This window comes from Salmo salar, chromosome ssa01 (genome assembly GCF_905237065.1).
Source record: "Salmo salar chromosome ssa01, Ssal_v3.1, whole genome shotgun sequence".
Taxonomy (NCBI): Eukaryota; Metazoa; Chordata; class Actinopteri; order Salmoniformes; family Salmonidae; genus Salmo; species Salmo salar.
This window is the reverse complement of record NC_059442.1, coordinates 116,425,102-116,497,190: the sequence shown is the minus strand read 5'-3', so window position 1 is coordinate 116,497,190 and position 72,089 is coordinate 116,425,102. Positions and strand designations below refer to the sequence as shown.

At 44.4% G+C, this 72,089-nt stretch overlaps 2 protein-coding genes across 2 annotated transcripts; both read right to left on the bottom strand.

Moving 5' to 3' along the window:
* Positions 1–5,567: 5,567 nt before the first annotated feature.
* fa53b (FAM53B) lies at positions 5,568–31,328 on the bottom strand. The gene is given in 6 exon segments (NM_001140495.1): positions 5,568–6,294; positions 7,510–8,002; positions 8,004–8,364; positions 9,389–9,446; positions 13,118–13,333; positions 31,206–31,328. Coding segments are annotated over 5 exon segments (1,350 nt in total). The 5' UTR covers positions 13,223–13,333; positions 31,206–31,328; the 3' UTR covers positions 5,568–5,961.
* A 14,807-nt stretch (positions 31,329–46,135) lies between these two features.
* On the bottom strand, positions 46,136–53,598 carry LOC106560323 (4-hydroxyphenylpyruvate dioxygenase-like protein). Its single transcript, XM_014123128.2, has 5 exons — positions 52,875–53,598; positions 52,311–52,477; positions 50,867–51,018; positions 48,326–48,462; positions 46,136–46,562 (listed from the first exon to the last, which is right to left on the bottom strand). Exons 1-5 carry the CDS (start codon positions 53,573–53,575, stop codon positions 46,334–46,336), a joined length of 1,386 nt encoding a protein of 461 aa, XP_013978603.2. The 5' UTR covers positions 53,576–53,598; the 3' UTR covers positions 46,136–46,333.
* Positions 53,599–72,089: the final 18,491 nt, after the last annotated feature.

Below are 72,089 nucleotides of genomic sequence, written 5' to 3'. Positions count from 1 at the left end.
GTGGGGAGGGAGAGAGGTGAGACAGGACTAGAGAGCCCAGTGGGGAGGAGGGAGGGAGGTGAGACAGGACTAGAGAGCCCAGTGGGGAGGAGGGAGGGAGGTGAGACAGGACTAGAGAGCCCAGTGGGGAGGGAGGGAGGTGAGACAGGACTAGAGAGCCCAGTGGGGAGGGAGGTGAGACAGGACTAGATAGCACAGTGAGGAGGGAGGGAGGGGAGACAGGACTAGAGAGCCCAGTAGGGAGGGAGGTGAGACAGGACTAGAGAGCCCAGTGGGGAAGGAGGGAGGTGAGACAGGACTAGAGAGCCCAGTGGGGAGGGAGGGAGGGAGGGAGGGAGGGAGGGAGGGAGGGAGGGAGGGAGGGAGGTGAGACAGGACTAGAGAGCCCAGTGGAGAGGGAGGGAGGGAGGGAGGGAGGGAGGGAGGGAGGGAGGGAGGGAGGGAGGGAGGGAGGGAGGGAGGGAGGGAGGGAGGGAGGTGAGACAGGACTAGAGAGCCCAGTGGGGAGGAGGGAGGGAGGTGAGACAGCACTAGAGAGCCCAGTGGGGAGGGAGGGAGGGAGGGAGGGAGGGAGGGAGGGAGGGAGGGAGGGAGGGAGGGAGGGAGGTGAGACAGCACTAGAGAGCCCAGTGGGGAGGGAGGGAGGTGAGACAGGACTAGAGAGCCCAGTGGGGAGGGAGGGAGGTGAGACAGGACTAGAGAGCCCAGTGGGGAGGGAGAGAGGTGAGACAGGACTAGAGAGCCCAGTAGGGAGGGAGGTGAGACAGGACTAGATAGCACAGTGAGGAGGGAGGGAGGGAGGGGGGGAGGGAGGGAGGTGAGACAGGACTAGAGAGCCCAGTGGGGAGGGAGAGAGGTGAGACAGGACTAGAGAGCCCAGTGGGGGGAGGGAGGTGAGACAGGACTAGAGAGCCCAGTGGGAGGAGGGAGGGAGGTGAGACAGGACTAGAGAGCCCAGTGGGGAGGGAGGGAGGGGAGACAGGACTAGAGAGCCCAGTGGGGAGGGAGGGAGGTGAGACAGGACTAGAGAGCCCAGTGGGGAGGGAGGGAGGTGAGACAGGACTAGAGAGCCCAGTGGGGAGGAGGGAGGGAGGTGAGACAGGACTAGAGAGCCCAGTGGGGAGGGAGGGAGGTGAGACAGGACTAGAGAGCCCAGTGGGGAGGGAGGGAGGGAGGTGAGACAGGACTAGAGAGCCCAGTGGGGAGGAGGGAGGGAGGTGAGACAGGACTAGAGAGCCCAGTGGGGAGGGAGGGAGGGAGGGAGGGAGGGAGGGGAGACAGCACTAGAGAGCCCAGTGGGGGAGGGAGGGAGGTAAGACAGAACTAGAGAGCCCAGTGGGGAGGAGGGAGGGAGGTGAGACAGGACTAGAGAGCCCAGTGGGGGAGGAGGGAGGGAGGTGAGACAGGACTAGAGAGCCCAGTGGGGAGGGAGGGAGGTGAGACAGGACTAGAGAGCCCAGTGGGGAGGAGGGAGGGAGGTGAGACAGGACTAGAGAGCCCAGTGGGGAGGGAGGGAGGGAGGGAGGGAGGGAGGGAGGGAGGGAGGGAGGGAGGGAGGGAGGGAGGGAGGGAGGTGAGACAGGACTAGAGAGCCCAGTGGGGAGGGAGGGAGGTGAGACAGGACTAGAGAGCCCAGTGGGGAGGAGGGAGGTGAGACAGGACTAGAGAGCCCAGTGGGGAGGGAGGGAGGTAAGACAGAACTAGAGAGCCCAGTGGGGAGGGAGGGAGGGAGGGAGGGAGGGAGGGAGGGAGGGGAGACAGCACTAGAGAGCCCAGTGGGGAGGGAGGGAGGTGAGACAGGACTAGAGAGCCCAGTGGGGAGGGAGGGAGGTAAGACAGGACTAGAGAGCCCAGTGGGGAGGAGGGAGGGAGGTGAGACAGGACTAGAGAGCCCAGTGGGGAGGAGGGAGGGAGGTGAGACAGGACTAGAGAGCCCAGTGGGGAGGAGGGAGGGAGGTGAGACAGGACTAGAGAGCCCAGTGGGGAGGGAGGGAGGTGAGACAGGACTAGAGAGCCCAGTGGGGAGGAGGGAGGTGAGACAGGACTAGAGAGCCCAGTGGGGAGGGAGGGAGGTGAGACAGGACTAGAGAGCCCAGTGGGGAGGGAGGGAGGTGAGACAGGACTAGAGAGCCCAGTGGGGAGGGAGGGAGGTGAGACAGGACTAGAGAGCCCAGTGGGGAGGGAGGGAGGGAGGGAGGGAGGGAGGGAGGGAGGTGAGACAGGACTAGAGAGCCCAGTAGGGAGGGGAGGTGAGACAGGACTAGAGAGCCCAGTGGGGAGGGAGGGAGGGAGGGAGGGAGGGAGGGAGGGAGGGAGGGAGGGAGGTGAGACAGGACTAGAGAGCCCAGTGGGGAGGGAGGGAGGGAGATAGGGAGGGAGGGAGGGAGGGAGGGAGGGAGGGAGGGAGGGAGGTGAGACAGGACTCGAGAGCCCAGTGGGGAGGGAGGGAGGGAGGTGAGACAGGACTAGAGAGCCCAGTGGGGAGGGAGGGAGGGAGGTGAGACAGGACTAGAGAGCCCAGTGGGGAGGGAGGGAGGGAGGTGAGACAGGACTAGAGAGCCCAGTGGGGAGGGAGGGAGGGAGGTGAGACAGGACTAGAGAGCCCAGTGGGGAGGAGGGAGGGAGGTGAGACAGGACTAGAGAGCCCAGTGGGGAGGAGGGAGGTGAGACAGGACTAGAGAGCCCAGTGGGGAGGGAGGGAGGGAGGGAGGGAGGGAGGGAGGGAGGGAGGGAGGGAGGGAGGGAGGGAGGGAGGGAGGGAGGGAGGGAGGTGAGACAGGACTAGAGAGCCCAGTGGGGAGGGAGGGAGGGAGGTGAGACAGGACTAGAGAGCCCAGTGGGGAGGGAGGGAGGGAGGTGAGACAGGACTAGAGAGCCCAGTGGGGAGGGAGGGAGGGAGGGAGGTAGGGGAGACAGGACTAGAGAGCCCAGTGGGGAGGGGAGGGAGGTGAGACAGGACTAGAGAGCCCAGTGGGGAGGGAGGGAGGTGAGACAGGACTAGAGAGCCCAGTGGGGAGGGAGGTGAGACAGGACTAGAGAGCCCAGTGGGGAGGGAGGGAGGTGAGACAGGACTAGAGAGCCCAGTGGGGAGGGAGGGAGGGAGGGAGGGAGGGAGGGAGGGAGGGAGGGAGGGAGGGAGGGAGGGAGGGAGGGAGGTGAGACAGGACTAGAGAGCCCAGTAGGGAGGGAGGTGAGACAGGACTAGAGAGCCCAGTGGGGAGGGAGGGAGGTGAGACAGGACTAGAGAGCCCAGTGGGGAGGGAGGGAGGTGAGACAGGACTAGAGAGCCCAGTGGGGAGGAGGGAGGGAGGTGAGACAGCACTAGAGAGCCCAGTGGGGAGGGAGGGAGGGGAGGAGGGAGGGAGGGAGGGAGGGAGGGAGGGAGGGAGGGAGGGAGATAGGGAGGGAGGGAGGGAGGGAGGGAGGGAGGGAGGGAGGTGAGACAGGACTCGAGAGCCCAGTGGGGAGGGAGGGAGGTGAGACAGGACTAGAGAGCCCAGTGGGGAGGGAGGGAGGGAGGTGAGACAGGACTAGAGAGCCCAGTGGGGAGGAGGGAGGGAGGTGAGACAGGACTAGAGAGCCCAGTGGGGAGGGAGGGAGGGAGGTGAGACAGGACTAGAGAGCCCAGTGGGGAGGGAGGGAGGGAGGGGAGACAGGACTAGAGAGCCCAGTGGGGAGGGAGGGAGGTGAGACAGGACTAGAGAGCAACGGAGAGAAGCAGCACCAACAGTCCTGACACTTTCACAGCTGTCCGTCCGTCTGCCCTCTCCTCTCCTCCCTCCCCGTCCTCTCATCCCATCGCTTCTCCTCTCCGTCCACTCCTCCCATGTCACTGTTGCTCTTCAGATAAAAAGCCCCTTTGTTTCCCAGGAGGGAGGGAGGAAGGGAGGGAGGGAGAGAGGAAGGGAGGGAGGGAGAGAGGAAGGGAGGGAGAGAAAGAGAGAGGAAGGGAGGTTTCTAGGCTGCACTTCCACCATGCAACCCACCGTTTAAAAGGGACAAGAGGACTTCCTCCGCTGGCCTGTCATCCCACCCTGGCCTGTCATATTCCCTGGCCTGTCATATTCCCTGGCCTGTCATCCCCCCCCTGGCCTGTTTACATACACCTCAGCTAAATACATTTAAACTCATTTTCACAATTCCTGACATTTAATCATAGTAAAAATGTCCCTGTCTTAGGTCAGTTAGGATCACCACTTTATTTTAAGAATGTGAAATGTCAGAATAATAGTAGAGAATTATTTCAGCTTTTATTTCTTTCATCACATTCCCAGTGGGTCAGAAGTTTACATACACTCAATTAGTATTTGGTAGCATTGCCTTTAAATTGTTTAACTTGGGTCAAACGTTTTGGGTAGCCTTCCACAATAAGTTGGGTGAATTTTGGCCCATTCCTCCTGACAGAGCTGGTGTAACTGAGTCAGGTTTGTAGGCCTCCTTGCTCGCACACGCTTTTTCACTTCTGCCCACAAATCTTCTATGGGATTGAGGTCAGGGCTTTGTGATGGCCACTCCAATACCTTGACTTTGTTGTCCTTAAGCCATTTTGCCACAACTTTGCTTGCAAGTATGCTTGGAGTCATTGTCCATTTGGAAGACCCATTTACGACCAAGCTTTAACTTTCTGACTGATGTCTTGAGATGTTGCTTCAATATATCCACATACATTTCCATCCTCATGATGCCATCTATTTTGTGAAGTGCACCAGTCCCTCCTGCAGCAAAGCACCCCCACAACATGATGCGGTCACCCACGTGCTTCACAGTTGGGAGGGTGTTCTTCAGCTTGCAAGCATCCCCCTTTTTCCTCCAAATATAACGATGGTCATTATGGCCAAACAGTTCTATTTTTGTTTCATCAGACCAGACGACATTTCTCCAAAAAGTACGATCTTTGTCCCCATGTGCAGTTGCAAACCGTAGTCTGGCTTTTTTTTATGGCGGTTTTTGAGCAGTGGCTTCTTCCTTGCTGAGCGGCCTTTCAGGTTATGTTGATATAGGACTCATTTTACTGTGGATATAGATACATTTGTACCTGTTTCCTCCAGCATCTTCACAAGGTCCTTTGCTGTTGTTCTGGGATTGATTTACACTTTTCGCACCGAAGTACATTAATCTCTAGGAGACAGAACACGTCTCCTTCCTGAGCGGTATGACGGCTGCATGGTCCCATGGTGTTTATACTTGCGTACCATTGTTTGTACAGATGATCGTGGTACCTTCAGGCGTTTGGAAATTGCTCCCAAGGATGAACCAGACTTGTGGAGGTCTACAATTTTTTTGGGGGGGCTGATTTCTTTTGATTTTCCCATGATGTCAAGCAAAGAGCCACTTAGTTTGAAGGTAGGCCTTTGAAATACATACACAGGTACACCTCCAATTGACTCAAATGATGTCAATTAGCCTATCAGAAGCTTCTAAAGCCATGACGTCATTTTCTGGAATTTTCCATTTCTGTGGAACTTGTTCAGTTTATGTCTCAGTTGTTGAATCTTGTTGTGTTCATACAAATATTTACACACGTTAAGTTTGCTGAAAATAAACACAGTTGACAGTGAGAGGACGGCTTTTTTGTTGTTACTGAGTTTATATTCATATATCTGAAGACAGTAGATTAACATGTAAAACAACCATGTTTATTCCAATAGAAATATGTTCATGTTTTACTGACATAGCGTTGTAGTAACAACTTGTTAAAAAATAAAGAATATTAAACGCTATTAGCATCATATTCATTCAGTCCCTTTCCCCTGAGGGTGGTAAGTATAGTTCAGGGTCATATTCATTCAGTCCCATTCCCCTGAGGGTGGTAAGTATAGTTCAGGGTCATATTCATTCGGGAACATGAGAAAAACAATATGCAGTAATATTTTGCAGCATTTCTCATTGGACATATCCAGGTTCTCCCTCCCCGTTTCAGTCTGTTTTCTTCCGTTCGGTGCCTAATGAACACGACCCGGTTCAGTTCCTCTCGATCTGATCAATGTCCAGATCTCCTCCCAGCTGATACACATCCTTCCTAATGCCAGTGGCTGTCACGTCATCGCAGACCGGGCAGCTCAGCCAATCCAGCTCCTCGATGGAGATGGCTGGATCCTCCTCCCTAGAGACACCGGTGACGACTCCGCCCTCTTTGGAGCTGGCGGTTGGATCGTCCAATCCCTGATCGCCTGCGGAGGTGAAGTCAGTCTCACATTGGTCAGTGGTCCTCAGAGGGATCAGGCACTGGGTTGATTGATAGCTGTCGTTCCCAGTGATCCCAGGGCAGCTGAGGCTTTGGAAATTCCGAAGTTTCTGTGGATAAAAACAACAACAACAAAACAACATTTTTGTTATGAATATTTATTTTGGTCACACAGGAAAAAGCAGAAACTAAATCAAACCAGGACTGGACTGGGGTAGAGAGGAGAGAGATTTACACAACATGCAGGATATTGAACAGACATACTCAGTCAGTCCCCATGAGCAGCATTGGCAGTTACTCTACAGTTGGTTTCCATGGAGATGCTATATTTCGCTGGCTACATGGACAGTATTGGACTTGTTCAATAATAGCGGTTGAAGAAGAACACACACACACACACACACACACACACACACACACACACACACACACACACACACACACACACACACACACACACACACACACACACACGCACACACACACACACACGCGCACACACCTTGACCTTTTTGTTTGGTTTACCTAACAGTACAGGAAAGATTTGAGCTAGCTAGCAGACCAGATCCTCCAGCTGGGAGTGTGGCTGACTGACTGAGCTAGCTAGCAGACCAGATCCTCCAGCTGGGAGTGTGGCTGACTGACTGAGCTAGCTAGCAGACCAGACCCTCCAGCTGGGAGTGTGGCTGACTGACTGAGCTAGCTAGCAGACCAGACCCTCCAGCTGGGAGTGTGGCTGACTGACTGAGCTAGCTAGCAGACCAGACCCTCCAGCTGGGAGTGTGGATGACTGACTGAGCTAGCTAGCAGACCAGACCCTCCAGCTGGGAGTGTGGATGACTGACTGAGCTAGCTAGCAGACCAGACCCTCCAGCTGGGAGTGTGGCTGACTGACTGAGCTAGCTAGCAGACCAGACCCTCCAGCTGGGAGTGTGGCTGACTGGCTGAGCTAGCTAGCAGACCAGACCCTCCAGCTGGGAGTGTGGCTGACTGACTGAGCTAGCTAGCAGACCAGACCCTCCAGCTGGGAGTGTGGCTGACTGGCTGAGCTAGCTAGCAGACCAGACCCTCCAGCTGGGAGTGTGGCTGACTGGCTGAGCTAGCTAGCAGACCAGACCCTCCAGCTGGGAGTGTGGCTGACTGACTGAGCTAGCTAGCAGACCAGACCCTCCAGCTGGGAGTGTGGCTGACTGACTGAGCTAGCTAGCAGACCAGACCCTCCAGCTGGGAGTGTGGCTGACTGACTGAGCTAGCTAGCAGACCAGACCCTCCAGCTGGGAGTGTGGCTGACTGACTGAGCTAGCTAGCAGACCAGACCCTCTAACCTGTGTCATCTTGGTCAGGTCCAGAGAAGGCCTCTGTTTGTGTGAGTCGGCTGGTCTCCTCCGCTTCATACCCATCTTCTTGTCGTTGAGGACGCAGGGCTGAGAGCGACTCCGGGCCAGCCCCCCTTGCCCAGCACGACGCTTCATCTCTGGGGTGGAGTCTGGGGAGCTCAGGGGCAACGCTGGGCCTCCCTGGATCTCTGGGAGGCAGATCTGTTCATGAGAGAGGTAGAGGAAGGGCCTGGGGGGCTCTGAGGACAGGGAGGAGTAAGAGGGGGGGGCTAAAGAGTAAGAAGGGCAGGGGGTAAAGCCAGGGAGATCCAGGGAGAGGGTGTTGGAGCGAGCTGGCAGGCTGAAGCTGGAGCTACGCTGCATGGCAGGGAACCCTAGCTGCTGACAGCGTGTCCCTCCTCCTGTTGCAAATCCTCTCTGGACACTTCCTCCGCTGTGGCATCGCCTCTTCGCCACAGCTGTCCACACCCCGGACCCCTGCGGGCCTCCAGGCCGACCGACAGCCTCCCAGGTCCTCTGAGCAGGAGAGGGAGCGGCACTGGCGCTTGGAGGGTGGAGTGGTGGAGGGTGAGAAGGCTGAAGCGGCTGACGCCTCACCCAGGCTCAGGTCCTGTAGCAGACTGGTGATGGTGCCTGGGATGGAGGTGATGCTGGTGGGACCCAGTCCTGCGTCTCTGTCCCCCCAGCGGACTGGGCTCTGGTAGTAGTGTGGGGGTAGAACCTCAGAGGGCAGGACATTCCACAGGTTCTCCAGGCAACTGGACTCCACTGAGGGTCTCTGGTGATGCAGGGCTCCATAACACCCCAGGCCCAGATCCACGTCACCCCACCTGCTGCCGGTCTCTGAAACACAACATGGAAATAGTCAGGGGGGAACACATAGCCGACAACACATTGGTCCTAGTCCATGGGCCACTCCTACAGCCATTGGGCCTAGTCCATGGGCCACTCCTAGAGACATTAGGCCTAGTCCATGGGCCACTCCTAGAGACATTAGGCCTAGTCCATGGGCCACTCCTAGAGCCATTGGGCCTAGTCCATGGGCCACTCCTACAGCCATTGGGCCTAGTCCATGGGCCACTCCTAGAGCCATTGGGCCTAGTCCATGGGCCACTCCTAGAGCCATTAGACCTAGTCCATGAGCCACTCCTACAGCCATTAGGCCTAGTCCATGGGCCACTCCTACAGCCATTGGGCCTAGTCCATGGGCCACTCCTACAGCCATTGGGCCTAGTCCATGGGCCACTCCTAGAGACATTAGGCCTAGTCCATGGGCCACTCCTACAGCCATTAGGCCTAGTCCATGAACCACTCCTACAGCCATTGGGCCTAGTCCATGGGCCACTCCTAGAGCCATTGGGCCTAGTCCATGGGCCACTCCTACAGCCATTGGGCCTAGTCCATGGGCCACTCCTACAGCCATTAGACCTAGTCCATGGGCCACTCCTAGAGCCATTGGGCTTAGTCCATGGGCCACTCCTAGAGCCATTGGGCCTAGTCCATGGGCCACTCCTAGAGCCATTGGGCTTAGTCCATGGGCCACTCCTAGAGCCATTGGGCCTAGTCCATGGGCCACTCCTAGAGACATTAGGCCTAGTCCATGGGCCACTCCTACAGCCATTAGGCCTAGTCCATGGGCCACTCCTACAGCCATTAGGCCTAGTCCATGGGCCACTCCGAGAGACATTAGGCCTAGTCCATGGGCCACTCCTACAGCCATTAGACCTAGTCCATGGGCCACTCCTAGAGACGTTAGGCCTAGTCCATGGGCCACTCCTAGAGACATTAGACCTAGTCCATGGGCCACTCCTAGAGACATTAGACCTAGTCCATGGGCCACTCCTAGAGCCATTATATCCACACTCACCCATGACTCCGCAAGAGAAGAGTGCTGCCCCCTGGAGGCTCATGGTCTCTGCCTTGATCTGTGGAAACACAAGACATGACATCAGGAAACAACATCTCCCTTTGGGTTGGAAAGCCCCTCCACCAAGTCAGCCTACCTCACCACTGGAGCTTAACGTTCTGTCACCAAGTCACCTCACCACTGGAGCTTAACGTTCTGTCACCAAGTCACCTCAACCTGGAGCTTAACGTTCTGTCACCAAGTCACCTCACCACTGGAGCTTAACGTTCTGTCACCAAGTCACCTCAACCTGGAGCTTAACGTTCTGTCACCAAGTCACCTCACCACTGGAGCTTAACGTTCTGTCACCAAGTCACCGCACCACTGGAGCATAACGTTCTGTCACCAAGTCACCCTAACTCACCACTGGAGCTTAACGTTCTGTCACCAAGTCACCTCACCACTGGAGCTTAACGTTCTGTCACCAAGTCACCTCACCACTGGAGCTTAACGTTCCGTCACCAAGTCATCTCACCACTGGAGCTTAACGTTCTGTCACCAAGTCACCTCACCACTGGAGCTTAACGTTCTGTCACCTCACTACTGGAGCTTAACGTTCTATCACCAAGTCACCTCACCACTGGAGCTTAACGTTCTGTCACCAAGTCACCTCACCACTGGAGCTTAACGTTCCGTCACCAAGTCATCTCACCACTGGAGCTTAATGTTCTGTCACCAAGTCACCTCACCACTGGAGCTTAACGTTCTGTCACCAAGTCACCCCACCACTGGAGCTTAACGTTCCGCCACCAAGTCATCTCACCACTGGAGCTTAACGTTCTGTCACCAAGTCACCTCACCACTGGAGCTTAACGTTCTGTCACCTCACTACTGGAGCTTAACGTTCTGTCACCAAGTCACCTCACCACTGGAGCTTAACGTTCTGTCACCTCACTACTGGAGCTTAACGTTCTGTCACCAAGTCACCTCACCACTGGAGCTTAACGTTCTGTCACCAAGTCACCTCACCACTGGAGCTTAACGTTCCGTCACCAAGTCATCTCACCACTGGAGCTTAACGTTCTGTCACCAAGTCACCTCACCACTGGAGCTTAACGTTCTGTCACCTCACTACTGGAGCTTAATGTTCTGTCACCAAGTCACCTCACCACTGGAGCTTAACGTTCCATCACCTCACTACTGGAGCTTAACGTTCTGTCAACAAGTCACCTCACCACTGGAGCTTAACGTTCTGTCACCAAGTCACCTAACCACTGGAGCTTAACGTTCTGTCACCTCACCACTGGAGCTTAACGTCCTGTCACCTCACCACCGGCTGCTTAATGTTCTGTCACCAAGTCCCCTCACCACTGGAGCTTAACGTTCTGTCACCAAGTCACCTCACCACTGAAGCTTAACGTTCTGTCATCAAGTCACCTCACCACTGGAGCTTAACGTTCCGTCACCAAGTCACCTCACCACTGTAGCGTAATGTTCTGTCACCAAGTCACCTCACCACTGGAGCTTAACGTTCCGTCACCAAGTCACCTCACCACTGTAGCCTAATGTTCTGTCTGTACATACACAGAACTCTACATAATGAAACAGGAAGTGTAAGCTAGCATCACCTACCCCCTAGATATGTAATGCAAAGATGGGTCTACTGCAAACCACAAAAACAATAGTCTCTACCAGTGTGTGTGTGTGTGTGTGTGTGTGTGTGTGTGTGTGTGTGTGTGTGTGTGTGTGTGTGTGTGTGTGTGTGTGTGTGTGTGTGTGTGTGTGTGCGTGTGTTTTTGTAGGTCTATGTAAATGTGGCATGAAAGAGGACGTTAGAGAGGGTGACTGCAGCTGTGACTGTGGAATGGATTCCCCCTGGGGACATCTAAAATGGCCTCTTATCCACTACATATTGGCCTATAGAGCTCTGGACCAAAGTCATGTGACTGTATTAGAAATAGGGTGCCCTTTAAAAGACACAGTCATAGTCAGTCCAGTCTCGACTTTAAACTGAGGATCAGTCTTGAGATTGGGCATGATGATGACGTTTCACGTGGACAGAGAGCAAACTCAGTCCACATTACAGGGAGAATTTTCACTCTGAACACTTCTCTTCTCCGGTGAGAAACACGAGTCAGAGTTGACCAGCCTTGTTGTTTCTAAAGGTTGAGTGATATAGTCCACTACTGTTGACCAGAACCCTATGGGCCATGGTCAAAAGTAGTGGACTTTATAGATAACGGCCCTTTGTTTTTCAGAAGAGTAATGAATGGAATGAAACAAGAGTCCTCCGGAATGGATGGAAACAAGAGGCCTCCGGAATGGAAGGAAACAAGAGGCCTCCGGAACGGAAGGAAACAAGAGGCCTCCGGAACGGAAGGAAACAAGAGGCCTCCGGAACGGAAGGAAACAAGAGGCCTCCGGAACGGAAGAAAACAAGAGGCCTCCAGAACGGAAGGAAACAAGAGGCCTCCGGAACAGAAGGAAACAAGAGGCCTCCGGAACAGAAGAAAACAAGAGGCCTCCAGAACGGAAGGAAACAAGAGGCCTCCGGAACAGAAGGAAACAAGAGGCCTCCGGAACAGAAGGAAACAAGAGGCCTCCGGAATGGAAGGAAACAAGAGGCCTCCGGAACAGAAGGAAACAATAGGCCTCCGGAATGGAAGGAAACAATAGGCCTCCGGAATGGAAGGAAACAAGAGGCCTCCGGAACGGAAGAAAACAAGAGGCCTCCAGAACGGAAGGAAACAAGAGGCCTCCGGAACAGAAGGAAACAAGAGGCCTCCAGAACGGAAGGAAACAAGAGGCCTCCGGAACGGAAGAAAACAAGAGGCCTCCAGAACGGAAGGAAACAAGAGGCCTCCAGAATGGAAGGAACTACATGACACAGCCTTCCTTCAGTCCCTCGTGATAACATGCTGAGCTTTTACCATTCAATCATGATTCAATGTAATAAAAACTATCATTTTAATCAAGTGAGTAATGTTCAAATAATGTAAGAGTGTTTTCCATCACTTCCTGAATGGAAACGATAGCAGTTGAAAGCAATGCATTTGAGTTGGAGTGAAGTCAGGCCTAAGTCCATTAGTAAAGGCTTACAGCATCAAACCCAACCTCTGTAGTCACAGGACGCATCCCAAATGGAACAGCCATATTCCCCTTTATAGTGGAATAGGTTGATAGATAGTCTTTATATTGAATAGGACAATCATTTATTATACTGTAAGGCAGTAAACTGTTCCATCTTTGGGATGGTGAAGAACGTGGCAGTTAGATTAGACAGCATCAAGACGTTATTCTACACTGAGCTTGGTGTTTTCCTACCGACTGACAGGATGGTTTACATCAGCATACTGACTAAACACTGAGCTTGGTGTTTCCTACCGACTGACAGGATGGTTGACATCAGCATACTGACTAAACACTGGGCTTGGTGTTTCCTACCGACTGACAGGATGGTTGACATCAGCATACTGACTAAACACTGGGCTTGGTGTTTCCTACCGACTGACAGGATGGTTGACATCAGCATACTGACTAAACACTGAGCTTGGTGTTTCCTACCGACTGACAGGATGGTTGACATCGGCATACTGACTAAACACTGGGCTTGGTGTTTCCTACCGACTGACAGGATGGTTAACATCAGCATACTGACTAAACACAGTACAAACATACAATCACATAGAATATACGCAAATAACAAAGTCATATACAAAGGTGTGTGTGTGCTTGGGGAGAACTTCTCACCAGCTCCAAATCCGTCTCTTGACTTTGGACTTCACATCGTCGACACCCGGTTTCTTTTCTAGTAATTTGTGCGTAAATGATCACCATGGCAACGCCGCCCCACATCTCCGCCGCCACACTCTATTCCAGCGCATTGGGCTGTGAATGGGGTTGGTGATGGAGGCCATCTTGACGATCCTCAGCACCTCCTGGAATGTCTACTTCCTGTCACTCCGTCTGTCGCAGAAACACACAGACGATCAAAGGGATTAGAATTCTGTCCATTCCTGGAGTTTAGGACCTTAATTTCTCAACAACCCTCAACCCAGATCTCATGTTCCAGCTGAACTGTGGGGCGGTCAGTAAGAATCCCTGAAGGGGCTCTCTCATAAGCCTGATCCAAGATCTGTTTGCAATGGAAATGACAATGATCATGGGAGTCGGCGATACCGTACAAACAGATCTGGGACCAGGCTACTGCATCTCTCCAGACCCAGGCGCAGTGCTGTTTTAAGCTCTCTGGCAGCTCAGCTCAGACAGACACAGTCAGAGTCTCATCAGAATTTGAGTTTTCCAACGACACGCTCTTGCAGATACCAAAAGGAGAAAGTCAGTGGTTGGACAAGATCCATTCAATCCAGAACCACAGTAGGAGATGAGATGAGGACTGCACAGAGTGTCTGAGATGAGGACTGCACAGAGGGTCTGAGATGAGGACTGCAGAGGGTCTGAGATGAGGACTGCACAGAGGGTCTGAGATGAGGACTCCACAGAGGGTCTGAAGATAGGAGGAGATGAGGACTGCACAGAGGGTCTGAAGATAGTAGGAGCTGAGATGAGGACTGCACAGAGGGTCTGAAGATAGTAGGAGATGAGATGAGGACTGCACAGAGGGTGTGAAGAGGGGTTGGGTGAAGAGAGGGTCAGATGAATGACAGAACAACTGCAGAGAGGAGGAGAGCGCTGGGAGGGAGGAGAGCGCGAGGAGGGAGGAGAGAGTGAGGAGGGAGAGGAGAGAGCAGGGAGGCAGGAGAAAGAGGAGAGAGCAGGGAGGCAGGAGAGAGAGGAGGAAGGGGAGAGAGCGAGGAGGAAGGGGAGAGAGCGAGGAGGAAGGGGAGAGAGCTGTTGTCTGTGGAACAAAGGCGTTTTGTCTTGATCATAATGAACAGAGAGGGGAAACAATACGAGCTGACAGAGAGGAGAGAAGTCAGAATATAAACTCATCACAAGACTGCAGGGGGCTGACTGACCATCGTGACCATACCGCATGATCTCCATCACTAGGCCTAACAGTGATCACATCAAGTCACAGCAACTTGAGACAGGACGTCACGCCATTTCCTGGTTGCTAAAATTCTAATAGGTTGCCTAATTGGGCTCCCGATTGGTGCAGTGGTCTGTATCACAACCGGCCGTGATTGGGAGTCCCATAGGGCGGCACACAATTGGCCCAGCGTCGTCCGGGTTAGGGTTTGTACCATCTTAACCGCTGGGAAATATCTTGTCAATAAACAAAAAATATTGTATTTTCATCTGTTTGAAACAAAACCAAAAAGACACAAAAATGAAACTTAAGAACGTGAAGCCTAGAAATTGTGCACATAGAACACATCTACCGCTTCTTAGACTTGCTTTCAATAAGAACGACAGATCTATAACTCACATTTCTATGAGAATTTGATCAGGTCCGAAAAAAAGTTACATATTTGCAGCTTTAATATTTGGAATGCTTTAAAAAGAGCTAAATTGGCTCTGGACTAGTTGGAGCTGAGGAGGTCCATGTAATACATTACCCATAAGGCTCTGGACTGGACACTAGCTGGTAACATGGGCCCTCAGTAAGTGACTGGATGAATCAGGCACATAAAATCACACAGCAGGTGACGGCTCTGACCCCCTGCCTGGTTAGCAACACGGCTCTGACCCCCTGCCTGGTTAGCAACACGGCTCTGACCCCCTGCCTAGTTAGCAACACGGCTCTGACCCCCAGCCTGGTTAGCAACACGGCTCTGACCCCCTGCCTGGTTAGCAACACGGCTCTGACCCCCTGCCTGGTTAGCAACACGGCTCTGACCCCCTGCCTAGTTAGCAACACGGCTCTGACCCCCAGCCTGGTTAGCAACACGGCTCTGACCCCCTGCCTGGTTAGCAACACGGCTCTGACCCCCTGCCTGGTTACAGTTTAGCAGGGCCTCTGGTTTCTCATGCAGGGACGAAACTTTAAAGCTAACTACTGTCTGTCCCAGGAGTCCCTAGACATGCTGCTAGTCCTGTCTTTTTTAAAATGTACATTTAACCAGGTAGGACAGTTCTCATTTACAACTGCGACCTGGCCAAGATAAAGCAAAGCAGTGCGACACAAACACAGAGTTACACATGGAATAAACAAACGTACAGTCAATAACACAATAGAAAAAAAAATCTATATACAGTGTGCGCAAATGAGGTAAGATAAGGGAGGAAAGGCAATAAATAGGCCGTAGTGGCGAAGTAATTACAATTTAGCAATTAAACACTGGAGTGATAGATGTGCAGAAGATGAATGTGCAAGTAGAGATACTGGGGTGCAAAGGAGCAACAAAAATAAATAACAATATGGGGATGAGGTAGTTGGATGGGCTATTTACAGATGGGCTATGTACAGGTGCAATGATCTGTAAGCTGCTCTGACAGCTGATGCTTAAAGTTAGTGACAGTCTGGCTGTCCCAGGAGTACCTAGACATGCTGCTAGTGCTGTCTGTTACTTTATTTAGTTTTTACAGGGACAGTGCACATTAATAAACAGGTCTGTAAATGTGCCAGTTTTAACCAGCGAGCCTCTCGACCGCGGAATACTATTTTGGGGTGTTAGAAGTTGCGACGTCTCTCTGCAGTATTGGGCTTGATTAGTGATGGAGAACAGAGACAAAGACTTCCTCTGTGGTCACAGTCAGCCTTTCAACAGTGGCATTTCTGAGGTGTATAAAGTTGCTGAAACAGCTAAGGCCATCTTGTGCATTAAAACACCAGAGAGAAACAACTGGGTCTAGAGGAAACCACAGTGCCAAATGAGGACAGGAGTATGGATATACACAACAGTGTAGAATACTCTGAACTGAGTCACCCTGAGCTGTTCTGGAGCTGATAGGAGCAGAGCTGGGTCACCCTGAGCTGTTCTGGGGCTGATAGGACCAGAGCTGGGTTGCCCTGAGCTGTTCTGGAACTGATAGGAGCAGAGCTGGGTCACTCTGAGCTGTTCTGGGGCTGATGGGAGGAGAGCTGCAAGGTTTCTGTGTTCAGTACAGAACAAATTGAGAAATGGGTAGGCTATTCAGTTAGAAGAATTGCATTATGCGTTAGTGTGATCCTGTAGAGAACAAGTTGAGACTGCAGTTTAAGAGAGCCTTAAAAAAAAATGTTACATCATATTTGTGTCTCAGAAATGTTCTATCGATTCACAGGGTCATCTCATGGTATCTGAGCTAGCATCGATTCCCAGGGTCATCTCATGGTCTCCGAGCTAGCATCGATTCCCAGGGTCATCTCATGGTATCTGAGCTAGCATCGATTCCCAGGGTCATCTCATGGTCTCATGGTATCTGAGCTAGCATCGATTCCCAGGGTCATCTCATGGTCTCATGGTATCTGAGCTAGCATCGATTCCCAGGGTCATTATGGTCTCATGGTATCTGAGCTAGCATCGATTCCCAGGGTCATCTCATGGTCTCATGGTATCTGAGCTAGCATCGATTCCCAGGGTCATCTCATGGTCTCATGGTATCTGAGCTAGCATCGATTCCCAGGGTCATCTCATGGTCTCATGGTATCTGAGCTAGCATCGATTCCCAGGGTCATCTCATGGTATCTGAGCTAGCATCGATTCCCAGGGTCATCTCATGGTCTCATGGTATCTGAGCTAGCAGGCAGAAATACAGTCGTATGATGTTTTGCATCATATGATGCAATGATAATAATAAAAAATGGTTAAATCTTTCCTTTAAGTTATTATTGCTCTAGAACTGCCTAACTTTCTTATCCTTGGCCTCCCGGGTGGTGCAGTGGTCTAAGGCACTGCATCGCAGTGCTAGCTGTGCCACCAGAGATTGTGGGTTTGAGCCCAGGCCCTGTTGTCCGGGTTAGGGAGGGTTTGGCCGGCAGGGATATCCTTGTCTCATCGCACACTAGCGACTCCTGTGGCGGGCCGGGCGGAGTGCACGCTAACCAGGTGTACGGTGTTTCCTCCGACACATTGGTGCGGATGGCTTCCGGTTTGGATGGGCATTGTGTCAAGAAGCAGTGCGGCTAGGTTGGGTTGTGTTTCGGAGGACACATGGCTCTCGACCTTCACCTCTCCCAAGTCCGTACGGGAGTGGCAGCGATGAGACAAGACTGTAACAAGCACAAAATTGGGGAGAAAAAAGGGGTAAAATAATTACAAAACCCCCCAACTTTTAACCTTTATTTAGCCACTTAACAACTAATTCATATTTACTATGACGGCCTACCAGGGAACAGAACTGCCTTGTTCAGGGGCAGAACGACAGATTTTTACCTTGTCAGCTCGGGGATTTGATCCAGCAACCTTTCGGTTACTGGCCCAACGCTCTAACCACTAAAACTTGTTTTTCAACCACTCCACAAATTTCTATAGTTTTGGCAAGTCGGTTAGGACATCTACTTTTGTTGGAAAAATGACTTGTCATGCACAATTGTTTACAGACAGATTATTTCACTGTATCACAATTCTAGTGGGTCAGAAGTTTACATACACTAAGTTGACCGTGCCTGTTAACAGCTTGGAAAATTCCAGAAAATTATGTCATGGCTTTAGAACCTTCTGGTAGGCTAATTGACATAATTTGAGTCAATTGGAGGTGTACCTGTGGATGTATTTCAAGGCCTACCTCATTGTCCATTTGGAAAACCCATTTGCGACCAGCTTTAACTTCCTGACTGACGTCTTGAGATTTTGCTTCAATATATCCACATAATTTTCCCTCCTCATAATGTGATCTATTTTGTGAAGAGCACCAGTCCCTCCTGCAGCAAAGCACCCCCACAACATGATGCTGCCACCCCCGTGCTTCATGGTTGGGATGGTGTTCTTCGGCTTGCAAGCCTCCCCCTTTTTCCTATAACATAACGACGGTCATTATGGCCAAACAGTTATATTTTTGTGTCATCAGACCAGAGGACATTTCTCCAAAAAGTACGACCTTTGTCCCCATGTGCAGTTGCAAACCGTAGTATGGCAGTTTTGGAGCATTGGCTTCTTCCTTGCTGAGTGGCCTTTCAGGTTATGTCAATATAGGACAAATTTTACTGTGGATATAGATACATTTGTACCTGTTTCCTCCAGCATCTTCACAAGGTCCTTTGCTGTTGTTCTGGGATTGAGTTGCACTTTTCGCACCAATGTATGTTCATCTCTAGGAGACAGATAGTGGTGGCTATTCAGCAGTCTGATGGTCTGAGAGTAGAAACTATTGGCCAGTCTTTCAGTTTTTGCCATGATGCTCCTGTACTGCCCTTGTCTGAGTGATTGAAGCAGGGAGAACAGGGCGTGGCTCTGGTGGCTGGGGTCCCTGATGATGTTCTTGGCCTTCTTGTGACACCTGGTGTTGTAGGTGTCCTGTAGGGACCAATGGTGTGTTCGGCTGCACGTGTAACCCTCTGAAGAGCCTTACGATCCGCGGAGGTAGAGTTGCCGTACCAGGCTGTGATGCAGCCCGACAGTATGCTCTCGATGGTGCTCCTGTAGAACACTGAGGGCCCTCAGGGACAGGCCGGAATTCTTCAGCATCCAGAGGTTGAAGAGTCGCTGTTGTCACTTTACTACGGTGTCCGTGTGGTTAGACCATTTCAGCTTCTCTGAGATGTGTACGCCGAGGAATTTGAAGTTATTGACCGTTTCCACGGTGGCCCCGTTGATGAGGATGGAGGCGTGTCCAGCTTTGTTCCTCTTGAAGTCCACAATCAGCTCCTTTGTTTTGTTAACGTTGAGAGAGAGGTTGTTTACCTGGCACCACGCCGTCAGAGTGCCTACTTCCTCCCTGTAGGCCGTCTGGTCATTGTTGGTAATCAGGTCTACTATTGTCACGTCGTCAGCCAACTTGATGATGGAGTTGGAACGGTGTGAGGCCACGCAGTCGTAGTTATACAGGGGGGGACTGATGACACAACCTTGTGGGGCCCCCGTGTTGAGGATCAGTGTAGACGAGGTAATGTTTCCTACCTTCACCACCTGGGGGCGGCCCGTCAGGAAGCCCAGGACCCAGTTGCACAGGGAGGAGTTCAGACCCAGGGCCATGAGCTTTGTAACGAACCGATAGGACACTATGGTATTGAAGGCCGAGCTGAAGTCAACGAACAGCATCCTCACATATACGTTCCTTTTATCCAGGTGGGTGAGGGCAGCGTGCAGTGATATTGCGATTGTGTCATCAGTGGAGCTGCCAGGGCGGTAGATGAATTGGAGAGGGTCGAGTGTGTCGGGGAGGACGGAGGAGGTGATGTGGTCTTTGACTAGCCTCTCGAAGCACTTCATGACAACGGAAGAGAGCGCTACCCGGTCGGTAGTCATTCAGTTCAGATCCCCCCCTCATCTCTCCCCAGAACCTACTGGATTTCTGTGATTACCTTATTAGAAAACACCCAACAGACTAGTTCACAGGATCAAATCATTCAATATTCTGAAACCATTTCAAACTGAGAACTGACCTACATACAACGTCTGAGGCCCAAAATGGCACCGTATTTTTTCCCAATATAGTGCACTACTTTTGACCAGAGCCCGTGATACTCTGACTCCACATTTGACAATAGCCCCCTAACTGAAATCGATGGGACAATAAAGTAGCCTATATAGGTCTACAGTAGGATAACTCCACTGGTCATTAGTAGGAAGCTTATTGGTGACCAGAAGCTGTAAGCATCAGATCTAATGTACAACTTTTAAAAAAGGGATAAATGTGAGATTCTGGCTAGTTAGCATTGGCTCGCAAAACTACCCCTTACTTCCTTCATACTGCACACAGAGACATATACAAACAGTATCCACTAGTTCATCTGACGCTGGGTAAGTGTTCCACCAGAGACCCGGCTGGGTCCCAACAGAGACCCGGCTGGGTCCCAACATAGACCCGGTTGTGTTCCACCAGAGACCCAGCTGTGTTCCACCAGAGATCCGGCTGTGTTCCACCAGGGCCCCGGCTGTGTTCCACCAGAGACCCGGCTGTGTCCCACCAGAGACCCGGCTGTGTCCCACCAGAGACCCGGCTGTGTTCCACCAGATACCCGGCTGTGTCCCACCAGGGCCCCGGCTGTGTCCCACCAGAGATCCGGCTGTGTCCCACCAGACACCCGGCTGTGTCCCACCAGACACCCGGCTGTGTTCCACCAGACACCCGGCTGTGTTCCACCAGAGACCCGGCTGTCCCACCAGAGACCCGGCTGTGTTCCAACAAAGACCCGGCTGTGTTCCACCAGGGCCCCGGCTGTGTCCCACCAGAGACCCGGCTGTGTTCCACCAGGGCCCCGGCTGTGTTCCACCAGAGACCCGGCTGTGTTCCAACAAAGACCCGGCTGTGTTCCACCAGGGCCCCAGGGACTGGGTCAAATGGTCTCAGGATTGTAGCCCTCGTCTGTACTGTAGCTTAATCCTAGTGTCTGCTAGCTAGGCAGTGAGCACCTGAGGCAGGCCCAACAACTCCACCCCGGGGATGAAGTCTAGCCCAAATCACCCATTTATACTACTGCTAGCTGGTGATCAAGTAGCCTGGTCCCAGATCAGTTTCTGCTGTCTTGCCAACCTCTATGGTCATTGTCATGCATGTGAGAATGACCATAGGAGTTGGCAAAACAGCAGAAACAGATCTGGGACCAGAGGCTAGTGCTTGAGAAGAACCAGTCATGTTCTTGAAATGGCTCTACTAGCTAACTCTGTCCCTTAGCTATTGGCTGCTGGGACATTCCTTTCAGCGCTGCATTCAGCTTGGAAATGATCCACACGGCATCTCATGTACCTCGGTTCATATGCCCTAGACGTCTTCCTATGTCCTGATGGTCTATGTTGACATGGTATACAGGACAGGACAGGAACAGTGGGAACACTAAAAAGACTGAGAAAAGAAAACCGGTTCAGAACTCTTGTTGCTACATCACAAAATCTTCACTATTAAAATACCCGTACGATACAGAACCTTGAGACTTGACAAGTTAGGCCTGGGTTGGTGAACGGGTTGTACGATACAGAACCTTGACAGTTAGGCCTGGGTTGGTGAACGGGTTGTACGATACAGAACCTTGACAGTTAGGCCTGGGTTGGTGAACGGGTTGTATGATACAGAACCTTGACAGTTAGGCCTGGGTTGGTGAACGTGTTGTATGATACAGAACCTTGACAGTTAGGCCTGGGTTGGTGAACAGGTTGTACAATACAGAACCTTGACAGTTAGGCCTGGGTTGGTGAACGGGTTGTACGATACAGAACCTTGAGACTTGACAAGTTAGGCCTGGGTTGGTGAACGGGTTGTACGATACAGAACCTTGACAGTTAGGCCTGGGTTGGTGAACGGGTTGTATGATACAGAACCTTGACAGTTAGGCCTGGGTTGGTGAACGGGTTGTACGATACAGAACCTTGACAGTTAGGCCTGGGTTGGTGAACGGGTTGTACGATACAGAACCTTGACAGTTAGGCCTGGGTTGGTGAACGGGTTGTACGATACAGAACCTTGACAGTTAGGCCTGGGTTGGTGAACGGGTTGTACGATACAGAACCTTGACAGTTAGGCCTGGGTTGGTGAACGGGTTGTACGATACAGAACCTTGACAGCTAGGCCTGGGTTGGTGAAAAGTATTCAAATTTGTCAAAGCAGGATTTTGGTGGTTAAAGTGCTCTGGAGATAACAGTACATCAATTAGTCCTATTTTTGGCCGGCTAAAGGCTTATTACAGAGAGGAGATGACCACATTACAGACAGGAGACGACTAGGCATCGTCTTAGGTTTCCCTGAAGTTGACTTGGGGACATGACACTATAATTCTCCCATTGGAGTGCCATTCTACCATACTGAAACATCTAGGTTGGGTGCACCCTCATCATGCGGTACTGCGAGCTACACTACTGCTTTATAAAACTATAGGACATCTAAGAGGGTTCCAGCTATGCATCTGGTTTGCTAACTTGCTAGCTAAGCGGCTACATGTCAAGATCAAGCTTCATGGTTACAGCAGATATTCAACCCCCTTCTGAATCAAGATCCCCTGTTGCCTAAATTGTTTTGTGCGTCAAAAACAATTTGAGCCGTGTCTGAGAGACTAGTGGGAGACAGTAATGGTTTAGGGTTTAGGAGGCCCTGAGCCGTGTCTGAGAGACTAGTGGGACACAGTAATGGTTTAGGAGGCCCTGAGCCGTGTCTGAGAGACTAGTGGGACACAGTAATGGTTTAGGGTTTAGGAGGCCCTGAGCCGTGTCTGAGAGACTAGTGGGACACAGTAATGGTTTAGGGTTTAGGAGGCCCTGAGCCGTGTCTGAGAGACTAGTGGGAGACAGTAATGGTTTAGGAGGCCCTGAGCCGTGTCTGAGAGACTAGTGGGACACAGTAATGGTTTAGGGTTGTGGAGGCCCTGAGCCGTGTCTGAGAGACTAGTGGGACACAGTAATGGTTTAGGGTTGTGGAGGCCCTGAGCCGTGTCTGAGAGACTAGTGGGACACAGTAATGGTTTAGGGTTTAGGCCCTGAGCCGTGTCTGAGAGACTAGTGGGACACAGTAATGGTTTAGGGTTTAGGAGGCCCTGAGCCGTGTCAGAGAGACTAGTGGGACACAGTAATGGTTTAGGGTTTAGGAGGCCCTGAGCCGTGTCTGAGAGACTAGTGGGACACAGTAATGGTTTAGGGTTTAGGAGACCCTGAGCCGTGTCTGAGAGACTAGTGGGACACAGTAATGGTTTCATAAGCATGCAGCTGCCCCAGCCACTTACCATAAACACAAAGACCCACCTAGCAAGCCTATGCATGGCAGCCAAGGCAAAGAGGCCTGCTTTTTAGTGGGTTTACTTTATATAAAGAAGGCCTACAGACTGCAACAACAGCACTGTATACATGGGTTAGGAAACAACAACGCCGTGGGTTAGGAAACAACAACAACACCGTGGGTTAGGAAACAACACCAGCACCGTGGGTTAGAAAACAACAACAGCACCGTGAGTTAGGGAACAACAACAGTACCGTGGGTTAGGAAACAACAACAGTACCGTGGGTTAGGAATCAACAACAACAACGTGGGTTAGGAAACAACAACAGCACCGTGGGTTAGGAAACAACAACAACACCACCACCGTGGGTTAGGAAACAACAACAGCACCGTGGGTTGAAGCAAAACACCGTGGGTTAGGAAACAACAACAACAACACCACCGTGGGTTAAGAAACAACAACAACAGCACCGTGTGTTAGGAAACAACAACAACACCGTGGGTTAGGAAACAACAACAACAACAACACCACCACCGTGGGTTAGGAAACAACAAGAGCACCGTGGGTTAGGAAACAGCAACAACACCGTGGGTTAGGAAACAACAACACCACCACCATGGGTTAGGAAACAGCAACAACACCGTGGGTTAGGAAACAACAACACCGTGGGTCAGGAGACAACAACAGCACCGTGGGTTAGGAAACAACAACACCACCACCGTGGGTTAGGAAACAGCAACAACACCGTGGGTTAGGAATCAACAACACCACCACCGTGAGTTAAGAAACAACAACAACACCATGGGTTTGGAAACAACAACACCACCACCGTGGGTTAGGAAACAGCAACAACACCGTGGGTTAGGAAACAACAACAACAACACCACCACCGTGGGCTAGGAAACAACAACAGCACTGTTGGTTAGGAAACAACAACAACACCGTGGGTTAGGAAACAACAACAGCACTGTGGGTTAGGAAACAACAACAGCACCGTGGGTTAGGAAACAACAACAACACCGTGGGTTAGGAAACAGCAACAACAACACCACCACCGTGGGTTAGGAAACAGCAACAGCACCGTGGGTTAGGAAACAACAACAGCACCGTGGGTTAGGAAACAAAAACAGCACCGTGGGTTAGGAAACATCAACAGCACCATATACATGGGTTAGGAAACAACAACAGCAGCACCGTGGGTTAGGAAACAATAACAACAACAACACCGTGGGTTAGGAAACAACAACAACACCATGGGTTAGGAAACAACAACAGCACCGTGGGCTAGGAAACAACAACAGCACCAGCACCGTGGGTTAAGAAACAACAGCAACACCGTGGGTTAGGAAACAACAACAGCACCGTGGGCTAGGAAACAACAACAACAACACCACCGTGGGTTAAGAAACAACAACAACAGCACCGTGTGTTAGGAAATAACAACAACACCGTGGGTTAGGAAACAACAACAACAACACCATGGGTTAAGAAACAACAACAACAGCAACACCGTGGGTTAGGAAACAACAACAGCACCGTGGGTTAGGAAACAGCAACAACACCGTGGGTTAGGAAACAACAACACCGTGGGTCAGGAGACAACAACAGCACCGTGGGTTAGGAAACAACAACACCACCACCGTGGGTTAGGAATCAACAACACCACCACCGTGGGTTAGGAAACAGCAACAACACCGTGGGTTAGGAAACAACAACACCACCACCGTGGGTTAGGAAACAGCAACAACACCGTGGGTTAGGAAACAACAACAACAACACCACCACCGTGGGCTAGGAAACAACAACTGCACTGTTGGTTAGGAAACAACAACAACACCGTGGGTTAGGAAACAACAACAGCATCGTGGGTTAGGAAACAACAACAACACCGTGGGTTAGGAAACAGCAACAACAACAACACCACAGTGGGTTAGGAAACAGCAACAACAACACCACCACCGTGGGTTAGGAAACAGCAACAGCACCGTGGGTTAGGAAACAACAACAGCACCGTGGGTTAGGAAACAACAACAGCACCGTGGGTTAGGAAACATCAACAGCACCGTATACATGGGTTAGGAAACAACAACAGCAGCACCGTGGGTTAGGAAACAATAACAACAACAACACCATGGGTTAGGAAACAACAACAGCACCGTGGGCTAGGAAACAACAACAGCACCAGCACCGTGGGTTAAGAAACAACAACAACAGCAACACTGTGGGTTAGGAAACAACAACAGCACCGTGGGCTAGGAAACAACAACAACAACACCACCGTGGGTTAAGAAACAACAACAACAGCACCGTGTGTTAGGAAACAACAACAACACCGTGGGTTAGGAAACAACAACACCATGGGTTAAGAAACAACAACAACAGCAACACCGTGGGTTAGGAAACAACAACAGCACCGTGGGTTAGGAAACAACACCACCACCGTGGGTTAGGAAACAACAACAACAGCACCGTGGGTTAGGAAACAACAACAGCACCACCGTGGGTTAGGAAACACCACCGTGTGTTAGGAAACAACAACAACACCGTGGGTTAGGAAACAACAACAACACCGTGGGTTAGGAAACAACAACAACAGCACCGTGGGTTAGGAAACAACAACAACACCACCGTGGGTTAGGAAACAACACCGTGGGTTAGGAAACAACAACAGCACCACCGTGGGTTAGGAAACACCACCGTGGGTTAGGAAACACCACCGTGGGTTAGAAAACAATAACAGCACCGTGGGTTAGGAAACAACATCAACACCGTGTGTTAGGAAACAACAACAGCACCGTGGGTCAGGAAACAACAACAACACCGTGGGTTAGGAAACAACAACAACACCGTGGGTTAGGAAACAACAACAGTACCGTGGGTTTGGAAACAACAACACCACCACCGTGGGTAAGGAAACACCACCGTGGGTTAGGAAACAACAACAACAGCACCGTGTGTTAGGAAACAACAACAGCACCGTGGGTTAGGAAACAACAACAACACCACCACCGTGGGTTAGGAAACAACAACAACAGCACCGTGGGTTAGGAAACAACAACAACACCACCGTGGGTTAGGAAACAACACCGTGGGTTAGGAAACAACAACAGCACCCCCGTGGGTTAGGAAACACCACCGTGGGTTAGGAAACACCACCGTGGGTTAGAAAACAATAACAGCACCGTGGGTTAGGAAACAACAACAACACCGTGGGTTAGGAAACAACAACAACACTGTGGGTTAGGAAACAACAACAACAGCACCGTGGGTTAGGAAACAACAACAACAGCACCGTGGGTTAGGAAACAACAACAACACCACCGTGGGTTAGGAAACAACAACAACACCACCGTGGGTTAGGAAACAACACCGTGGGTTAGGAAACAACAACAGCACCACCGTGGGTTAGGAAATACCACCGTGGGTTAGGAAACAACAACAGCACCGTGGGTTAGGAAACAACAACAACACCGTGGGTTAGGAAACAACAACAACACCGTGGGTTAGGAAACAACACCGTGGGTTAGGAAACAGCAACAACACCGTGGGTTAGGAAACAACAGCACCGTGGGTTAGGAAACAACAACACCACCACCGTGGGTTAGGAATCAACAACAACACTGTGGGTTAGGAAACAACAACAACACCGTGGGTTAGGAAACAACAGCACCGGGTTGGTTGACGTCTATACAGGCCTCCATGGTTCAGAAACGAGAGAATGGTGGAGGTGTTTAAACAACATGTCTTTCCACCAGCCCTGTCAATGTCGACATGAATATGCATGCCCATTAAAGTAACAGGGCCAACCTACACTGCAGGTAGGGCAGGCCTATTGAATGTCATAAGATAACATGGGAAGAAGGTTGCATCCCAAGCGGCATCCTATTCCCTATATCGTCCACTACTTTGAGCCCCTATGGGCCCAAAAGTAGTACACTATAAAGGGAATAGGGAACGACTTAGGACACAGTCTTAAAAGTCCCTTTTCTAAAATGTTAGGCTTGTCAGCATTAGGCCAAATATCTAGTCCACGGGAAGGTGAGGTTCTGTGAGTAATCTCGAGACACTCCCAATCAACCTTAAATTAAAAAAAATAAAACACGTCTAACTGCATTGTCACTGAGCTATTTAATAGCGTACATGGACAATAACCGCAAGAGTCATCGCAACACTCTGTCCTGCTGCCTCAGCTAAACGGAGCCCTGTGACTGTAATAACTAAACCACAACTGTCGACATATTCTCACATCCAGTTGTGATAAAGATCAAGAGGTGTAATACCACATGTTAACGTATGACTCAAAACGCCTGACTGTTTACCATGAACGATCCCCTTCTCTGGCTCCACTTCCTCAAATGACTATGATAAGGCTTAACTATCTAAATATGGCCCAAGCAACACACATAAACTATCTAGGTCTGGTTGTTTCCAAAGTCCCTCTGAAAAGGAAAGGAGTTTGGCAGGCAGGTTGGTGTTGCAGAAGACCACCGAATGTTACACGCACACACACACACACACACACACACACACACACACACACACACACACACACACACACACACACACACACACACACACACACACACACACACACACACACACACACACACACACACACACACGCACACACACACACACGCGTTTTAACCTTGGGGGGGAAAAGGCCACAAACTGCTATATACAGTAATAACACAATATGAAGAGACCTGCTTCTAAAATCTAGTTGGCGTAGCAATCACCTTATTGGATCCCTCGCTCTCTCATCTGACAACTGATGTTGATCAGCAAGAAATAGTACAGTATTGAGATACAGGCTAAATATCATGGTCCTACACATTGTTAATAGAGAAAGTTAAATAGCAAGCCAACATCCTGTCGTTGACCACATTATGGGTCCACGTTATATTGGATAGCATGTCAACCCGACCTACCTGAGAGGAACATTAGTCATTATGAACATTCTCTTATGGTAAAATAAGTTCTGAATAAGTGAAATGTTAAGATCTATAAATGCTGCTTGATACTTTATAGCTCAAAGATACATATTCCTGCCACAGGATCTGCTTGTTAAAGTCATGGGATGAAAATGATAGTAACAATGCGCCCAATTAATTACAACAGCCATTAAAAAGTTACCAACAACTCCCCTATTTCCTACAGTTCATTCTGGATTGATTTGATTTAAGGGGACAGCAACGCAGCAGTACAAAAGCCAAGTTCAGACCCGACAAAATCTCTCCTGGATAAAGTCGCTTAACACAATGACATGGTTTTGAAAAGAGAAAGGCATTTCGCAGAGCAGGACTTTCCAACATAACACCACTAGCTAGCAGACTGCTATAGTAGAGGCTAGTTGGTAGTAGTAGATACCCATAAAAACTAGCTACTACTGAGTCCAAGCCATGTTCCTCGAAGGCAGAGCTAGTAAACACATTTTAGTTCGTTTTACAGAAAAGTGTTATCCGCAGTACAATAAAGAACATTCAACCTCCATTTCTTTGACAGTTGTGATGAAATGTAGCAACATTTTCACACATCAATTGCTAACTAATTTGACAAATGAGACCATTTTAATCAACCAGTTATCTCATGAACATCTTTGCTAGTATACCAGTTGTTTTTCTATGCTTACTAACTAGGGCTGAACAACTGGCTAGACAAAAGGGAGCAAAGTAGCAAACTTTGTAGCTGTAACAGTTTCCTTCCTATCAGACATAGTTACATAGCAAGCTTAATGACTGAATAATAACTTGTTAAATCATACAAACACACAAATATTTGTCTTTGACATAAGCCTACCTCGGGGTAAGCACGTTTACTACTAGCTAGCTTTCTATGCAGCCAGCTAGATGGCTTGGTAGCCTAGCAGCACAGCTACCTAGCATGCTAACCTAGACTCTCCTAGCTAACATGTAACTATGGTAGCTCAAATGTGTAACTATGGTAGCTAAACAGTGTTACTATGGTAGCTAAACAGTGTAACTATAGTAGCTAAACAGTGTTACTATAGTAGCTAAACAGTGTTACTATAGTAGCTAAACAGTGTTATAACTATAGTAGCTAAACAGTGTTACTATAGTAGCTAAACAGTGTTACTATAGTAGCTAAACAGTGTAACTATAGTAGCTCAAATGTGAAACTATAGTAGCTAAACAGTGTAACTATAGTTGCTAAACAGTGTAACTATACTAGCTCAAATGTGTAACTATAGTAGCTAAACAGTGTTACTATAGTAGCTAAACAGTGTAACTATAGTAGCTAAACAGTGTTACTATAGTAGCTAAACAGTGTTACTATAGTAGCTAAACAGTGTTACTATAGTAGCTAAACAGTGTTACTATAGTAGCTAAACAGTGTTACTATAGTAGCTAAACAGTGTAACTATAGTAGCTAAACAGTGTAACTATAGTAGCTAAACAGTGTTACTATAGTAGCTAAACAGTGTTACTATAGTAGCTAAATAGTGTAACTATAGTAGCTAAACAGTGTAACTATAGTAGCTAAACAGTGTTACTATAGTAGCTAAACAGTGTAACTATAGTAGCTCAAATGTGTAACTATAGTAGCTAAACAGTGTAACTATAGTAGCTAAACAGTGTAACTATACTAGCTCAAATGTGTAACTATAGTAGCTAAACAGTGTTACTATAGTAGCTAAACAGTGTAACTATAGTAGCTAAACAGTGTTACTATAGTAGCTAAACAGTGTAACTATAGTAGCTAAACAGTGTTACTATAGTAGCTAAACAGTGTTACTATAGTAGCTAAACAGTGTAACTATAGTAGCTAAACAGTGTAACTATAGTAGCTAAACAGTGTTACTATAGTAGCTAAACAGTGTTACTATAGTAGCTAAACAGTGTTACTATAGTAGCTAAACAGTGTAACTATAGTAGCTAAACAGTGTAACTATAGTAGCTAAACAGTGTAACTATAGTAGCTAAACAGTGTTATAACTATAGTAGCTAAACAGTGTAACTATAGTAGCTAAACAGTGTAACTATAGTAGCTAAACAGTGTAACTATAGTAGCTAAACAGTGTAACTATAGTAGCTAAACAGTGTAACTATAGTAGCTAAACAGTGTTACTATAGTAGCTAAACAGTGTAACTATAGTAGCTAAACAGTGTTACTATAGTAGCTAAACAGTGTTACTATAGTAGCTAAACAGTGTAACTATAGTAGCTAAACAGTGTAAATATAGTAGCTAAACAGTGTAACTATAGTAGCTAAACAGTGTTACTATAGCAGCTAAACAGTGTTATAACTATAGTAGCTAAACAGTGTAACTATAGTAGCTAAACAGTGTAACTATAGTAGCTAAACAGTGTTACTATAGTAGCTAAACAGTGTTATAACTATAGTAGCTAAACAGTGTTACTATAGTAGCTAAACAGTGTTACTATAGTAGCTAAACAGTGTTACTATAGTAGCTAAACAGTGTAACTATAGTAGCTAAACAGTGTAACTATAGTAGCTAAACAGTGTAACTATAGTAGCTAAACAGTGTAACTATAGTAGCTAAACAGTGTTACTATAGTAGCTAAACAGTGTAACTATAGTAGCTAAACAGTGTTACTATATTAGCTAAACAGTGTTATAACTATAGTAGCTAAACAGTGTTACTATAGTAGCTAAACAGTGTTACTATAGTAGCTAAACAGTGTTACTATAGTAGCTAAACAGTGTTACTATAGTAGCTAAACAGTGTAACTATAGTAGCTAAACATTGTAAATATAGTAGCTAAACAGTGTAACTATAGTAGCTAAACAGTGTTACTATAGCAGCTAAACAGTGTTACTATAGTAGCTAAACAGTGTAACTATAGTAGCTAAACAGTGTAACTATAGTAGCTAAACAGTGTTATAACTATAGTAGCTAAACAGTGTTATAACTATAGTAGCTAAACAGTGTAAATATAGTAGCTAAACAGTGTAACTATAGTAGCTAAACAGTGTTACTATAGCAGCTAAACAGTGTTACTATAGTAGCTAAACAGTGTAACTATAGTAGCTAAACAGTGTAACTATAGTAGCTAAACAGTGTTATAACTATAGTAGCTAAACAGTGTTATAACTATAGTAGCTAAACAGTGTAACTATAGTAGCTAAACAGTGTTACTATAGTAACTAAACAGTGTTATAACTCACGAGAATCAAGCTGCACACCTCGATGGTCCAATACCTGACAAACTAACACACCAACTTAAAGTTAGAAATGCTAAATCGTCTTTTAAGTTGTTGTTTTTCTGTTGCAAAAACATAGCTACTGCAACAACAACCAAACCAACAAAAAAAAGACTTAAGCAGTGAGTTGAAAGTTCCCGTGTTGCACACAAGCAGGAGACTGAACTCACAACTACCAGACACTGAGCCAGAGTCTACATGTGACAACATGCACTTTGGAGCGAACCGTTTATAACTCGTAGGGGGGGTGGTCGGTCTACTGATTAATATCATCAACAAGGCTGTCGCACCATTTAGCGATACATTATGTGGTTATGAAAGTTTTGATACGGTCAATAATCAAAACTTTTGTAAAGATAGTGAGAGATACTGTACCAGACGTTTACCAATCACATAGCGGCCGCCTCACCTAAACTATGGTCTCATCCACACCGCTGTAATCGAAAGCACATATACAAAAAATAAGTCAGATTTAATGTTTGTAATAGTTGTTGTCTGACCGTAAGCAACTTTGTGAAAAATGTGGTAATATGTACAAAGATTACACAATGCACAAGTATGTGTAAACCACGATGAAGGATTGGTTAATAACCATAGTTATATTGCCAAAACTACTGAAATGTGTTTTTTTTTTTTTACTTTCTGAGCAAATAGTCTGACAGTGGAAGTTTATTTTAAAGTGTTTTCAAATAACCTAAAAGCATTATGGGTTGGGATGATGTCACTGGAATACCACCAGATATTTGCATAATATAATGTAGTATGTCAATAGAACACTTGTTTTTGGTCCAGGAAAAGTTGCAAATGTGGTCCAATTTATTTGAGGGTTAACTGCATTTCACCACTAGTCATGTTTGATTATATATTCTAATTGTCGGATTAGAGGAGTAGCGGGGCGCCAATTCTAGGTCCTAAAAGACTTCTATCCCCCAAAGCCATAAGACTCTAGAACAGTTCATCAAATGGCTACGCGGACTATTTGCATTGTGCCCACCCCACCGACCCATTTTTACGTTGCTGCTACTGTCTGTTTATTATCTGTGCAAAGTCACTTTACCTCTACCTACATGTACATATTACCTCAATTACTTTGACTAACCGGTGCCCCCACACATTGACTCTGTACCGGAACCCCCTGTATATAGTCTCCACATTGACTCTGTACCGGTACCCCCTGTATATAGCCTCCACATTGACTCTGTACCGGAACCCCCTGTATATAGCCTCCACATTGACTCTGTACCGGAACCCCCTGTATATAGCCTCCACATTGACTCTGTACCGGAACCCCCTGTATATATAGCCTCGCCATTGTTATTTTATTGTTGCTCCTTAACTATTTGTAATATTTATATTTTTTTTAATTTTCTTAAAACTGCATTGTTGGTTATGGGCTTGTAGGTAAGCATTTAACTGTAAGGTCTACACCTGTTGTATTCGGCACATGTGACAAATAAAGTTTGATTTGAATAGAAAGGTCTTGTGAATGACCAGTTTTTGCTGTCCAGAATGATGAGATGTGTCCTAATCAATGATTTATAAATTACACTAGAAGACTTGCCAGGGAGCGCTGTTTTGAATCCACCATGCCTCCATCTTGCCACTCCCCCACCAGACGTAAAGAATATTTAGAAACCTATAGAAATACATTTATTAATGTCTACATTTGTTCTTGACACGTTTATTTGGTTATAGACACCTTAATACATACTTTAAAATTATATTATGTGAGCTAAACATACAAATAAAATATATAAAAACCTATAATTTTTAGAAAGTACGAAAATTATTGTCCCCACTACAACAACAGAAATACTTAAAATGCATGTAATTTTATCCTTGAAACATTTCAATGAAATACTGTAGATTTCCATTAATTCCTATGAAGGACTGCTTTTCTGAGTTCCAACATGGCTGACCGATAGCTTTCAAAACATCTTATTGGCCAATGCATAGCATCAGAAATCCAGGGTTTATATACATCATTGGTCCTCATAGCGTGAGTCATGGAATGCATCCAAAATGGCACCCTATTCCCTATGTAGTGCACTACTTTTGACAAGCAGATGTGTGGCGAGATGCCGGCGGAAGCTTTGAATAGGTCAGTAGCCAACAGTAATATGAGAATGCAATTGCTGAATCTAAACTAAGGTCCATGAAGAATAAACAACCCTTTACAGAATACCATAGAATCAGTGATCTACTTATATAACAATGTGCACCTTTCACCTTTCATTGCCATTCCCTGATGCTCTGCCTATCTGCATTTTATATGGCGGTAATGGGGTTACCTTGGTAACATGTCAGAGTGGTCATACCTTCCTGTCTGGTGGTAATGGGGCTACCATGGTAACATGTCAGAGTGGTCATACCTTCCTGTCTGGTGGTAATGGGGCTACCATGGTAACATGTCAGAGTGGTCATACCTTCCTGTCTGGTGGTAATGGGGTTACCATGGTAACATGTCAGAGTGGTCATACCTTCCTGTCTGGTGTCCCATATCACAGGAGTTCTCTGATCCTGGTTCAGAATACACAGGGTTTCTCCCTCCCCATACTGACTGATAAAATTAAATTCAATAATAATTTAAAAAAACAGAATACAAGTAAAAGTTGCCCAGTAAATTATTTTATGCCGAGTGCCAGGTCTCTGTCCATTCAAAGACATCAGTATCAGACCCATCTGTCAGAGTACCAGGTCTCTCTCCACTCAGAGACATCAGTATCAAGCCTGTCTGTCAGAGTACCAGGTCTCTCTCCATTCAGAGACATCAGTATCAAGCCTGTCTGTCAGCGTACCAGGTCTCTCTCCACTCAGAGACATCAGTATCAAGCCTGTCAGTCAGAGTACCAGGTCTCTCTCCATTCAGAGACATCAGTATCAGACCCATCTGTCAGAGTACCAGGTCTCTCTCCACTCAGAGACATCAGTATCAAGCCTGTCTGTCAGAGTACCAGGTCTCTCTCCATTCAGAGACATCAGTATCAAGCCTGTCTGTCAGCGTACCAGGTCTCTCTCCACTCAGAGACATCAGTATCAAGCCTGTCAGTCAGAGTACCAGGTCTCTCTCCATTCAGAGACATCAGTATCAAGCCTGTCTGTCAGAGTACCAGGTCTCTGTCCATTCAGAGACATCAGTATCAGACCCATCTGTCAGTCTGAACTTCATCACATCATCTTGCTAGTCTCCATGTGCTGGCTCCATACATGGAGCTAGGATCATTACTTCCTACATGAGGTTCTGGAGCAAGGACCATTACTTCCTGCATGGGGTTTTGGAGCTAAGACCATTACTTCCTGCATGGGGTTCTGGAGCTAGGATCATTACTTCCTGCATGAGGTTCTGGAGCTTGGACCATTACCTCCTGCATGGGGTTCTGGAGCAAGGACCATTACTTCCTGCATGGGGTTCTGGAGCTAGGATCATTACTTCCTGCATGGTGTCATGACGTTGGCCTCTTTTGGTACAGGGAGGACAGTTGACCCCCTCCCTTTTGCACCACCACCCGACCTATCTTCCCCCCAATCCACCCGGTGTGTAAAGGGTTGTAAAAACTCTAAAATTCCAGGAGAGTCTCTGGCCACATGGCCCATAGAGAGACAAAGGAAATTCTTCCAACTCATAGAATTGGAGAACCGAGCGACATGTGTGTGCTGGAGAAGGTATGGAAGATTGGTGAAGAATCTAGTTACGAACTGATCCGCTTGGTACAATTTTGTGATACTCAGAAGAGACAATATAGCCATATTACCATAAAACTGTTTATATAATAGCATCAGCTTGAGACTTGCAACATAATGGTTGTATAGAATGTATTAATAAGGATAAAGCTTTTATAATACACATGAGATGCTATTGTACTGATGTTAATGTGATAGAATTGTATTTCTGTAACCAAGTCTAGCTCAGTCATAGGCACGCCCCAGGGACACATACAGGACCAGGCGTCATTTGACAAGCCTGTTCGATGGGCACTATAAAACACCCCCTGATTTACATTTCTTCAGACCAGGCCTCCACTCCATTGCGAGAAGTGGGCCAATAGGTTTGACCATCCAAGTACTCTACTGAAAGTGAACTATACCACGTGGTTAACCTTTAGACTATTGATACTGACAGAATAAGAACAAGTCTTTGATATTAATTATTAGTCTGCAGCTAAGTAAATTATATCATTGAACGCGAAGACCAACGAAACATCCATTCTACAACGACATTAATGAATGTCGCTTTGAAAGATCCATTCTAACCGAGAGAGAGACTCTCCATCAGAACAACTCTCCAACAAGAATCAGAACGACACACTGAGCGTAAATATATATTGATTGCAATTGTTCCCGAATGAGTGAGCCTTCAATTGTCAATTGTTAATATTAATGAACTCTGTGTGCCACAGCTGACCTTTTATGATCCATTGTTCAACAGGCCGACCTGCCTGTTTAGCCCACAAGGGCACATTCCTCTACCAATCCTTTGTGACGATAATTACTGTTTGTATGTTTTCTGTTAATTACTTAGTGTAGTAAATAAATGATTTTAAGACAATTGATGTATGGATGATTTTAGTAAAGACTGGGTTCGTGCAGATACAACAATTTACGACGTTTGGAATGAGACTGGACTCGAGGTAAAATACACCATTTAAACCAGAAGATAATCGGCCTATACTATAATAGGATATAATATTATAGTACAGGAAAGTTATAGTAGGAAAATTATAGCTTTGTAATCTGAATATTCTCCTTGGTGCCCCGATCTCCTAGTTAATTACAATTAAACGATTAATCAGTTTAATCGCGTGATAATAATTACAGGGTGCTAATTGATAAACATATCTTCAGTTTAATGGTACCCCCAAAGACACGACAATGGGGTTCTGGAGCTAGGACCATTACTTCCTGCATGGGGTTCTGGAGCTAGGACTATTACTTCCTCCATGGGGATCTGGAGCTAGGATCATTACTTCCTGCATGGGGTTCTGGAGCTAGGATCATTACTTCCTGCATGGGGTTCTGGAGCTAGGATCATTACTTCCTGTATGGGGTTCTGGAGCTAGGACCATTACTTCCTGCATGGGGTTCTGGAGCTAGGATCATTACTTCCTGCATGATGACAATCGTTGAACCTGTTTTTCTTTTACACAAAGTGCACAGTTGGGTTCCAGACTGATCCCCTGGTCATGAACGGATGCTGGGACCTAGCAGAAGAAGCAAAGGTGGGTATCATAACATGTCCAGCAATGTGATTTGCAATGGTTTATAGCGACCTCCAAAAAATAATTTAACTCACTCTTCACTTGCTATTTTCATAGCTTGTCAGGCGAGACCTCAGAATACTAGTGTGTCATGCGACACAAGTATCCTTGTGACACCTCCTCCGCCCTCGACTCCTATGAAAAGGAAACATCATGGCCTCTGATAGTGACCTGAGTTTACTGCCCCTGATGACACATACAGCTTCATCAACAACGACAGGTAAATGCTTGTTATATGAAAAGTTGTATTAATATAAATACCCAGCTTGATAAAATAGTAGGCTAATTCCCCAGCCAAGCAACTATGCAGCGTATAGAAGATCAGCAAAGGGGAACTCTCCTCATTAGCATCATGCAGACATGCCCTCGCTGTGAACATTCCTATGAATGGAAGTCAGCCACATGTTTGCACAGTATCCGTCCAGCAACCATCACCTGTCAGCGGCAACAGCTTTCACAGGCTCATCATTTGTACAAATACAGAAGGTAACCCACTTCATTATTTTGATACGTTTGATAACATAATTGTGAAACCCTAATTGATGTAAACTGACATTATTTGTTGCTTATTTTCTACTTCTTAGATGATATAATGTCCAGGGTATAACCTAGCCTGGTGGAACCAGCCTGATCGCTGTGTTCACCATATAATGTCAAGGGTATAACCTAGCCTGGCGAAACCAGCCTGATCGGTGTGTTCACCATATAATGTCCAGGGTATAACCTAGCCTGGTGGAACCAGCCTGATCACTGTGTTCCCATATAATGTCCAGGGTATAACCCAGCCTGGTGGAACCAGCCTGATTGCTGTGTTCACCATATAATGTCCAGGGTATAACCTAGCCTGGTGGAACCAGCCTGATTGCTGTGTTCACCATATAATGTCCAGGGTATAATTTAGCCTGGTGGAACCAGCCTGATCACTGTGTTCACCATATAATGTCCAGGGTATAACCTAGCCTGGTGGAACCAGCCTGATCACTGTGTTCCTATATAATGTCCAGGGTATAACCTAGCCTGGCGGAACCAGCCTGATCAGGCTGGTCAGGCTGGTTCCGCCAGGCTAGGTTATACCCTGGACATTATATGGTGAACACAGCGATCAGGCTGGTTCCGCCAGGCTAGGTTATACCCTGGACATTATATGGTGAACACACCGATCAGGCTGGTTCCGCCAGGCTAGGTTATACCCTGGACATTATATGGTGAACACACAGAGTACCAGGTCTCTGTCCATTCAGAGACATCAGTATCAGACCCATCTGTCAGTCTGAACTTCATCACATCATCTTGCTAGTCTCCATGTGCTGGCTCCATACATGGAGCTAGGATCATTACTTCCTACATGAGGTTCTGGAGCAAGGACCATTACTTCCTGCATGGGGTTTTGGAGCTAAGACCATTACTTCCTGCATGGGGTTCTGGAGCTAGGATCATTACTTCCTGCATGAGGTTCTGGAGCTTGGACCATTACCTCCTGCATGGGGTTCTGGAGCAAGGACCATTACTTCCTGCATGGGGTTCTGGAGCTAGGATCATTACTTCCTGCATGGTGTCATGACGTTGGCCTCTTTTGGTACAGGGAGGACAGTTGACCCCCTCCCTTTTGCACCACCACCCGACCTATCTTCCCCCCAATCCACCCGGTGTGTAAAGGGTTGTAAAAACTCTAAAATTCCAGGAGAGTCTCTGGCCACATGGCCCATAGAGAGACAAAGGAAATTCTTCCAACTCATAGAATTGGAGAACCGAGCGACATGTGTGTGCTGGAGAAGGTATGGAAGATTGGTTAAGAATCCAGCTACGAACTGATCCGCTTGGTACAATTTTGTGATACTCAGAAGAGACAATATAGCCATATTACCATAAAACTGTTTATATAATAGCATCAGCTTGAGACTTGCAACATAATGGTTGTATAGAATGTATTAATAAGGATAAAGCTTTTATAATACACATGAGATGCTATTGTACTGATGTTAATGTGATAGAATTGTATTTCGGGCTGGTTCAGGCTGGTTCCGCCAGGCTAGGTTATACCCTGGACATTATATGGTGAACACAGCGATCAGGCTGGTTCCGCCAGGCTAGGTTATACCCTGGACATTATATGGCGAACACACCGATCAGGCTGGTTCCGCCAGGCTAGGTTATACCCTGGACATTATATGGTGAACACACCGATCAGGCTGGTTCCGCCAGGCTAGGTTATACCCTGGACATTATATGGCGAACACACCGATCAGGCTGGTTCCGCCAGGCTAGGTTATACCCTGGACATTATATGGTGAACACAGCAATCAGGCTGGTTTCACCAGGCTAGGTTATACCCTGGACATAATATGGTGAACACAGCGATCAGGCTGGTTCCGCCAGGATAGGTTATACCCTGGACATTATATGGTGAACACAGCGATCAGGCTGGTTCCGCCAGGCTAGGTTATACCCTGGACATTATATGGTGAACACACCGATCAGGCTGGTTCCGCCAGGCTAGGTTATACCCTGGACATTATATGGTGAACACAGCGATCAGGCTGGTTCCACCAGGCTAGGTTATACCCTGGACATTATATGGTGAACACAGCGATCAGGCTGGTTCCACCAGGCTAGGTTATACCCTTGACATTATATCATCTAAGAAGTACAAAATAAGCAACAAATAATGTCAGTTTACATCAATTAGCGTTTCACAATTATGTTATCAAACGTATCAAAATAATGGAGTGGGTTACCTTCTGTATTTGTACAAATGATGAGCCTGTGAAAGCTGTTGCCGCTGACAGGTGATGGTTGCTGGACGGATACTGTGCAAACATGTGGCTGACTTCCATTCATAGGAATGTTCACAGCGAGGGCATGTCTGCATGATGCTAATGAGGAGAGTTCCCCTTTGCTGATCTTCTATACGCTGCATAGTTGCTTGGCTGGGGAATTAGCCTACTATTTTATCAAGCTGGGTATTTATATTAATACAACTTTTCATATAACAAGCATTTACCTGTCGTTGTTGATGAAGCTGTATGTGTCATCAGGGGCAGTAAACTCAGGTCACTATCAGAGGCCATGATGTTTCCTTTTCATAGGAGTCGAGGGCGGAGGAGGTGTCACAAGGATACTTGTGTCGCATGACACACTTGTATTCTGAGGTCTCGCCTGACAAGCTATGAAAATAGCAAGTGAAGAGTGAGTTAAATAATTTTTTGGAGGTCGCTATAAACCATTGCAAATCACATTGCTGGACATGTTATGATACCCACCTTTGCTTCTTCTGCTAGGTCCCAGCATCCGTTCATGACCAGGGGATCAGTCTGGAACCCAACTGTGCACTTTGTGTAAAAGAAAAACAGGTTCAACGATTGTCATCATGCAGGAAGTAATGATCCTAGCTCCAGAACCCCATGCAGGAAGTAATGGTCCTAGCTCCAGAACCCCATACAGGAAGTAATGATCCTAGCTCCAGAACCCCATGCAGGAAGTAATGATCCTAGCTCCAGAACCCCATGCAGGAAGTAATGATCCTAGCTCGAGCCTCATGCAGGAAGTAATGATCCTAGCTCCAGAACCTCATTAATCATTAATTGAAACATACAGGAGCCTATTTTTGATCTAAAAGCTCTCAAAAAAAGCAATCCACCTCTCATCAATAAAACAAAAGCAAAAAACAAAAACCTATTTAAAATAAGTTGATACAATTCTACACGGTCATTCTTGCCATTTCATGTCTGTCTTGGTGTCTTGTCTTTGCTGTAACAAACATTTTATTGCACTGTAAGTAATTTGCGGTCCAGGTTACAAATTTTGAATGCACAAACTGTCACTAGTCGTATAAAGGGGACCAAGGCGCAGCGTGTATAGTGCTCATATTCACTTTTATTATGAAGACACTAGAACAAAACAACCAACAACAGTTCCGTCAGGTGAACATACACTACACAGCAAACAACTACCCACAAAACCCAGGAAGAAAAACCCCTACTTAAATATGATATCTAATTAGAGGTAACGAGGTTCAGCTGCCTCCAATTAGAGATCAACCCAAACAATCCCAACATAGAAATAGAAAAACTAGAACTTAAACATAGAAATAGAAAACATAGAAAACCCCAAAGCACCCCCTGTCACGCCCTGACCAACTCTACTATAGAAAATGACATCTTACTAGGGTCAGGACGTGACACACTAATCTTCACTACCGTAGCCGGTGTACTGGTGCTAACTGAGGATTGTGTGTTGCAGTTAGCCATCTACCAATAAAGGGCCCTTACCCGTATTAGACCATCAAAGCTAAGTATAATCTCTTTTATTACAAATCGAGACAAGGCAGGCTACTACAGACAAGACAACATTTAAGTGAAAGGAAAACAGGGACACCAACTGGCAGAGTTGCAGAACTACATCCATATGAATGACATCTGTTGAGCAACTCTTTTTGCTGAGTGGAATCACCAATTAGTAGTTTTGACAATTGATCAAATGGGAAATGTACTAGCGTTCAACTGTTGTCATGGAAACAGTTGACCAAATGGGAAATGTACTAGCATTCAACTGTTGTCATGGAAACAGTTGACCAAATGGGAAATGTACTAGCGTTCAACTGTTGTCATGGAAACAGTTGACCAAATGGGAAATGTACTAGCGTTCAACTGTTGTCATGGAAACAGTTGACCAAAGACATGATCAATTACAGTAATGACTTGCGGTACCACTTCATGATCAATTACAGTAATGACTTGAGGTACCACTTTATGATCAATTACAGTAATGACTTAAGGTACCACTTTATGATCAATTACAGTAATGACTTGAGGTACCACTTTATGATCAATTACAGTAATGACTTGCGGTACCACTTTATGATCAATTCCAGTAATGACTTAAGGTACCGCTTTATGATCAATTACAGTAATAACTTGAGGTACCACTATGATCAATTACAGTAATGACTTGCGGTAACACTTTATGATCAATTACAGTAATGACTTGAGGTACCACTTTATGATCAATTACAGTAATGACTTAAGGTACCCACTTTATGATCAATTACAGTAATGACTTGAGGTACCACTTTATGATCAATTACAGTAATGACTTGCGCTACCACTTTATGATCAATTACAGTAATGACTTGCGCTACCACTTTATGATCAATTACAGTAATGACTTGAGGTACCACTATGATCAATTACAGTAATGACTTGAGGTACCACTATTTGTTTACAGTTTCAGTGTGGCTGCATTTCTTTGGTCAAGTCAGTCCTCCTCATATACAATAACATAGAGTACCGACCTCTAAATTGGTTTTTGACACAAATCAAATCAAATTAGAAAATTCATCTTCTGAATGTGTTCATTGTATACCGAACAACAAAACAAATAGAAAATGCAACAATTTCAAAGATTTTACTGAGTTACAGTTCATATAAGGAAATCAGTCAATTGAAATAAATGTATCTATGGATTTCATAAAGTAGGGGCGTGGATAAAAAAAAACTGTCAGTATCTGGTGTGACCACCATTTGCCTCATGCAGGGCGACACATCTCATTCGCATTGAGTTGATCAGGCCTGTGAGTTGATTGTGGCCTGTGGAATGTTGTCCCACTCCTCTTTAACGGCTGTCCGAAGTTGCTGGATATTGGCGGGAATTGGAAGACGCTGTCGTACAGGTCGATCCAGAGCATCCCAAACATGCTCAATGGGTGACATGTCTGGTGGGCATGCAGGCCATGGAAGAACTGGGACATTTTCAGCTTCCAGGAATTGTGTACAGATCCTTGCGACATGGGGCCGTGCATTATCATGCTGAAACATGAGGTGATGGCGGCTGATGAATGGCACAACACTGGGCCTCAGGATCTCGTCATGGTATCTCTGTGCATTCAAATTACCATCAATAAAATGCAATTGTGATTATTGTCCGTAGATTATGCCTGCCCACATCATAACCCCACCGCCACCATGGGGCACTCTGTTCACAACGTTGACATCAGCAACACAACACCATAAATGTGGTCTGCGGTTGTGAGGCCGGTTGGACGTACCGCCAAATTCTCTAAAACGAGGTTGGATGTGGTTTATGGTAGAGAAATTAATATTAAATTCTCAGGCAACAGCTCTGGTGGACATTCCTGCAGTCAGCATGCCAATTGCATGTTCCCTCAAGACTTGAGACATCTGTGGCATTGTGTTGTGTGACAAAACTGCACATTTATTGTCTCCAGCACAAGGTGCACCTGTGTAATGATCATGCTGGCAAAGGAGAAATGCTCACTAACAGGGATGTTAACAAACTTGTGTGCAAAATTTGAGACAAATAAGGTTTTTGTACGTATGGAACATTTCTGGGATCTTTTATTTCAGCTCATGAAACATGGAACCAACACTTTACATGTTGTGTTTATATTTTTGTTCAGTGTATAATTGAGATGCAGTGAAATGACATTGAATTCATAAAGTACAATTTATAAAAACACATTTATAACTTATAGATGATAAATGATTTATTTATGGTATTGTATTTATTTAAAAATTACAACTGGTCACAAAGTGTAAATATGTGTTTTTATAAATAGTTTGATTGTTAATGTTGACTAGTTTGGCTAGTAACGTTAGGAGTGCTCTGTCCCCGTCCTTGTTGTGTCTCTGCCTTCTCTGTACCGGTAGACTTCCTGTCATTGCTGTAAGCTTGTGAACATTGGAGCGCAAAACTACCTGTAACTTCCTTCATACCGCATGTAAAGACATAAAAATGGAATCCATGAGTTCATCGGACTCTGGGTAACTAGATAAAATGATAGTGGAATATTTTGTTTAAGTTAAAAGGCTTTGCAGGTAGTTAATATTGACACATTTGCATTGTAATGTTAGGAGTGCTCTGTCCCTGTTGTGTCTGCCCTCAAATCAAATTTTATTTGTCACATGTGCCGAATACAACAGGTACCACTTTAGTGCTTACCCAAGGATGCCGAATACAACAGGTGTAGACCTTACCGTGCTTACCCAAGGATGCCGAATACAACAGGTGTAGACCTTACCGTGCTTACCCAAGGATCGTACCCTTATTTTCAGTTTTCGCCTAAAATGACATACCCATATCTAACTGCCTGTAGCTCAGGACCTGAAGCAAGGATATGCATATTCTTGATACCATTTGAAAGGAAACACTTTGAAGTTTGTGGAAATGTGAAATTAATGTAAGAGAATATAGATCTGGTAAAAGATAATACAAACCAAAAAAACATGCGTTTTCTATTTTTTTTTCTCATCATCTTTGAAATGCAAGAGAAAGGCCATACCTTCAGATAGGAGTCTAGGTGTAATTTAGATTTTAGCCACCAGATGGCAGCAGTATGTGTGCAAAGTTTCAGACTGATCCAGTGAAGAATTAGTCTGCCAGGAGTTTGCCCAAATGTGACGAATTAGTCAACATGATACATTTTCAAGTACATAACTACAGAGAACATACAAAATGCTATGTTCATAAAAAAATGTATGTTTACACACTCCCAGGAATGTCGTACGTGATGGATCATTAGCTTATAGACTAACTTTCACACATCTAGATGGCCGGGCGGGGTGGGTGTGGAGCCAGAGACAGCATTGGGGTTCAAACTGTAGACCCCAGTTCCTACATTTGAACATAAAAATAGATTTTATCAAACAAAACAATGCTACATTTTATCTACATTTATGCCGAGCAGTTGCCAGTTACCGGTTAAGATGCTCTTGATGGTGCAGCTGTAGAACTTTTTGAGGATCTGGAGACCCATGCCAAATCTTTTCAGTCTCCTGAGGGGGAAAAGGTGTTGTCGTGCCCTCTTCACGACTGTCTTGGTGTGTTTGGACCATGATAGTTTGTTGGTGATGTCTCAGCCTCCAGTATTTATGCTGCAGTAGTTTATGTGTCGGGGGGCTAGGGTCAGTCTGTCACATCTGGAGTATTTCTCTTGTCTTTTCCGGTGTCCTGTGTGAATTTTAATATGCTCTCTCTAATTCTCTCTTTCTCTTTCTTTCTTTCTTTCTTTCTCTCTCTCGGAGGACCTGAGCCCTAGGACCATGCCTCAGGACTACCTGGCTTGATGACTCCTTGCTGTCCCCAGTTCACCTGGCCATGCTGCTGCTCCAGTTCCAACTGTTCTGCCTGCAGCTATGGAACCCTGACCTGTTCACCGGACGTGCTACCTGTCCCAGACCTGCTGTTTTCAACTCTCTAGAGATAGCAGGAGCGGTAGAGATACTCTCAAAGATCGGCTATGAAAAAGCCAACTGACACTTACTCTTGTGTTACTGACTTGTTGCACCCTCAACAACTACTATGATTATTATTTGACAATGCTGGTCATTTATGAACATTTGAACATCTAGGCCATGTGCTGTTATAATCTCCACCCGGCACAGCCAGAAGAGGACTGGCCACCCCTCATAGCCTGGTTCCTCTCTAGGTTTCTTCCTAGGTTTTGGCCTTTCAAGAGAGTTTTTCCTAGCCACCGTGCTTCTACACCTGCATTGCTTGCTGTTTGGGGTTTTAGGCTGGGTTTCTGTACAGCACTTTGAGATATCAGCTGATGTAAAAAGGGCTATATAAATAAACTTGTCATTGTTAATGGGGGCTTGTTCGGCCCTCCTTTTCCTTTTGTCCACAATCTTTGTCTTGCTCACATTGAGGGAGAGGTTGTTGTCCTGGCACCACACTGCCAGGTCTCTGACCTCCTCCGTATAGGCTGTCTCATCGTTGTCAGGGATTAGGCCTACCACTTGTGTCGTCAGCTAACTTAATGGTGATGGAGTCGTGCTTGGCAACGCAGTCGTGGGTGAACAGGGAGTACAGGATGGGACTACGATGGACAGGATGGGACTGGCAGATGTGTTGTTGTATAAACTTACCACCTGGGGGTGGCCCGTGAGGAAGTCCAGGATCCAGTTGTAGAGGGAGGTGTTTAGTCCCAGGGTCCTTAGCTTAGTGATGAGCTTTGTGGGCACTATGGTGTTGAACGCTGAGCTGTAGTCAATGAACAGCATTCTCACATAGGTGTTCCTTTTTGTCCGGGTGGGAAAGGGCAGTGTGGAGTGCGACTGAGATTGCATCATCTGTGGATCTGTTGTGGCGGTATGCGAATTGGAGTGGGTCTAGGGTTTCTGGGATGATGGTGTTGATATGAGCCATGACCATGTGGAATTAGTTTTGATTTAGAATAGACCATTATCATTCACCTGCCTCAAAACAGGGGCAAGGGAAAAAATAAATCTCATCTACGCACTTAAATAGCGAATGGAGGACGCTTTTCCTGTGGTTCATTTTCATGCGAGCTTGGTAGGCTGTACTCCTGTTGTAAATATGATCAATGTGCTTAATATTAGGAAAGTTGAGAAATAAATATAGTAGGCCTAGCCTATAGAAAGCTGATAGGATCCTCTTCTTTTTAGTAGAGGTAAAGCAAATGGAAGCTACTTTGAAGAATCTAAAATATATTTTAATGTGTTTAACACTTTGTTGTTGTTTACTACATGATTCCATATGTGTTATTTTATAGTTTTGATGTCTTCACTATTATTATACAATGTATAAAATAGTAAAAATAAAGAAAAACCCAAACTTTTGACCGGTACTGTATAATAATTTATATAAACCACACAAATATTTGTAGTCATACATGATTTAATGAAAAAAATCATTAAACATAAACATTTAATAACAGACTCAAACACAATCATTCAATCATGCTTCCCCAGCGCTTCACAGCTTCCCGGGGAACCTCAGTGTATTGTAGCCTCAAACAGACGAAAGAGTAGGAGGAAGGAAGGAGTTCGCTTCTGCTGCAGTGTTCGCTGTAAGATGTTACGCGTTGTGGCAGTGCTTTGGTTCTGGGGTTATGTTCTGTGGTTGAGTTGTGTTCTCTCCTTGTGCCTCAGTCTCTGCCCTCTCTGTGTCCATGTATGCCTGGACAGACCTCCACAGGGCTTGGATGTTCCCCTCTCCGAACCCTGACGCACCTCTCCTCTCTATTAGCTCCAGGAAGAAAGTGTCCTCTGAGAAGATGGGCTTGGTGAACACCTGAAGCAGGTATCTGTTTAGAGGGAATGAGAAGATGGACTTGGTGAACACCTGGAACAGGTACAGTTGAAATCGGAAGTTTACATACACTTATGTTGGTGTCATTAAAACTCGTTTTTCAACCACTCCACAAATTTCTTGTAAACAAACTATAGTTATGGCAAGTCGGTGAGGACATCTACTTTGTGCATGACACAAGTAATTTTTCCAACAATTGTTTACAGACAGATTATTTCAATTATAATTCACTGCATCACAATTCCAGTGGGTCAGAAGTTTACATACACTAAGTTGACTGTGCCTTTAAACAGCTTGGAACATTCCAGAAAATGATGACATGGCTTTAGAAGCTTGTGATAGGCTAATTGACATCATTTGAGTCAATTGGAGATGTACCTGTGGATGTATTTCAAGGGCTACCTTCAAACTCAGTTCCTCGTTGCTTGACATCATGGGAAAATCAAAGAAATCAGCTAAGACATCAGAAAAAAAATTGTAGACCTCCACAAGTCTGGTTCATCCTTGGGAGCAATTTCCAAACGCCTGAAGGTACCACGATCATCTGTACAAACAATGGTACGCAAGTATAAACACCATGGGACCACGCAGCCGTCATACCGCTCAGGAAGGAGACGTGTTCTGTCTCCTAGAGATGAATATACTTTTGTGTGAAAAGTGCAAATCAATCCCAGAACAACAGCAAAGGACCTTGTGAAGATGCTGGAGGAAACAGGTACAAAAGTATCTATATCCACAATAAAACGAGTCCGATATCGACATAACCTGAAAGGCCGCTCAGCAAGGAAGAAGCCACTGCTCCAAAACCGCCATAAAATAGCCAGACTACGGTTTGCAACTGCACGTGGGGACAAAGATCATACTTTTTGGAGATAATGACCATCGTTATGTTTGGAGTAAAAAGGGGGAGGCTTGCAAGCCGAAGAACACCATCCCAACCGCGAAGCACAGGGGTGGCAGCATCATGTTGTGGGGGTGCTTTGCTGCAGGAGGGACTGGTGCACTTCACAAAATAGATGGCATCATGAGGATGGAAAATTATGTGGATATATTGAAGCAACATCTCAAGACATTAGTCAGGAAGTTACTGCTTGGTCGCAAATGAGTCTTCCAAATAGACAATGACCCCAAGCATACTTCCAAAGTTGTGGCAAAATGGCTTAAGGACAGCAAAGTCAAGGTATTGGCGTGGCCATCACGAAGCCCTGACCTCAATCCTATAGAAAATATGTGGGAAGAACTGAAAAAGCATGTGGGAGCAAGGAGGCCTACAAACCTGACTCAGTTACACCAGCTGTCAGGAGGAATGGGCCAAAATTCACCCAACTTATTGTGGGAAGCTTGTGGAAGGCTACCTGAAACATTTGACCCAAGTTAAACAATTTAAAGGCAATGCTACCAAATACTAATTGAGTGAATGTAAACTTCTGACCCACTGGGAATGTGATGAAAGAAAGAAAAGCTGAAATAAATCACTCTACTATTATTCTGACATTTCACATTCTTAAAATAAAGTGGTGATCCTAACTGACCTAAGACAGGGCATTTTTACTATGATTAAATGTCAGGAATTGTGAAAATACTGAGTTTAAAGGGGTATGTAAACTTCCGACTTCAACTGTATCTGTTGAGAGGGAATGAGAAGAGAGGAAAACATCGGTTAAATGAAGTGAAATAAAGTACTATATTGAAAACCCTTGACAGTCTTTGAGGAACACTAGCATTTGATACCTACAGGCTAGCTAATGAATCTGGTACCTTTTCTTCTGCGTGTCCGTAGTCTGACAGGAAGGGTCCGTCTGGGCCTGGCGCAGGTCTGTGTCAAGGAGGATGCCGTGCTGAGACAGCATCTGGGGGTCGTAACCTACGTCCTCCATCTCCTGCTGCTTACCCACCTGCCACAGGACAGACACAGGGGTCAACGAGGTCAGTGGTAGTAGACGTTACGCTTGACTTCCTGCCACAGAACAGACACAGGGGGTTAACGAGCACAGTGGTAGTAGACATTACGCTTGACTTCCTGCCTGACTAGATGTGCAGGCGTTTCATTAACCTCTTACATCTAGATGTTCCGCTAGCGGAACACCGCTCCAATATCCAATGATAGGGCGTGGCGCGAATTACAAATTCCTCAAAAATCCCAAAACTTCAATTTTTCAAACATATGACTATTTTACACCATTTTAAAGACAAGACTCTCCTTTATCTAACCACATTGTCCGATTTCAAAAAGGCTTTACAACGAAAGCAAAACATTAGATTATGTCAGGAGAGTACCCAGCCAGAAATAATCACATACCCATTTTTCAAGCTAGCATATAATGTCACAAAAACCAAAACCACAGCTAAATGCAGCACTAACCTTTGATGATCTTCATCAGATGACACTCCTAGGACATTATGTTATACAATACATGCATGTTTTGTTCAATCAAGTTCATATTTATATCAAAAACCAGCTTTTTACATTAGCATGTGACGTTCAGAACTAGCATACCCCCCGCAAACTTCCGGGGAATTCGCTAACATTTTACTAAATTACTCACGATAAACGTTCACAAAAAACATAACAATTATTTTAAGAATTATAGATACAGAACTCCTTTATGCAATCGCTATGTCCGATTTTAAAATAGCTTTTCGGTGAAAGCACATTTTGCAATATTCTGAGTAGATAGCCCGGCCATCATGGCTAGCTATTTTGACACCCACCAAGTTTGGCACTCACCAAATTCAGATTTACTATAAGAAAAATTGGATTACCTTTGCTGTTCTTCGTCAGAATGCACTCCCAGGACTTCTACTTCAACAACAAATGTTGGTTTGGTTCCAAATAATCCATAGTTATATCCAAATAGCTGCGTTTGTTCTTGCGTTCAAGACACTATCTGAAGGGTGACGCGCCGGCGCGTATCGTGACAAAAAAATTCAAAATATTCCATTACCGTACTTCGAAGCATGTCAAACGCTGTTTAAAATCAATTTTTATGCGATTTTTCTCGTAAAATAGCGATAATATTCGGACCGGGCGACGTTGTTTTCGTTCAAAGACTGAAAATGTAAAATGGACTCTTCACGTACACGCGCGCACCTGTTTCATTGTTCTCAGATCGACCACTATCCAAATGCGCTACTGTTTTTCAGCCAGGGACTGCAGAGTCATCATTCAATGTTCTGGCGCCTTCTGAGAGCCTATGGGAGCCTTAGAAAATGTCACATTACAGCAGAGATCCTCTGTTTTCGATAAAGATGCCCTAGAAGGCCAAGAAATGGTCAGAGAGGGCACTTCCTGTATGCAATCTTCTCAGGTTTTGGCCTGCCATATGAGTTCTGTTATACTCACAGACACCATTCAAACAGTTTTAGAAACTTTAGGGTGTTTTCTATCCAAATCAAACAATTATATGCATATTCTAGTTTCTGGGCAGGAGTAATAACCAGATTAAATCGGGTACGTTTTTTATCCGGCCGTGAAAATACTGCCCCCTATCCTAAACAGGTTTTAACCAATGGTTGCGTGCCACGTCATCCATTGTGCAGACGGGCATCAGATGGCTACGTCATACGATGTGGTTAGCTGACATGTTAAATACCTACCAAGGAGCTGTAAGATCTGGGACGCGTCCGCAATGTAGTCTAGAGGAAATCAACCAACAACACTAATAGTGTTCAATCACGCTACAAGTTCCTACTTCCAGAAAACAACTTCCTGTAGTGTTCAATCATGCTACAACTTCCTACTTCCTGAAAACAAGTTCCTGTAGTGTTCAATCACGCTACAACTTCCTACTTCCTGAAAACAAGTTCCTGTAGTGTTCAATCACACTACAACTTCCTACTTCCAGAAAACAACTTCCTGTAGATGCATGTAGAGCTACAGAGGACTGTTTGGGTTCCTTTGAATGATACATGTACTGGAACCACAATGCATTGGGGCATCTCACACACCTGTTTCAGTCACAAGTTAGAGGGGGACATGAGGGAGAGAGGGGGACATGAGGGGGACGTGAGAGAGAGGGGGACGGACATGAGTGAGAGGGGGACGGACATGAGTGAGAGGGGGACGTGAGAGAGAGATGGACGGACATGAGTGAGAGATTTTAGATTATTATGAAAAGTGCTATAAAATTTCAATTATTTATTTATTTATTTATAGCTGCAATCAATATGGTAGTAGCTCCACCCTGCTCTCTGATAGGCTAAGTGGAAGTTTCACCATATTGCTTATACCAATCAAATCCTCTAGGGGTTCCATTTGGGATGAGCCATTGGGTGCTATGGTGACTGAGTGAGACAAACCTCCGTGTAGTAGGCAGGTGGAGGAGAGAAGAAGTGTACTCCTGCCTGGCCCATGGTCTGTGCTGTGGATACTATGTCCTGTGTGTACAATCCAATGTGCTGGATCCCTGGGCCTCTGTGCTGCTCCAGGAAGGTGTCCACCTGGTTCCTGCCTGGCACACAGACAGAGATAGACAAGATTCAGGTCTCGCCTGGTGGGAATTCATTAGAATGAAAATTGGTCATGGGTAAATGTAAAACCTCTTTCTCGCAATCCATCTATTCCTCACATCATCTCTCCTAACTAGGAGGTTGACACCGGAACAGGAAGTGAAGTTCTCGAGTCCATTTCGGGACAGGATCGACAGTCTATACAAATAGTTATAAACTGAGTTTTTTTGGGGGCAGAAATATGTCATGTGTGGAGCATTTCTTCAAAACAACAACAGTGTAGCAATTTGAGTAAAATTTAAAATAAGGTAATTTCCCCCGCGGCTCACGCTCGCGTCAGTCATTAGGTTACCTCAGATGCTAACCGATTAGCAGGCTAAATTATGAAGTCTTCCATGAAGGAATTACAATGTCTTGTTGCATAACAAGGTCCCATCGCTAACATTACAGCCAAGGAAAGAGCGACGTTTAAGCTAAATTTGATGGGAGTTGTCTTTGACAACAAAGAAACCCGAGTACACGGCTTGTAAAAAAAAAAACCCACAAATGCTGCGTTTCAATCAAATAGTCTACCAACCGCAGAGCGGGACAAGCGGCAGAGCTGCTCTACCCACAACAACTTTACCATCAAGACCAATTGTTTGAGTATTTAACTAAAAACCAGTGACATTTAAGGTGAAGAGTGAAATGAAAATAGATTGACTTGTGCTGTACTGTCGGTTTAGGTGTTCTTGTATTTTAATGTTTTTTTTTTTTTTAGGTTGACGTAAATGTTAATTGTGTGCAGTGCTCAGATGTCAGGCTACAGATTTACACTAGTGAACAGACCATCCTGCAGGGGGCGCTGTCCTCATCCATCCATTTAGGTCATATAGAATACCTTCTCATCCAGAGAGATTTAGGCCTACAGTCTGAACATTTAACTAAAATTAGGCAATACAACCACATATCACAGTCGTAATATTACATTATTTGTAATACTTCCTAAACAAACAAAATAGCCTACATATTTCTGCGCACGGGACGGACTTTTATCAGGAAGGGACAGGAAAGTTCTGGGGTTATAGAACTGTTGCCGGGTCAGGGCAGTACAGGGGGAATTTTTTTAAATTGAATTTTCATTCCCGTGTCAACCTCTATACCTAACCTGCTCAAATCAAATTGAAGACGAGAGACCTTTGACCTTCTCTTCCAAAACAGGTGAGAAAGAGGAGAAGAGAGGATTTGAGGAACCGTGGGAAAAAGAAAAAAAAATATGAAGAAATGAGCAGTATAACTATTTGAAAGCAATGACCTTGTTCAGGCAGCGACTCTGCAATGACAAACTTGCAGTCCGGTTGTTTCCTATCTGTGAAGGGAAGCTTGATTCCTGTTTCGCTGCATTTCCAATACTCCATGGCTGTGAGACGCAGTCCAATGCCCTCCTTGTTCAGAACATAGCCCTCATCCACATCCTCATTACTGCTCAGGGAAACAGACAGAATCCATTTATTTGTCCCAGATGAAGAAAAAAAACACTTACAGAAAGAGTATCTATTTTTCTTAATTGTTGATCCCATAGACATACTATTTAATTAGTATTAAAATGCCTAATGATATGGTTTATCCTTATAACTTAGCCTGGGTACCAAACCCGGTTTGTGCCATCATTCCACTCTGTCATATGTTTGGCTTATGACACAGAGTGGCATGACAGCACTAACAGGTCTGGTGTCCAACCCAAACAAACATGTTCTATACTCACAATAACTTACAGTAACTTTTATTCATATCACTTTGTATAGGGATGCATGATCAATAATCATCTAACAATTCATATTTTCAATTGCAGAACCATTTTTTAACAAAGCCACTTAACCTGTCAATGAAGAACCTCTGGAAGCCAAAGTGTCGCTCATACCAGCTCATCACCTGCGGTGTGCACCGTGTTGGACAAGCATAGGTAATGTGATCAAAATGAGTGATTGGACATGACTCTGTACTCTTAGCCACGTTTTCAAACTCCTGAAACCCGGGTAAGAAGCTCCCGTTATATTTACTCGTGTCAACGAGCGTGTGGTTCACATTTCCCAAGATTGATTTGACGACTGAATAGGTGACAAGTCCCTTCTCGTCACACACCTCTGTCGGGGGAACCAAGAAATCGCAGCCGAGGTTTCGAAGAGACTTAAATGACCTTTCCACATCTTCCACTTCGAAACAGACGTTAGACGCGGTATCGACGGGATAATGTGGGTGGACATCGTAAAGACAGTTCGGATCATTGTCGTTGTTTTCCCCCTGTTGAATGTTGTTAGTCCGTCCCGGTTCCGATTGTGAAGGAGATATCCCTCTCTCGGTCGATAGCGTTACTCCGTTCAATTCAAGAGGGGACTTGTTTGGTCTTTCATTGACGACGAAAACTGCCGCTCCTTTTCTGAAAGCCAACTGTTTAGACTTCTCCGTCAGCCTCGCAACAAATAAATTAAACTTAAATTTAGAAACAAGTTCATACGCTATTTTATCCACGTTTGTAACGTGGAGTGAAATGTGGTGCAACCGGCTCAAGTAGGCTGCCATTTTGTTATGACGTCAAGTTGGTATGTGTCACCGAAAAGAAAAATAATTTATATAGGGTCCAGCTGCGACGTCATCTCTCAGAGCAGTCTAACTCTCTATGCCCTATATAGGGTCCAGCTGCGACGTCATCTCTCAGAGCAGTCTAACTCTCTATGCCTTCCAGTTGAAGCTCGCATCCACTACAAGACCATGGTGAGTGCCTACAGAGCTGTGAAGGGAACGGCACCTCCATACCTTCAGGCTCTGATCAGGCCCTACACCCAAACAAGGGCACTGCGTTCATCCACCACTGGCCTGCTGGCCCCCCTACCTCTGAGGAAACACAGTTCCCGCTCAGCCCAGTCAAAACTGTTCGCTTCTCTGGCACCCCAATGGTGGAACAAGCTCCCTCACGACGCCAGGACAGCGGAGTCAATCACCACCTTCCGGAGACACCTGAAACCCCACCTCTTTAAGGAATACCTAGGATAGGATAAAGTAATCCTTCTAACCCCCCCCCTTAAAAGATTTAGATGCACTATTGTAAAGTGGTTGTTCCACTGGATATCATAAGGTGAATGCACCATTTTGTAAGTCGCTCTGGATAAGAGCGTCTGCTAAATGACTTAAATGTAAATGTAAATATATGCCCTATATAGGGTCCAGCTGCAACGTCATCTCTCAGAGCAGTCTAACTCTCTATGCCCTATATAGGGTCCAGCTGCGACGTCATCTCTCAGAGCAGTCATACCTCAGGGTCTCTAACTCTATATGGCCTATATAGGGTCCAGCTGCGACGTCTTCTCTCAGAGCACTTTGACTCTCTATGCCCTATATAGGGTCCAGCTGCGACGTCATCTCTCAGAGCAGTCATACCTCAGGGTCTCTAACTCTCTATGCCCTATATAGGGTCCAGCTGCGACGTCATCTCTCAGAGCAGTCATACCTCAGGGTCTCTAACTCTATATGCCCTATATAGGGTCCAGCTGCGACGTCTTCTCTCAGAGCAGTCATACCTCAGAGTAGTCTAACTCTCTATGCCCTATATAGGGTCCAGCTGCGACATCTTCTCTCAGAACCAATAACGGACTTGCCATCTGGAGCATTGGGAGTTTTCCCGGTGGGCTGCTTGACAATTGGGGCCGATACAATGCAAAATATAAACAACCAAGTGCTGTGTGTCTGACTGACCAGTCCATTCTAACTTTACCTGGGCCCCGCCCCTTTCCCATCTCTGTTTAAATGGTGACATTTGGATAAACAGTGGAGCAAGATGGACAAAACAAAAAGAGAAACTTAAAGGTGGTGTATTGTGAATTTTTCAGTACATATGTGGCAATTATTTATTTCAGAAGGAGCCAGCAAAACTAGTTGTCACGGTTGTCATATGAATGAGACCAAAGCGCAGCGTGTGTATCGTTCCACATCTTTATTTAACTGTGAAACTATGCAAGACATACAATAAACGAATAAACAAAAACAAAAACAAAAACGTGACTAAGAGGTGCAACATACACAAACTCAAAATAATCTCCCACAAACACTAGTGGGAAAAACAACAACTTAAATATGATCCCCAATTAGAGACAATGATGACCCGCTGCCTCTAATTGGGAATCATACGTAAACCCCAACCTAGAAAAAATAACCTAGAACACAACATAGAACATTTAAACTAGACAAAAAACCCAACATAGAAAAAATAAACTAGACCAAACCCCCCAGTCACGCCCTGACCTACTCTACCATAGAAAAATACAAGCTCTCTATGGTCAGGAGGTGACACTAGTGCACTCTATATGTGCTCTGCGTCATTAGATATATGTGCTCTGTGTCATTAGATATATGTGCTCTGTGTCATTAGATATATGTGCTCTGTGTCATTAGATATATGTGCTCTGTGTCATTAGACACCATTAGACATGCACCTGTCTGGGGTGTAGACATGACTGGTTGTTCTTGTAACTGTGTTGTGGCCAACTATGTACTGTTGCTATGGTTACACCTCTTGGGTCTTTTCCAGAACATGGGTGTCCCTTTCAGAGGAGTTAGCAGGATAACACGTATGGTTATTTCTGTAAAGTGCCAAGGATTGTTATTATGGTTCCTACATGCATGAACCTGGCTTAAGGCGAGTACAGGTCTATTTCTGAACTATTTCTGTGGCTCTACTGGTTCCATACCCTAATATGAGAGAAAAGAGGTTGCAGTCCCTTGAGGCTGATCCAGTTTTAAAATGGCAAATTATTCATTTGGCGCCGTTACCAATCAATCATCTCAGCCTAGTGAGCCTGAAGGCACTGGCAGCAGAGAGGAGAGAGAGAGAGCAGAGAGAGCAACCCATTGAGCCCAGCGATACCAGTTCAACTGTCAGTTAAAGGATTTTGCAGCTGAAGTGGTAAGACAGAAGACAATAGGGATAAGATAAGCAACGTTTGGGTTTGGCTAGCTGGCTATTTAGCTATATATTGGGTGCCTTTTTGTTGAAACAAACGCTCGTCAATGTCACTTTTCGTGAACCGAGCAATCACAGCCTGGATGGGGCGGGACATAAAAAAAAAAAGGGTTACGTGCTACAGCAAACGTTGGAAACGTTGAACTCATTGTTCTGCATGACTGGTTCTGATTATTGACAAGTTAGTACTTAGCATTAACACATTAGAGACTAACCACCAAATGGAGAACATTTTTCTTTCACAAGGATTTAATGACGGAACAAAACCTACAACAAAAATTAGAAATGTTGTGGTTGTGGTATATAGTATCCTATTATATAATTAATATGTTAATAAAATACTAGTGGTATATAGTATCCTATTATATAATTAACATATTAATATTATACTAGTGGTATATAGTATCCTATTATATAATTAACATATTAATATTATACTAACATTATACTATTATATTAACATTATACTTTGTATTTATATAATTAATATATTAATATTATACTAGTGGTAGATAGTATCCTATTATATAATTAATATATTAATATTATACTAGTGGTATATAGTATCCTATTATATTTACATTTACATTTAAGTCATTTAGCAGACGCTCTTATCCAGAGCGACTTACAAATTGGTGCATTCACCTTATGATATCCAGTGGAACAACCACTTTACAATAGTGCATCTAAATCTTTTTTTTTTTGTGGGGGGGGGTTAGAAGGATTACTTTATCCTATCTTAGGTATTCCTTAAAGAGGTGGGGTTTCAGGTGTCTCCGGAAGGTGGTGATTGACTCCGCTGTCCTGGCGTCATGAGGGAGCTTGTTCCACCATTAATATATTAATATTATACTAGTGGTATATAGTATCCTATTATATAATTAATATATTAATATTATACTAGTGGTATATAGTATCCTATTATATAACTAATATATTAATATTATACTAGTGGTATATACTAGTGGTATATAGTATCCTATTATATAATTAATATTATACTTGTGGTATATAGTATCCTATTATATAATTAATATATTAATATTATACTAGTGGTATATAGTATCCTATTATATAATTAATATATTAATATTATACTAGTGTTATATAGTATACTATTATATAATTAACATATTAATATCATACTAGTGGTATATAGTATCCTATTATATAATGAATATATTAATATCATACTAGTGGTATATAGTATCCTATTATATAATTAACATATTAATGTTATACTAGTGGTATATAGTATCCTATTATATAATTAATATATTAATATCATACTAGTGTTATATAGTATCCTATTATATGAGCATACTAACATTATATAATTAATATATTAATTTTATACTAGTGTTATATAGTATCCTATTATATAATTAACATATTATTATTATACTAGTGGTATATAGTATCCTATTATATAATTAATATATTAATATCATACTAGTGTTATATAGTATCCTATCATATGAGCATACTAACATTTATATAATTCATATATTAATATCATACTAGTGGTATATAGTATCCTATTATATAATTAATATTATACTTGTGGTATATAGTATCCTATTATATAATTAATATATTAATATTATACTAGTGGTATATAGTATCCTATTATATAATGAATATATTAATATTATACTAGTGTTATATAGTATACTATTATATAATTAACATATTAATATCATACTAGTGGTATATAGTATCCTATTATATAATGAATATATTAATATCATACTAGTGGTATATAGTATCCTATTATATAATTAACATATTAATATTATACTAGTGGTATATAGTATCCTATTATATAATTAATATATTAATATCATACTAGTGTTATATAGTATCCTATTATATGAGCATACTAACATTATATAATTCATATATTAATATTATACTAGTGTTATATAGTATCCTATTATATAATTAACATATTATTATTATACTAGTGGTATATAGTATCCTATTATATAATTAATATATTAATATCATACTAGTGTTATATAGTATCCTATCATATGAGCATACTAACATTTATATAATTCATATATTAATATCATACTAGTGGTATATAGTATCCTATTATATAATTAACATATTAATATCATACTAGTGGTATATAGTATCCTATTATATAATTAATATATTAATATCATACTAGTGTTATATAGTATCCTATTATATGAGCATACTAACATTATATAATTAATATATTAATATTATACTAATGTTATATACTATCCTATTATATAATTAACATATTATTATTATACTAGTGGTATATAGTATCCTATTATATAATTAATATATTAATATCATACTAGTGTTATATAGTATCCTATCATATGAGCATACTAACATTTATATAATTAATATATTAATATCATACTAGTGGTATATAGTATCCTATTATATAATTAATATTATACTTGTGGTATATAGTATCCTATTATATAATTAATATATTAATATTATACTAGTGGTATATAGTATCCTATTATATAATTAATATATTAATATTATACTAGTGTTATATAGTATACTATTATATAATTAACATATTAATATCATACTAGTGGTATATAGTATCCTATTATATAATGAATATATTAATATCATACTAGTGGTATATAGTATCCTATTATATAATTAACATATTAATATTATACTAGTGGTATATAGTATCCTATTATATAATTAATATATTAATATCATACTAGTGTTATATAGTATCCTATTATATGAGCATACTAACATTATATAATTAATATATTAATATTATACTAGTGTTATATAGTATCCTATTATATAATTAACATATTATTATTATACTAGTGGTATATAGTATCCTATTATATAATTAATATATTAATATCATACTAGTGTTATATAGTATCCTATCATATGAGCATACTAACATTTATATAATTCATATATTAATATCATACTAGTGGTATATAGTATCCTATTATATAATTAATATTATACTTGTGTTATATAGTATCCTATTATATAATTAATATATTAATATTATACTAGTGGTATATAGTATCCTATTATATAATTAATATATTAATATTATACTAGTGTTATATAGTATACTATTATATAATTAACATATTAATATCATACTAGTGGTATATAGTATCCTATTATATAATGAATATATTAATATCATACTAGTGGTATATAGTATCCTATTATATAATTAACATATTAATATTATACTAGTGGTATATAGTATCCTATTATATAATTAATATATTAATATCATACTAGTGTTATATAGTATCCTATTATATGAGCATACTAACATTATATAATTAATATATTAATATTATACTAGTGTTATATAGTATCCTATTATATAATTAACATATTATTATTATACTAGTGGTATATAGTATCCTATTATATAATTAATATATTAATATCATACTAGTGTTATATAGTATCCTATCATATGAGCATACTACCATTTATATAATTCATATATTAATATCATACTAGTGGTATATAGTATCCTATTATATAATTAACATATTAATATCATACTAGTGGTATATAGTATCCTATTATATAATTAATATATTAATATCATACTAGTGTTATATAATATCCTATTATATGAGCATACTAACATTATATAATTAATACATTAATATTATACTAGTGTTATATAGTTATATAGTATCCTATTATATGAGCATACTAACATTATATAATTAATATATTAATATTATACTAGTGTTATATAGTATCCTATTATATAATTAACATATTAATATTATACTAGTGGTATATAGTATACTATTATATAATTAATATATTAATATTATACTAGTGGTATATAGTATCCTATTATATAATTAATATATTAATATTATACTAACATTATACTATTATATTAACATTATACTTTGTATTTAATGTTATAATATTATAATAATATACAAATGTATAGTAATTACTCATCCAGGTTAAGGATAGTGTATCTGCAGTGGACAGATGTAGATTAAGCCAGAGCCAGGATGCCAGCCTAATTTTAAGAGGCTGTAGTCATGGGGACCTAGATATGTTTTTTTTTTTTTGTTTCCGCCCCCAACAAAAGTGTGAAAAGTCTGTGGTGCAGAATGTTTCCTTTTGTAAAGATGGGACCAATCAAGAAGTGGTTGTCATTTACAATGAAGAGAACAATGCTTTATTCTGCTTTCATTTGTATGGTATTTAAAAAGCCCACAGAGAACAGCCCTTTTCATGAATGGAATGGCAGACTGGAAGTGTAACCGACGTGAAATGGCTAGCTAGTTAGCGGTGGTGCGCGCTAATAGCGTTTCAATCGGTGACGTCACTCGCTCTGCGACCTTAAGTAGTTGTTCCCCTTGCTCTGCAAGGGCCGCGGCTTTTGTGGTGCGATGGGTAACGATGCTTCGTGGGTGACTGTTGTTGATGTGTGCAGAGGGTCCCTGGTTCGAGCCCAGGTTGGGGCGAGGAGAGGGACGGAAGCTATACTGTTACAGAAGCATATCCATCAGAGAGTGGAAGAGCATTATGCATAGAGGTTATGCTGAGGCCTACTTTCTAAGGTCCTCCAAAGGTAACATTGAGAGCCCTGCTCCTCGGCAGTCAGATGTCTGCTCATAGAGAGCAAGTGCGCAGAAGGCGGCAAGTGCTAGAGAGCATTATAGATAGTTGTTAGTCATAGGCAAGAGGGGTCTGAGCTACAGAGGCATGCAGTCTGAAGCAGCTTATACACTAGATGACAGCAGCATTGACCATGTCAACTTTTTAGAGATGATCATTCTGCTGGGAAAGTACGACATGTGTATGAAAGAGCATCTCACTGCCTGCATAAGAGAAAAGCAGGAAACTGCCTGGGTCAAGAAGGGGGCAGATGCTCTCTAATCACTCTATCACGAAAGACTACCATCGATAACGTCATTAACACCATCCAACACACAATGCAGGCCACCATAGCAAGTGAAATCCATGAAGCTGGTATGTAATTCAGTCCAGATTGACACTACGCAGGATATTACAACACAAGATCAATGCTCTGTCATAGTCAGGTATGTGACGAACGTCGTCCATGACAGGCTTGTGGCTGTGGTGAAATGCGAGGCATCCACTGGACAATACTTTGTCCAGGTACTGAGTAGAAACATGGAAAACATGAAGCTTGACATTAGCAAGTGCATTGGCAATTCCACTGATGGAGCCTCCAGTAAGGCCAGTATAAAGGCTTCTCTCCCCTGCTCTCTGTAAAGTCCACCAATCAATTGCATGTGTAGTTGCTATGCACACATTTTTTTTAACCTTGTTTTGGCAGACACAACAGAGAGAGTGTCTTGCCAAGTGAGTCACTTTTTTTCTCTCTCTCTCTCATTAACAACATCGCTGTGTTCTTCTGTGAATCCTACCAGAGGATGAACATTTGGGAGAAGGAGAGCAAGGACCCAAGATACAGACATCTTGCTCCAATTCGGAGAGACTCGCTGGTGGGCTAAAGACAGTGCCTTTAAAGAAGGTCTTTGGAGCTTTTTAGGAAATCCAGATGAGGCTCTGTGTTTGTTGATGTCCTTCTCACATCAACACTACTGCACGGGTCAAGGCACAAGGATACATTGAGGGGTTGCTGAAGTATGAAACAATACTTACAGCTCAGATATTCCTCAGAATATTTCAGGTCACCTCACCAGTTTAAAAAAATAGCTTCAAACAAGTGGAATGGACATTCTGTCTGCGCATCGTATGGTTGTGTCTACAGAGGAGCAGCTGAAAGGAACGGCAAGACATTTTTTTTAAAGTCAAGGCAGCTGCAGACACATTTGTTCAGTGGGCCAACAGGAAGTTGCAGCAACGAGATGAGGAAACAGAGCTGGAGTTAGAGAACACTATGCCAAAGAAAAAGGTCTCGAAAGAAGAAAACCATGGCACAAGATCAGACTTTTACTGGGGCAGAGAGTGCATACAGGATTGGTGTCCATAATCAAATTCTGGATACAGTTATTGTAAGTGTTGTTACATAGATGCTGTGTTCACGATGCATGATTAATACATAATTCAAGGTTTATTTGATGTAGTAAATAAATAAATGATTTATTGATGTATAGATAAGAATTTAAATGTGATGTAACATGTAAATTAACGTTAGGCCATTGTCTGTGTTTTTATGTTCCATCCCGGAACTAACGTTCTCTGTTGTGTTACTGCTACGGAATTTGTTAATTGACTGTGTGCAATCTAACTTAAGCAGATCTTAGTCTGAGTCATAATTGTTGATGGCAGAGGCTAAGAAAGACAGTAAAGGGACTTTCAAGGGACTTTAAGGATTCAATAACCTCTTTTCAGGACAAGCAGCCAACGAGGTATTTTGTTCAACCTATAGAACTTTGTTTATAGTCGCGCCAAGTTCCATTTGTATTGTCGCGCCAAGCGCCATTTGTATTGTTGCGCCGAGCGCCATTTGTATTTCTTTGTTTCAGTACTGTATAATTTATCAACGTTACTGTGTTCATTCAAACATATAGTTCTCACGGCGTGACGTGGATGCATCGGAGAAAAAGACGTGCAATGCAATAAACGCCCGTTTCAAAGAACCAACTTGTGTCTGTTGTCGTGAAGAGAGCTACAGTTATAGATGGCATGCATTTGTGATTTCTGAGTAATGACACTTTGCATGGTCGACATGGTTCTTCTGGACCCTAAAACCTTTAGTCTGCTGACATCCAGTGCCAGTGGCCTTCCACAGACAGCACCTTCATGAACTAAGCAAATGTTTGATCGAATTTCAGAGCAGAGCAACGGTGGCCAATTTACAGAGCGAGCTCACGAGTCTGGCAGAACAGCGGACTAGGTTAAAACAATCGGGATTTGAAGAATAGGACGATGGAGGATCAATGAACCTGACGGAAATGAAGACGAGGTAGAGATGGTGAACAAGAGCTGTTCATCCTGCGAGGACTGTCCAGTGTGTTGCTACCGTATTCTTAGTCAGTACAACCTATTGACCGACGCATACCACATCCAGGGCCTTGCTTACAAGTTCCTACTTACCCTGTCAGTAACCCAGGTGGCTTGCAAGCGCGAGCGCGAGCTTCTCTACTCTGAAATTCATCAAGAGTAAGCTCAGGACAACTCTATCTCAACAGCACCTGGAGGCTTTTATGCTCATGGTTACTGAGCGAGATGTTTAAATGGCCCTGGACAGTGACCTGGTTATATATGTGAGCTGCTGTAGAAATTGCTCATTTAAGGAGGTAGGAAATATGTTTATTTTTTATTTTATTCTATGACTTGCCTAGTCACCAGTCTTTTTCACCAACAAAATGTCCTCCTGTATCATCTATTCTGCTGGTCAGATGGTTCCAGAGATTCTTGCCATCTTGCTGCCAGTGACATTGTGCCAATATGTGCTGCTTCTAGCCAGCCTCCTCTTAAGAGCAACCAGTTCCCCTTGTTCTATTTTACTAAAAGTTATTGTTGTAAATATTGTTCAATAATCTTGTTGACATAAAGTGTGGCGTGGGTTGTGGTGTATTGCTGGGGAGTGGGAGTGGGGGTTGATGGGCCGGTCAAAAATGAGCCAATTGGAAACTGGGGATTATTAGGTGACCATGATGGTTTGAGGGCCAGATTGGGAATTTAGCCAGGACACCAGGGTTAACACCCCTACTCTTACGATAAGTGACATGGGATCTTTAATGACCTCAGAGAGTCAGGACACCCGTTTAACGTCCCATCCGAAAGACGGCACCCAACACAGGTGTCGTGTCTTTGGGGTACCATTAAACTGAAGACATGTTTATCAATTAACTCTCTGTAATTATTATCACGCGATTAAACTGATTAATCGTTTAATTGTGACTAAGAGTCATCCATACATCAATTGTCTTAAAATCATGTATTTACTAAACTAAGTAATTCACAGAAAGTATACAAACAGTAATTATCGTCACAAAGAATTGGTAGAGTAATGTGCCTGGCGGCCTGTTGAACAATGGGTCATAAACGGTCAGCTGAGGAGACACACAGAGTTCATTAATATTAACAATTGACATGCTAATCAATTGCACATGAACGCTCACTCATTTGGGAACAATTGCAATCAATATATATTTACGCTCAGTGTGTCGTCGGGATCCTTGTTGGGGCGTCGTTCTGTTGGAGAGTTTTGTCCGCGTTCTCTCTCTCTCTCTCTCTCTCTCTCGGTTAGAATGGATCTTTCAAAGCGACATTCATTAATGTCGTCATAGAATGGATGTTTCGTTGGTCTTCGCGTTCAATGATATAATTTCTAGCTGCAGACTATTAATTAATATCAAAGACTTGTTCTTATTCTGTCGATATCAATAGTCTAAAAGTTAACCACGTGGTATGGTTCACTTTCAGTAGATGGATTGGATGGTCAAACCTATTGGCCAACTCGCAATGGAGTGGAGGCCTGGTCTGAAGAAAGTAGATCAGGGTATAGTTTTATAGTGAACATGTCACATGACGCCTGGTCCTGTCTGTGTCCCTGGGGGCGTGCCGATGACTGAGTTAAGCTTGGTACAGAAATACAATTCTATCACATTAACATCAGTACATAGCATCTTAATGTATTACAAATAGCTTTATCCTTATTAATACATTCTATACAACCATGTGGATGCAAGTCTCAAGGCTGAGGCTATTATATAAACCGTTTTATGGTAATATGGCTATATTGTCTCTTCTGAGTATCACAAAATTGTACCAAGCGGACCAGTTCGTAGCTGGATTCTTCACCAATCTTCCATACCTTCTCCAGAACACAAATGTCGCTTGGCTCCCCAATTCTGTGAGTTGGAAGAATTTCCTGTGTCTCTCTATGGGCCATGTGGCAAGAGATTCTCCTGGAATTTTACCACTCCTTCACACAGGGACTGGGTGGGGGAAGGTGCAAAGGGGGGAGGGGGTCAACTGTCCTCCCTGTACTCAAAGAGGCCAACGTCATGACACAGGGCAATCACTGCCCTGGGGCATTGGGATATTTTTATTTTAGACCAGAGGAAAGAGTGCCTCCTACTGGCCCTCCAACACCACTTCCAGCAGCATCTGGTCTCCCATCCAGGGACTGACCAGGACCAACCCTGCTTAGCTTCAGAAGCAAGCCAGTGAGAAGTTGGGGTTTCGAAAGGAACCATATAATATTCAATAATTCAATAATAAACAAAACATTGTAAAATGTAATGCATATTTTTTTTTAAATAAGTTAATGTAGCTAACGTTAGCTAGCGTTTAGAAGTCTGGAAAACGTAACGTTACATACGTGGCTACCTGCAGGTAAAGTTCACAGCTCACAGTGAGGGAAGACATTCTTTGGGCTTAACTGAAATTCCTTACTGTCATTTCTTCAGACCATGAGTAATGTCCTATAACCCAAACGTCTTGAGTGGCACCTTTCGAAACCCCCACTTCTCCTCATAGATGCACTGAGAGATGACCTATCAGCAGGGGGCAGCATAGAGACGACTGCTCTGAGAGAAGATGTCTCAGCTGGACCCTATTGGCCGTAGAGATCCTGAGGGATGACTGCTCTGAGAGAAGATGTCTCAGCTGGACTCTATTAGCCGTAGAGATCCTGAGGGATGACTGCTCTGAGAGAAGATGTCTCAGCTGGACCCTAATGGCCGTAGAGACCCTGAGGGATGACTGCTCTGAGAGAAGATGTCGCAGCTGGACCCTATTGGCCGTAGAGATCCTGAGGGATGCAAATTCAAATGATTTTCTCTAATGAAAATGAAACAAAGGAGTCACAGCGACCTTGTCAAGAGGTCTGACCGTTCAGAATATTTAATAATATGTGTATGTCATTTAGCAGAAGCTTGCAACTTACGCCTCCATCACACCTACAGGGTAACGCCTCCATCACACCTACAGGGTAATGCCTCCATCACACCTACAGTGTAACGCCTCCATCACACCTACAGTGTAACGCCTCCATCACACCTACAGTGTAACGCCTCCATCACACCTACAGTGTAATGCCTCCATCACACCTACAGTGTAACGCCTCCATCACACCTACAGGGTAACGCCTCCATCACACCTACAGTGTAACGCCTCCATCACACCTACAGTGTAACGCCTCCATCACACCTACAGGGTAACGCCTCCATCACACCTACAGGGTAACGCCTCCATCACACATTACAGGGTAACGCCTCCATCACACCTACAGCGTTACGCCTCCATCACACCTACAGCGTTACGCCTCCATCACACCTACAGCGTAACGCTCGTTCCTCCGGGTCAGTCGTCCTTCTTGTTGTTGAGGAGCTCTTGCACCTGTAATATAATAACAATATTTGCCATCTAGCAGATGCTTTTTATTTAACCTCTCTAGGGTAGGTGGCACCAAATTGTCCCACCTACGTAACAGCCAGTGTAATCCCGTGGCGCGTTATTCAAAAACCTCAAAAATGCAAAAACTTCAATTTTTCAAACATATGACTATTTTACACCATTTTAAAGACAAGACTCTCGTTAATCTAACCACACTGTCCGATTTCAAAAAGGCTTTACAACGAAAGCAAAACATTAGATTATGTCAGCAGAGTACCCAGCCAGAAATAATCAGACACCCATTTTTCAAGCTAGCATATAATGTCACATAAACCTAAACCACAGCTAAATGCAGCACTAACCTTTGATGATCTTCATCAGATGACAACCCTAGGACATTATGTTATACAATACATGCATGTTTTGTTCAATCAAGTTCAAATTTATATCAAAAACCAGCTTTTTACATTAGCATGTGACTAGCATGTGACTAGCATTCCCACCGAACACTGCCGGTGAATTTACTAAATTACTCACGAAAAACGTTCACAAAAAGCATAACAATTATTTTAAGAATTATAGATACAGAACTCCTCTGCACTCGATATGTCCGATTTTAAAATAGCTTTTCGGTGAAAGCACATTTTGCAATATTCTCAGTAGATAGCCCGGCATCACAGGGCTAGCTATTTAGACACCCAGCAAGTTTAGCACTCAGCAAAGTCACATTTACTATAAGAAAAATGTTATTACCTTTGCTGTCTTTGTCAGAATGCACTCCCAGGACTTCTACTTCAATAACAAATGTTGGTTTGGTTCAAAATAATCCATAGTTATATCCAAACAGCGGCGTTTTGTTCGTGCGTTCAAGACACTATCCGAAAGGGTAAATAAGGGTGATGAGCATGGCGCAATTCGTGACAAACATTCTAAATATTCCATTACCGTACTTCGAAGCATGTCATCCGCTGTTTAAAATCAATTTTTATGCCATTTTTCTCATAAAAAAGCGATAATATTCCGACCGGGAATCTGCGTTTAGGTAAACAGACGAAAGAAAATAAAGCATGGGGTCGACTCGGGCACGCGCCTAAGCCCATAGTACTCTGATCGGCCACTTGCCAAAAGCGATAATGTGTTTCAGCCAGAGGCTGCCTCGATATCGTTCAGCTTTTTCCCGGGCTCTGAGAGCCTATGGGAGCCGTAGGAAGTGTCACGTTAGAGCAAAGATCCTCAGTCTTCAATAAAAAGAGCCAAGATGAAACACAGCTTGTCAGACAGGCCACTTCCTGCATGGAATCTTCTCAGGTTTTGGCCTGCCATTTGAGTTCTGTTATACTCACAGACACCATTCAAACAGTTTCAGAAACTTTAGGGTGTTTTCTATCCAAAGCCAATAATTATATGCATATTCTAGTTACTGGGCAGGAGTAGTAACCAGATTAAATCTGGTACGTTTTTTATCCGGCCGTGTCAATACTGCCCCCTAGCCCTAACAGGTTAAAGCCACTTCATCATGCGTGCAGACATTTTAGGTATGGGTGGTCCCAGCAGGAATAAAACCCTACAAGCCCTTGGTGTTACAAACGCCATGCTCTACCAACTGAACCACATGGGACACAGCACCTCCCACCAGCCTCCGCTGACTAGCGCACCACTAACTAGCTAGCCATTTCACACCGGTAACGCAGGTACATCTGTGACAATTCCTGCTACTTTAGGAGAGAGTGATAAACTGTCTCTGGCACACAAGAGAGAGACAGACAGACAGACAGACAGACAGACAGACAGACAGACAGACAGACAGACAGACAGACAGACAGACAGACAGACAGACAGAACCAACCAGCGGTCCTGTATGGATCAGTTGGTAGAACATGGCTCTTGCAACTCCTCGATTGTGGGTTTGATTCCGAGGGCCCACCCATATTTGTATTCATGCATGACCGTAAGTGGCGTCTGCTGAACCAACCTTCTTCTTCGCTGATGTGAAGAAGTTGAGCCAGTTGTGGGAGTTGAAGAATGCCATCGTGAGGTTACAAGTCCTCTGTGTGTGCTTGACTGGGCAAATGTCCTTCAAAACACAGAGCTTCAACATGTCTCATCTAAATACGGACAGAGAATGGCATATTGCAACAGGAGTGGAGAAGGCCAAGCCACTCACTATATGAGATCTGTTGAGACGTATGTACTTCCTTGGGCAAAATTCAGAGTTGGTTTTGCTAGAACGTGCAGTTCTACTTCAGGTACATTACTCTAGATCCAGCATGGTGTATGGCAGATGCATTGGGGATTTTAACATGCCATTTTTTTTGTATGCATGCCAGCAAAGCCACTACGCAACACAACAATAAACATTACATTAATTGCACTATAATACCCACAAACTGTTAGGGCCTACATAAAGCTGTCCCAACAGCAGGGATTTCTTTTCAGCACCATGGAGTGAATCTTTACCACCTGGCGATCAGCGAGCCTTGTCTGGCAGGGACACAGTTCATTCAGCCTCATTTACTGCCTTTAAAAAAAACATAGCTGATATGGCTGACTTGCTTAAACAAATGTGGTTTCTACTGACAATTGAGATGTACAAACTATGGCATAAGGGAACGATGAGCGGATAAGAGGCCTTCCGTAATTTCGATTAAGACATTAATGAGCGAGCAACGACGGACGTAGTCAATATAACTAATTTGTTCAGCACTTTTGAAATGTACAGCGACAGAATTCAGAACATGGGACGTTCTTACAGTGTTCTCCCTGTACACCAAGTCAGAACCGTAGGATAAATAAAGGGGGCATATAAGCAGACAATGAAAACTCTTACAAAATGTGATGATTACATTTCTCTAAAACAGGTTATAGGCTACATGTGCACCACCAAGTCAGAACAGTAGGCTAAGTTATGAGGGGGAGAGGGACCAAATTATTAGGGTGAGGCACATGGGCTACTAATAGCTTACTACACAACTTACACTTAACATTACTTTCTTAGCTACAGTATACATATCTCCCCGGCATATTACATAATTTATGCAGCAGCATACAAGACATTTTTGGACTTTGTTGTGCTGTGCTCACTTTTACAGGAAGGTGGCAGTCGTTCTCTTTTACAGGAAGGTGTCATCAAAGTCTGGCATTCTCTGGATTTATGTTGCTTTCAAGACAACTGGGAACTTGGAAAAAAAACAAGGTTTAATCATGACATCGGTGATCCTCTAGAAAGAGTCTTGAGTTCTCGACTTGGAATTCCGATTTGAATGATCGTTCAAAACGTATTTTCCCAGTCAGAGCTTGTTTCTTTCTGAATTCCCAGTTGTCTTGAACTCATTGAAGTCTGAGATTTCCCAGTTCCGAGTTTCCAGGTGTTTTGAACACGGCAGAAGTCATGCTGGGTTGACAGCATGGCCAATGTATTCAACCTTTTCTGGCCCATGGTGTTGCATGTGAATGTTTGTCCTTTTAAGATTGGAAAAGACACCCTTAAACCCAGACTTGGAACACACACCCTCTCCACTGAATAGCAGGCTAGTGATTACAAATGACCTTGAGCCTTCTTGGATGGGCACTTCTAATATAAATCTACAGCAGCACCCAAGGGGCTTGAATTTTTGAGCTCTCCCTGTAGATTTTGCGGTGACGTAGTGTACCCATGAGTGACAGAACACTGAGCCAATCACGGTGCAACTAGAGAACATTACCAACCCCTACGCTCTGTATTTTCCGCTGGCTGCCCAACCACCACAGAAAGCACTGAGCTAGACTGAAACACCTACATTTTGGAGCTGCTTTACTCAAGAAAGCAAAAAAGAGACCAAGTTTGTATGCGGCTTTATTAACTCAATGATCTTTTTTTTTTTACATTGTTTGCAAACGTGACACGTATTAATGCCAAAATAACATGCAAAACAGTGCAAACCAGATGGGATGGCGTATCGCTGTAGAATGCTGTGGTAGCAATGCTGGTTAAGTGTGCCTTGAATTCTAAATAAATCACAGACCGTGTCACCATCAAAACACCATCACACCTCCTCCTCCATGCTTCACGGTGGGAAACACACATGCAGAGATAATCCGTTCACCTATTCTGCGTCTCACAAAGACACAGCGTTTGGAACCAAAGATCTCAAATTTGGACTCATCAGACCAAAATGCAGATTTCCACCGGTCTAATGTCCATTGCTCGTGTTTCTTGGTCCAAGCAAGTCTCTTCTTCTTATTGGTGTCCTTTAGTAGTGGTTTCTTTGCAGCAATTGGACCATTTTTTTAAGCATTCCAAGATGGCGTAGCAGTTCAGACATCCTTTACCCTCCTCTTGTCATCTCCCGTGTATATATATATTTACATATTTTTCTTCGCATTATCATTTTACATTTTCTTTTTCTTTCTAAAACTCAACCTCAAAGCACTCTCCTGCAACCCGCCTCACCAATTTAAAAAAGAAAGTATTATTTACCTCAAATCCGAAATCCACAACAGAAGCTAGCCAGAGGTTAGCCATTTTCACTGGCTAACGTTGGAGTTCAGCTAGCCACGGTTAGCTGTCCTCAGCTATCCATTAGCTCGAAAAGCTATCGCCAGTTTTTGTACAGAGCATACCGGACCTATTCTCTCTCCTTTTCCCGATTTCTACCGCAGGCTCAGGACATTTACACCTGGATCTTGCAGCTAACTAGCTGCTACCTGAGTGACTATTGGCAACGTCGGTCCCGGAATTAACACACATTATCCCGGAGCTAGCCAGCTGAAGAGTTCCGTCAGCCACTCGTGGGCTTTTCCTGAGCTAGCCAGCTGAAGTGTCCCCTGGGCTACAATCACCTATCCTGACCCGCTTTACTGCCGATGCGGAGCCCCATCGGGCCCTCACGACTGGACCACCGACTTTATCTGCCCGAGGGAGTTATCCAACTGGCCCCTCCGTCGCGACGTAACCTGATTGCCCATCTGCGGCCCACTAATCGTTAATTGTTAGCTGTCTTATCGGCTGCGATCTGAATAGGTCTATCGGACACTTTTCTTGGGCCACTATAACTAACTATTTTGCCAACTTGGACTGGTGCCCCCTTCCACACGGAACTCCACTAACCCACAGACGGAAAAGCACGAGGTGGCTAAAAACAGACCTCCCTCCATCTTCCACCAGCTTGCTACCTATGGCCCGGCTAGCTGTCTGAATCTCACTGGACCCTTTGATCAATCGGCTAAGCATGCCTCTCCTCAATGTCAATATGCAATGTCCATTGCTGTTCTGGTTAGTGTTTATTGGCTTATTTCACTGTAGAGCCTCTAGCCCTGCTCATTATACCTTATCCAACCTCTCAGTTCCTCCACGCACACATGCTATGACATCTTCTGGTTTCAATTATGTTTCTAGAGACAATATCTCTCTCATCATCACTAAATGCCTAGGTTTACCTCCTCTGTATTCACATCCCACCATACCTTTGTCTGTACATTATACCTTGAAGCTATTTTATCGCCCCCAGAAACCTGCTCCTTTTTCTCTCTATTCTGGACGTCACAGACGACCAATTCTTATAGCTTTTAGCCGTACCCTTATACTCATTCTTCTCTGCTCCTCTGGGGATGTAGAGGTGAATCCAGGCCCTGCAGTGCCTGGCTCCACTCCTACTCCCCAGGCGCTCTCTTTTGATGACTTATGTAACCATAATAGCCTTGGTTTCATGCATGTTAACATTAGAAGCCTCCTCCCTAAGTTTGTTTTATTCACTGCTTTAGCACACTCTGCCAACC

What these genes read in the sequence shown, in the direction of transcription:
- LOC106560323 (XM_014123128.2), bottom strand. Translation starts at nt 53,575, where the DNA reads ATGGCAGCCTACTTGAGCCGGTTGCACCACATTTCACTCCACGTTACA. An exon ending in CAGAGGTTCTTCATTGACAG is followed by an intron (nt 52,478 to 52,874) that starts GTTAAGTGGCTT and finishes TTCCCTGAGCAG; the next exon opens with TAATGAGGATGTGGATGAGG. An exon ending in AGAGTCGCTGCCTGAACAAG is followed by an intron (nt 51,019 to 52,310) that starts GTCATTGCTTTC and finishes TCTGTGTGCCAG; the next exon opens with GCAGGAACCAGGTGGACACC.